Source organism: Apium graveolens, chromosome 4 (assembly GCF_009905375.1).
Source record: "Apium graveolens cultivar Ventura chromosome 4, ASM990537v1, whole genome shotgun sequence".
NCBI classification, from domain to species: Eukaryota; Viridiplantae; Streptophyta; class Magnoliopsida; order Apiales; family Apiaceae; genus Apium; species Apium graveolens.
In genome coordinates this window covers 29,623,090-29,695,178 of record NC_133650.1, presented here as the reverse complement: position 1 = coordinate 29,695,178, position 72,089 = coordinate 29,623,090, and the positions used below count along the sequence as shown (strand labels likewise).

Below are 72,089 nucleotides of genomic sequence, written 5' to 3'. Positions count from 1 at the left end.
CCTGTTCTCCCCATGATAGCATTATAAGTTGAACTAGCCTTTACCACCACAAAATTCAGCATCTGCGTTGCTTGCCTTGGCTCCGTACCTATGGTGGTTGGTAATTTAATTATCCCTTCCACAGGACATTCTACTCCAGCAAATCCATATATCGGCATGTCGGTTGGTGTCAACTGGGAGTCGTTATACCCCATCCTTAGAAAGGTGTCGTGGAGCAAGATATCCACAGAAGCACCATTATCCACAAGGACCCTCTTAACCGGGCTATTTCCTATTATCGGCGTTATGACCAGCGGGTCGTCATGGGGAAACTTCACACCCTCTAGGTCGGAATCATCAAAAGCCAATGTTACTTCTGTCCTGGCCCTCTTCGGGGCTTCTCCAACAATATGCATAACCTCTCTAGTATATGCCTTTCTGGAATTTTTGGACAATCCAGCAGCAGTTGGACCTCCAAAGATCGTGTTTATCACAGGCCCTCGAGGTCTCGGCCCTCCATAAATGGTGTTTATAACTGGTCCTCTAGGTTGGGGATTCCGCCCCTGATCATCTTGGTCCCTCCTACGATCTTCAAAGTTTTTCCTTCCATTATTGTTTCTGTCTCCTCCATCTCCAGTATACTTGTTCAGCCTTCCTTTTCGAATCAAAAACTCAATTTCATCTTTCAACTGCCTACACTCATCGGTGTCATGACCAACATCTTTGTGAAACCTGCAATACTTGCCCTTATCTAGCTTGGCGGGATCAGCCTTCAAGGGCTTAGGCCAGCGAATATCTCTGTCTTTCTCAATCTCCATCAAAATCTGACTTCTGGGGGCATTCAGCTTAGCGTATTCAGTGAACTTTTGCCCAGGTCCTCCCTTCTTGGGGGTTGAATCAGGGTTTTGTTCAGTTCTAGGATACTTATCCTTAGCGATGTACTCCAAATCAGTTTTTCGTTTCTTGCCTCCAGTGGGCTCATTACTTACTACGGTCTTCCTCATACTCTCTTCAACCTTGATATACTTCCCTGCCCTCTCTTGGAGCTGCAACATGCTCTCAGGGGGTCGTTTGGCCAACGACATCTTGAAAAACTCATCCCTAGTTCCTTGTTGCAGCGCTATCATGGCTACCTTATCATCAAGGTCTGGGACTTTTAAAGCCTCCTTTGTAAAACGATTCAGGTAATCTCTTAAGGATTCCTTAGCTCCCTGCACAAGACTCATAAGAGATGCTGAACTTTTCTCATGGACTCTTCCACTGATGAATTGCTTAATAAAAGCCTGACTTAATTCTCTGAATGATCCAATAGAATTTGGGGGTAGGCGACTGTACCATCTTTGAGCCATACCCGACAGGGTTTGAGGAAAGGCCCGACATTTTATAGCATCGTTCACGGGTTGCAGCAGCAGTGCATTAGAGAATGTCCTAACATGATTAGCGGGGTCTCCCGTGCCGTCATAGGCTTTGATAGTGGGCATCTTGAATTTCCTTGAGATATGGGCATTCATTATTTCTTCTGTGAAGGGTGGAGTTGGATCATCAGGATCTCCAAGGGGAAGAAGATTGCTTGGATCAGTTCTTGGGACAGCAGCCCTTCTTCTTACCGGACCATCCAGGTCTATGATGGGAGGAGGATTTCTCCCCCTAGGAGATATGTGGGTTCTGGTGGCTTGGTGAGCCTCCAAGTCCCGTCTCAGCCTTTGGATTTCAGCCTCATGAGCCCTGATCTTTTCCTGCACTTCTTGGGGATTCGCCCCTGGGGTGCTTTGGGGGCGTTGCCTTCCATCGGCCATTGGCTCTTTTCCAGGACGCCTCCTTCTCGGGGCCACTTCATCATCCGAAGATTCGGAGTCTCTCTCAGTGTATGGACCAGAAAATTCCCGATCCTCAGGGATAGGATCCAAACCTCGTATATAGGGGGGCGACCGCCCTCGTGCTTCGCTTCGCCCAGCATATCCACTTCCTCCAACCTCAGGGTGAAGGGGCATCCCATAAGGGGGGTTAGTAGTAACAATAGTTGAGTATTCATACCCGACGGGTCGAGAATTCACAGGTATATGTATTTGCTGAACTTGAGGATTCGTACCTTGAACAGTCGGGGGAGTTGTCCCTTGTGGCTGAGGATGAGTTGCCCCTGTCTGGGCTTCCCCCTGAGTAGATGCATAAGTTGAATGGGGAGGAACCTCCACGGTTGATGAAATCACCTGGGTTGTCCCTGATGGTGTTCCCTCCTCCAGAGTGCTGGTTGTTCTCCGTGTTCTCGCCATGGTTGTTGTTGCGTAGTTCCCACAGACGGCGCCAAATGTTATGGATTAAAACTACTATATATAATTGCTGTATTTGATACTAAGGAACGTGAGCTTCGAGGCTCGATTTGACTGCTCTTGTGTTTCGTGACTCAATCTGCCTTAACAAGATGCCTACGTACCTTGCTGATTGCCAAGGATCAAGTCAAAAAACGTAGTTCTGATTTGTGGGGTGAGGCCCCTTATATAGATGCGGGAGTCCTTGAATTGGACTTGGTATAGGAGGCTTGGTGGATAAGCCTCTGAATTAGGATAGACTTAGGAGTCCTAGGAAGTAGGAAGTTGATTCCTTATCCTTTCAGGTCCCCTTGAGGCTAATCTCTAAGGATTTATATCCTCGTCGGGACTCTTTTCAACATCTGATTTCTCCCTTATTAATTAATTACGAAATTAATTAATAATCAGGGCTTTTTGGGCCTTTTTTATTCCACCAGGCCTAATCCGGTCCGTCAGACTTAACCTTTCTGGTCTGAATATTATACATCTTATTATTATTGGGCCTAGCAGCCCATTAATTATAAAATCAGGACTTATTTATCCCTATCACATATTCTTTCTCGATACAATTTCTCCTTCTTTATTTGTCTACTCCGAGCTACTTTAAATAATATCACTACGCTCTTGGTGTGCTAAATTAACTTAGAATTTAACAACTTTCTTTCTCCCACTTTATCTCAATAAAAATGGGGACCTACACTTGCGTTCACATGAAGCTTAATAAAATGGCATTCCAAAGCTGACATCAATGATAAATGATCATTCTAGTGTTTTATTAAAACTCAACTTCTAAACATATCTTACATTTCCTGAATCACTTTCGTACTTTGACTCTCCATTTAAGGATGATAGGCGGTGCTCGTTTTCAACTTGGTTTTAAAATATTTAAACATCTCTTACTCTTTTTCATCAGTTAAGGCTGAAAAGTAATCTCATATATTCACGTATTATCACCTTTAAGTATTTGAACTTCAGATTCCATTTTTTTCCAATTTGTTTAATAACTCCTCGGTGGTTTTAATTACATCCAATCTTCTCCGTCGGCATAATGCATCTGTTACCATACAGCTTTGCTTAGGTAGTTGTTCATGGATCAATTCAGAATCTTTTGTTAACCTTAGTCAAAACTTCATTCTTGCAAACTCAACGTATAGTTGCTTTCCTTCTGATCTTTGGAGAAAAAATCCAGGCATTCCACGCAAACTTTCTTATTCTTTGAGTAGCTGAGGATGTTATCAATAAATATAGTTTGCTTATTTGAGTACTCCTTATACACCACGTATCTTAATTCCTTATAGTCACCTGATACACTTGTTATTTCACATAACATCACCAGAGCTTGCAATGCTCCTAACTCACTTTAATCGTAATCTCTGATATGTTCTCAGGTCGTTTTTTTAAGTTAATTCCCGAGATATAATATACTTCTTGAATTAGGTCTCGTAAGTAATTAATTCTTTGTAGGGTCACTTATTCTTATTTTTTGTTTTGTCCAACTCCCGATAATCAGTACATAATTTCATAATTTCATTCCTTTTCTTCCTCAACATCACTGGTACACTTTACCACTTGCCTTCTTCTTCTTTTTTATAAAACCATTCCTTGGTCTGCCTTGTCCACTAGGCCTCCGATACTTCACCTTAATTCTTTGACATGTCTACCACTTCCCAGTATGTTTTGAAATTCCCTTCTTATACCTGGTTATCGTTGTTTTTCTTTTATTTCCATATATTTTGGCATCTCTTCAATAGAGTATATACTTTATACTGTAAATTCCCTGTGGAATCTCATTTCTTAATTCTTCTACTTGTAGCTTCCAAGTGATGAAAGAGAACCTGGGGATATCGTGATCGTTCTCCTGAGCGCATAAATTTCCTCTCACTACTGCTAACATCGCGGTCCATTATCTTCTTTTGACATCTCCTTATCTTTCCCTTAACAACTTCGACTGAAAGGTCATACTATCCATCCTTGCTCCTGTTTGGATTATAAACTCTGACTCCCAATTCCAACTTCTAAAATTCCATAGAAAATTCTTCTGGTACAGTTTCTATGTTCGTTATCGCTTTCCTCTATCTTTGTTTTTCCTCGTGAATATATACTTCAACCTCTTATGGTCTGTATAGATCTTACACCTTTTTCCATACATATCATGTTTCCCGATCTTTCAAAGAGAATATTATTACTGTTAATCCCAAATTATGAGTAGGATACTTCTTCTCATAAAGTTTCGGTTGTCTGGATGCATATACAATAAATTTATTGTGCTGCATCAACACACATCCTATTCCCTAATGAGAAGCATCACTATAAACTACCAAACCTCCTTGATACTTTTAAATTGATAAAACAGGTGCTGAAACCATTCTTTCATTTAACTCCGGAGAACTTTCCCTTCACCCTTCTCCATTTCACAAAACTTCTTGCTTTTCTTGGTTAGCTTCGTCCAAGATATTGCAACTTTCAAGAAACCTTGCACAAATTTTCGATAGTAACCGGCCCATGATAAAACTTCTTACTTTTGTTGGTGTTTCTGGTCTCTTTTCGATCATAGTAACTTTAATTTCTGTTGAATCTCTTTTGATCTTCTATATATTGACTATTTATGCTAAGAACTATATTTCATACAACTTTTTTCTTCTCCAACTTCCCAGTCATCATTAAATGCTTTGCATGGTCCTCCGTTGACTTTAAATATCACAACTATAGCTTACCCGGATATTCCTTAAAGTTTCTGTCCATCCAGTTCAAATATTACTGGTATATTGGTTAATCCAAATAACGATACGAGAACAGTACTTAGTTCTGAAAATTATCTTTGATATATCCATAGGTTTAATCTTCAGTTGGTGAAATACCAAGTCTTAAATCAATCTCATAAAAGTACTTTGCTTCTTTCGTTTGATCAAACAAATCATTGGGTCGAGGTAACAGATACTTGCTTTTGATAGTAAACTTGTTGAGCTCTCGCTAGTCGACGCATAATCCCATACTTCCATCTTTCTTATTAACATTTAATACCGATGCACCTTATGGGGTACACTAGGTCTAATCGCTTCTTCTTCTAGCATTTCTTGCATTTACTTTGCTAACTCCTACACTTTAACTAGCGCCATTTTGTGCGGGGCATTGGACACTGGCTTCATTTCAGGTGCTAAGTCAATCACGAACTCAATTCCTATATCCGAAGGAAATGTTGATAACTCATCCAGAAATATATCTTGAAACTCCTTAATTGCTATAAAATCTTCAAACTTTGTTTGCTTCCGACTTTTAAGTATTCCATAATCACCATAATGCTCATATCTTGATCACCGTAATCATCATTAACAAATTCGTTACTTTCTTTCATCTTCTGAACCTCATCACCTTCTCATTTGGCGTCCTCAGAATTATCTTTTCATCACGATGGTCTGTCTGGACATCACGCTTTAATAGTTAATCCATTCCTTAGAATAATATCAAATCCTCTTATCTTTCCTGATATCAATTCTTCACAACTTATTGCCAGAAATCTCAATTCCACCATTGGTACCCACTTATTTAACAACTACACGTTCTTGACTTGCTAGTCCTTTAATCACAATCTTATCAACAAAACCTTGGGAGCTAAACAATCAAGTGGCTCTCACATCTTTCAATACTTTAACGCATAAGGTATCCATGATAATCATTCACATTACCGCATCCGTATTCTAAATAACATATTTCACAGGAAAATGTCAATTTCTCGTTCTCGAAGACGTATTACTCATTGGAGTAGATTCCCTTGACTCTTATTGCATCCCTGACTGGGTTAGTGATTTGCAATTCTCGCCATATGCCTTTGTTTTCTTTCCATGCGTGAGAGGTAGATGGAACTTTGCCCACTTGGTCCATAATACGCTGATTTCTATTGGAAAAACTCTTGCAAAGAACGACAATACCACGAAACAACTAGAAGGATTCACAATTCAACAAAATTAAAGTTGAAAAGAAAGAAGAAACAAGGATTTGAATATGAATGAGATAACCACATTGGTACTTAAGATGGTCAGTCTTTCATACCATATGGCATACAGCATATGATTAGGTGGCTTCCCACCCGACTCTTCGTCATTCTGACAAAGTGTCTCACCATAACACTGTTTGTCCCAATCAGAAAGCAAAACTTGAGGGAAACAATTAAATTTGAAAGGAATGCAATATCCTCATTTTCGATATTATAGCAAAGAGTTTATTTAAGAAAAGAAGTTCATACTTATTTAGGGATCAAAAAGGAATATACGCTGTAATATTGAAGACAAGAACGATACCATTGGTCACCATCCACATTTCACTTGTATTCATCTTTCGAGCTTGTTCGATCATATTCCCATTGTTCCATATAACAACTTTAGAAAGTACGTTGAAATGCCTTCGCAAATTAAACATTATGGTAGATTCTTACTTGTTAAGTCTTGCGTCTTTAACATAGCACCTACACGTATAATATTTCAACAATTCGATCATAATGGCGTTCTTATCAGATAACTTCGGACTTCCTATTTTTAATTTAGAATAACTATGAACTATTCAACATAACGATCCTTTTGTTAATAATATTCCTCTTTTAGAGAAGTCTTGGAATCTTTCCAATCTTCTTCGATCACGCCCAGGCTCCTTTTACGTCAATGAATTCTTTAAACTTTAATGGTCTCTACCACTAGATGAATAACTACTCCGTACGCGGATTCTGTTGTTAACCTTGTCAAACCGTTAGGAATAATCAACTTCTTCATAATCGCGGATCACTTCATCCTCTGAATTAAAAATACTAAATCTAAAATAAATATCCTTCCAGCTAATCCGAGTCTTTTGACAAACAAGAAACTCAAGTAGTAACTTGACAACCAATGTCTAAAACTTATTTTATTCAAAAAGGCTTTTAGAAGTTTGTAAGGAAAAATCTTTTTTGAAATTTTGTTTAAAGAATTTTGAAAATCACAAATCTGGTTGTCCTTACTATATGAGTTAGTTGTTACCCTTCCTACCTATCACAAGGTACTAAATTAAAGAAACGATCACATAAAGATCCATTCACTTCAATCTGCCTTCTCTCTTTTATTGGGTCCAATTCTTAATCAGCGAAAACTTCAGTTATCGTTGCATGCTATTTTCTTCATAGCTTCACATCAAAGCTTCCATACTGGTTGTTGCAGTAGTTAAGTAGAACTTGCTATCCATTGTCAACAAATCGGCTAATGTCACATCACCTTGTTAAAATATATATCACATCATCATAACACCATTATCGAACTTCAAGAAATCTCCAGATCCATAATCTCCTTTAACTCTCTCTTTTCAACACTTATCTACTCCATTCCATAAGCTAGTCATGGGTGGCCTAATCACTAATAGCTTCTTTTAACCTGATAACAGCTACCCTCTGGAACACTTGAATCTTCTTTCTAAACTTCTTTTCACCTTTATTAATATCTCATGCACTAACCATTTACTGTAACTATCGAATCCATCCTCGTAAATACTGTTACTCCATAAGATAGGTTTTAAACTGTAAGCATAGAACATGGTGTAGAGTAAACTGAAAAGATAAATTCATAGTTGGATGTACAGAAAAACAAGAATAAGCAAATGGAAGTTCTTAAATAGGTAGTCTCGTATCAAGAGGTGATAGAATGGCGTAGAATAACTTGGAGAGGCGCAACTGTCATAACAGAAGGTAATACCATTAATACTGACGGAAGAACAAGGTGCAATTCAAATCTGGGAGAAGATGACGACCCTCGAACGAAAAAATCCAAACGATCAGATGATACAGGGAAATCAGGATCTGCCCTTATTGTTGTCTGAAAATCATGTCGCAAGTTAAGAATCCTGAATTGCCACACGAACCGTGCCGGAGACCTACTACATAGTCGCACTTATCCTCACGACGACTTATCTTTCTATTTCATATTCCTATTCCTAACCCTCTTCCCAATCCCGACAATCTAGGCTTATTTCAGTGACTTATAACCTGTAGCTCTGATACCAACCTGTGGCGCCCTCCAAACCCGGGTCAGAAGTTTGGGGTCCACAACACATGCATAATATATGAACCTGTATATAAAATACTATTTGCAATGACCCTGCTTTACACAACCACGGATCGCAACAGGTTAAAGTATGAAAATAAGCCACAACCTTAACTTTTATTACAACGCACCAAATCCCAACTAATTTAATTTACAACTAATAATAGAATTATTCTTACAATCTTACTATCTCACTACCGCAATAAGCTCCTGCTAGCTCGATCCAACTGAATCTGGGGTCCTAGCTCGTTCATTGAACTGGGAAACCTCGCTATCAACTTTATCATTCTTTAACTGTAGAATACATAAAAAGATTCGCAAGAGTGAGCTAACTAGCTCAGCAAGTCACCATGACAATAATTGAGGTTACTCAATGATCAAACCAGATGATTCATAGAAATCAAGTTCATTGTTAAACAATCATTAGAATTGGATATTCATTTTAAGTTTTAAAACCAAGGTTAGGCTGCTGATCAGTCACGCACTAACCCCGAGCAAAGCACACAACATTGCTCTAATTACTGGATCCAAGGCACACATTGGCCTAACTTGACCATTGGTATGGTCTGACCACGAATCTGGTCCACATATATAAAAACTATCCAATCATAAAGCAGTTTAATACGAGAAACAGTATAATTCGATAACACAAGATCATAATCAATTATGATTAAATATTTGAATAAGACGTAAGGAATTCATGGATATCACAAGGGTATATCAGGGCATGTAAAACAAACTGCTTTCAATCTGTAAAAGAATCAAGTATTAGACAAATAGTGATTTTTCAAGGTATCGCTCTTTGATGTTATAAAGAGGGGTTGGAGTATAAGAGTTTCTGTGTTTTCAAACAATTTTGTTCCAGTGTTTGGTGTTTGATAGTTTTACATTTGGAGGGTGGTATCATATTTGTGTGATTTGGTGTCTGGTAAATTAACAAGAAATGGTTCACAAAGAATAAGACTTATGGCTCAAAGATCAAATGAGGTGGCTCAGGTTCAAGGCTGAAGGATTCAAAGTATTTGCAATATAAAACAAGGCTATTTTGAATACTCAACAATATTTCACGAGAGAATTTAGAAACATTTGCATTATATCTTGAAAAAGGTTTAGAATTACTTGCCTTACAGGGCTTTACAACTATTACTGATCAACTCTGGGCCGACTCTGCCGTTCAGGCTTTATTGTCTATCCCCTAGATCACTCTGGATTCGACCTCAACACTTAAGTCCTTTAATTGGAACCTTACTGAGCTTTTCAACTAACCACCAACTATCTTTCGTCCGATGCCAATTCTCGGGTATTCCGACTAGAACCTACAAGGTCAAAACACCCTAACTTAGACATTCGATTATGCTTGACATATCCTCGCTAACAATCTACCCATGCGTTAACAAAACCCGAGTCGTAACACATACATTATTGCAATATAGGCATCAGTTAGGGTTCACATTCTCGAAAATCGATTCGGTGTTCGTTTTCAGAAAATACGTATATTCGTCTTTGTATGGAATTAGGGTTACTGAGTTTTGGCAAAACATTTCATTACAACATACAATCAGGTTTTGTATAAAACATACGTATATATTTAATTATACTCGCTCGACGTCCCGATAATTACCGGATACGCTCCCGCATTTTCCTAGTTGATTTCCCGGAAATCGGGCAGCGTCTCCTTTGTTTATCGGACTACCCGTCGAACACAATATCGACGTCAAATCAATTCACAACAACTACAATGACAACCCTAATCACAATCCAAATGCATGAATCCCAATCACCGGTATTATTCATTTATTACTATTATTCGCATTTATATTTTTATTCGTGTTAGGACTCAGAATTGGATCATCACTGTCCACCGTCGGCTCGCCGAGGCTCATCGCCGACGGCGATAAAATTCGCGGGTACCCGAACAATTTCGGGTTTCCAACAGAAATCCTATCGATTGATATATTTAAATCTTACAAATACTGATTAGTTTATTTGATAAAATTTGTCAATTAATCCCTGCAGCAAGTGAAGTAAAATAATTAAAAAATCATTTTCACCACACACGCGTATAACACGCGCCATACTAAGAAAATATTTACGACCGGAAACACAGGAACAAGCGGCTCACTGTAATAACCCCAATTTTTGGAATTTTTGAAACCCTGATGAATAGTAACTTTTGCTGATGATGCTGATTAAGGAAAATTATCAGACCACACTATATAGGGATACTGTTATGGAAATTCTAAGATCGTATTAGTATTCCATAAAGTAAATAAGTGTATGTAAAGATTGTCAGAATCCAAATTCGAACACTTTGATTTTTTTCCCGAAAATCCACCAGGTACCGAAAGAATTGAGTATAAGGTAACATGATTAAAAGGATTTAAATTCAAGTATTATAAGAGAGGATCATAAAAGGAATATAAAATATTGAGAAAGGTTTAGGGGAACCCAAGTAATAAGATCCCGGGTATGATCTCTCAAACGATAAACGAGAACGAAAGCTAAACGAACCGTAAAACAGATAACGACCATTAGCCAAGTAATTAAGCACTAATCAGATGGGATTAGTGGGTTGTGACATCATCCAGCCATAAGGTTTGTACAAGTGTCCTTGTGATGATGTAATGGAGGTGATGTCATCACTTTATTAAAGTTAAAGGAAGATATTTACCAAGGATTAATCCTTTCCAAGCAAATCATTCACAAACTTTAGAATTCAAGAATCAAGCAAGCTTTCTTCTTCTCCCCACCTAAACTCTCGGTTGGTTTTCTTCAAAAACCAAATCTTAGCTTCCCTTGCTCTAAAATCACTAGGTAATTACCATAGCTTCCTTACCTACTAGTGAATGCATGGTAGAAGTTTGGAAGCCAAATTCCATTCTTAACCTAGGCAAACAAATCATCAAAAGTGATGATGAATAGTAACTTTCAAGAACTAATGTTAGTTTTCTTCATTTTTATGAAATGTTAAGGTTATACGAGCAAGGATCAAGGTTCTTTTAGGCATTCAAAGCTCTTGGGTTGTGTTAGGAAGCTTCAAGGAGGTATAAACAACTTTCACCTTTAACTTATAGTTTGAACTTTGAGTTTTGATGATTTTATGGATGGATTAATGTATATATAGAAATATCCATGTATGTATAGCAAGTTTGATGTATGTTAGATAGTTTGGTTGGATTTGTGGTGATTTTGGATATGAATCTTGGTTAATGGTTAATGAATCTTAAGTTATGGTTAGTAGATCATGTTTGTGGTTGAATGAGTTGGAAAACCTTGAGATTATGGACTGACTTTGCCTTGATCTAAGTTGTGTTTGATGTATTGTTGATGGTTGAGTGGTTTGTAGTGAATTGGTAAGGAATTGGAGTGGTATAAATATTGGTAATTGCGTAAACATAGTCGTCGTAATGCCCGATTTACCTTACACTGCTTTTGTTTTTAACATCAGGACCCGCGCACTCACTGTTAGGTTTTGACCATTGCCATGATTATATAGTTCATGTTACGAGCTTTGTTTTGATATGTGGTACGCTTGAATCCGATGTACGGTTTAGGAGAAACGGCCGTTTTAAGTAACGGCGTTTCGCGAACGAACCATTACCCCTCGCCTTACTTTGAAACCTTGGTTAAGGTCCTTAAATGACTAATTGGAGTATGAAACAATTATGTAAAGTGGATTAGGCAGTTGATAGGGTACTCGCGAAAGAATTGCCTTAAAATTTTTAATGGTTAATTTATTAAAAATGGTGGAGCCGGGGGTACTCGAACGACTTACGTGATTTGTTAAGCGTAGAAGGGACCATAAGCAAACGTTAGGGTTCAATTGGTTAAAGTCTAGTTTCTTAAGCGACTGATAGGGATAAATAAATTATGATTGTATAATTAAATACTGCATTAATTGTACAAGCTGTGGGCTACTAGGCCTAATAAAAAGATATATGAAACTCAGACCAGAAAGGTTAAGCCTGATGGACCAGACCAGGCCTGATGGAATAAAAAAGGCCCAAAAGCCCTAATTATTAATTAATTTCGTAATTAATTAATAAGGGAAAAATCAGCTATTGAGAAGAGTCCCGATAAGGATATAAATCCTTATAGATTAGCCTCAAGGGGACCTAAAAGGATAAGGGATCAGCTTCCTACTTCCTAGGACTCCTAAGTCTATCCTAATTCAGAGGCTTGTCCACCAAGTCTCCTATACCAAGTCCAATTCAAGGACTCCCACATCTATATAAGGGGCCTCACCCCACAAATCAGAACTACGTTTTTTGACTTGATCCTTGGCAATCAGCAAGGTACGTAGGCATCTTGTTAAGGCAGATTGAGTCACGAAACACAAGAGCAGTCAAATCGAGCCTTGGAGCTCACGTTCCTTAGTATTAAATACAGCAATTATATATAGTAGTTTTAATCCATAACATTTGGCGCCGTCTGTGGGAATCACGGAACAACAACCATGGCGAGAACACGGAGAACAACCAGCACTCTGGAGGAGGGAACACCATCAGGGACAACCCAGGTGATTTCATCAACCGTGGAGGTTCCTCCCCATTCAACTTATGCATCTACTCAGGGGGAAGCCCAGACAGGGACAACTCATCCTCAGCCACAAGGGACAACTCCCCCGACTATTCAAGGTACGAATCCTCAAGTTCAACAAATACATATACCTGTGAATTCTCGACCCGTCGGGTATGAATATTCAACTATTGTTACTACTAACCCCCCTTATGGGATGCCCCTTCACCCTGAGGTTGGAGGAAGTGGATATGCTGGGCGAAGCGAAGCACGAGGGCGGTCGCCCCCCTATATACGAGGTTTGGATCCTATCCCTCAGGATCGGGAATTTTCTGGTCCATACACTGAGAGAGACTCCGAATCTTCGGATGATGAAGTGGCCCCGAGAAGGAGGCGTCCTGGAAAAGAGCCAATGGCCGATGGAAGGCAACGCCCCCAAAGGACCCCAGGGGCGAATCCCCAAGAAGTGCAGGAAAAGATCAGGGCTCATGAGGCTGAAATCCAAAGGCTGAGGCGTGATTTGGAGGCTCACCAAGCCACCAGACCCCACATACCTCCTAGGGGGAGAAATCCTCCTCCTATCATAGACCTGGATGGTCCGGTAAGAAGAAGGGCTGCTGTCCCAAGAACTGATCCAAGCAATCTCCTTCCCCTTGGAGATCCTGATGATCCAACTCCACCCTTCACAGAAGAGATAATGAATGCCCATATCTCAAGGAAATTCAAGATGCCCACTATCAAAGCCTATGATGGCACGGGAGACCCCGCTAATCATGTTAGGACATTCTCTAATGCACTGCTGCTGCAACCCGTGAATGATGCTATAAAATGTCGGGCCTTCCCTCAAACCCTGTCGGGTATGGCTCAAAGATGGTACAGTCGCCTACCCCCAAATTCTATTGGATCATTCAGAGAATTAAGTCAGGCTTTTATTAAGCAATTCATCAGTGGAAGAGTCCATGAGAAAAGTTCAGCATCTCTTATGAGTCTTGTGCAGGGAGCTAAAGAATCCTTAAGAGATTACCTAAATCGTTTTACAAAGGAGGCTTTAAAAGTCCCAGACCTTGATGATAAGGTAGCCATGATAGCACTGCAACAAGGAACTAGGGATGAGTTTTTCAAGATGTCTTTGGCCAAACGACCCCCTGAGAGCATGTTGCAGCTCCAAGAGAGGGCAGGGAAGTATATCAAGGTTGAAGAAAGTATGAGGAAGACCGTAGTAAGTAATGAGCCCACTGGAGGCAAGAAACGAAAAACTGATTTGGAGTATATCGCTAAGGATAAATATCCTAGAACTGAACAAAACCCTGATTCAACCCCCAAGAAGGGAGGACCTGGGCAAAAGTTCACTGAATACGCTAAGCTGAATGCTCCCAGAAGTCAGATTTTGATGGAGATTGAGAAAGACAGAGATATTCGCTGGCCTAAGCCCTTAAAGGCTGATCCTGCCAAGCTAGATAAGGGCAAGTATTGCAGGTTTCACAAAGATGTTGGCCATGACACCGATGAGTGTAGGCAGTTGAAAGATGAAATTGAGTTTTTGATTCGAAAAGGAAGATTGAACAAGTATACTGGAGATGGAGGAGACAGAAATAATAATGGAAGGAAGAACTTTGAAGATCGTAGGAGGGACCAAGATGATCAGGGGCGGAATCCCCAACCTAGAGGACCAGTTATAAACACCATTTATGGAGGGCCGAGACCTCGAGGGCCTGTGATAAACACGATCTTTGGAGGTCCAACTGCTGCTGGATTGTCCAAAAATTCCAGAAAGGCATATACTAGAGAGGTTATGCATATTGTTGGAGAAGCCCCGAAGAGGGCCAGGACAGAAGTAACATTGGCTTTTGATGATTCCGACCTAGAGGGTGTGAAGTTTCCCCATGACGACCCGCTGGTCATAACGCCGATAATAGGAAATAGCCCGGTTAAGAGGGTCCTTGTGGATAATGGTGCTTCTGTGGATATCTTGCTCCATGACACCTTTCTAAGGATGGGGTATAACGACTCCCAGTTGACACCAACCGACATGCCGATATATGGATTTGCTGGAGTAGAATGTCTTGTGGAAGGGATAATTAAATTGCCAACCACCATAGGTACGGAGCCAAGGCAAGCAACGCAGATGCTGGATTTTGTGGTGGTAAAGGCTAGTTCAACTTATAATGCTATCATGGGGAGAACAGGGATACATGCCTTCAAGGCAGTCCCCTCTTCCTACCATTCAGTCATGAAGTTTCCCACCCGAAACGGGATTGGAGAAGAGAGGGGAGATCAAAAAATGGCTAGAAGCTGTTATGTGGCCTCTTTGAGGGCAGATGGAGTCGGGGGGCAGGTTCTTCCTATTGAAGATATGGATGTCTGAGAAAATGATGAGAATAGAGGAAGGCCAGCAGAAGAATTGGTTTCGGTTCCTTTAGATCCCAAGAATCCTGAGAGGATGACTTTCATTGGAGCTACATTAGAGGAGCCCCTTAGAGGGAAGTTAGTGAAATTTTTGCAAGAAAATAGTGATGTGTTTGCATGGTCAGCAGCTGATATGCCAGGCATAGACCCGGAGTTAATTACCCACAAGTTAAACGTGGATCCAAGCCGGAAGACAGTGAAACAAAAGAAAAGAAATTTTGCCCCGGAAAGACAAGAGGCTATAAAGCAGGAAGTGGAAAAGCTCTTAGAGGCTGGTTTCATTGAGGAGATTCAATTTCCGGAGTGGTTAGCAAACCCTGTAATGGTGAAGAAGGATAATGGAAAGTGGAGGATGTGTATAGACTTCACCGATCTGAATGATGCATGCCCCAAAGACTGTTTTCCGCTGCCTAGAATTGATACTTTGATTGATGCCACCGCTGGACATGATATGCTGAGTTTCATGGATGGGTTTAGCGGATACAACCAGATCAAAATGCATAAGGATGACATTCCAAAGGTATCATTTATCACTGACTTTGGTGTTTATTGTTATCTTGTTATGGCGTTTGGTCTCAAGAATGCAGGAGCCACCTATCAAAGGTTGGTGAATAAAATTTTTAAGGATCTTATTGGGAAGACTATGGAAGTCTATGTTGATGACATGCTAGTCAAGAGTCTAGTAAAGACTGATCATATAACCCATTTGAGGGAAGCTTTTGAGGTCCTGAGGTACCACAAGATGATGTTGAATCCCACGAAGTGTGCTTTCGGAGTAGGATCTGGAAAATTCTTGGGATTGATGGTCTCAAAGAGGGGAATTGAGGCTAACCCCGATAAAATAAAGGCAATCCTGGACATGGAACCCCCAAAAACTGTCAAGGATGTTCAGAAACTCACAGGAAGGGTTGCTGCGCTAGGACGATTCATCTCCAAGTCAGGAGACAAGTGCTTGTCATTCTTCAAGTCATTAAAGAACATTAAAGACTTTGTATGGAGTGAGGAAAATCAGAAGGCATTTGAAGAGTTAAAGAAGTATATGGGCCAGGCCCCGTTGTTGGCCAAGCCAGTTCAGGGTGAAGTTTTATTCTTGTACTTGGCTGTTTCAGAAAGCGCCTTGAGCGCGGTGTTGGTTAAGGAGGAACTGAAAGTCCAGAAACCTGTATACTATGTCAGCAAAATTTTGTATGGTGCTGAGTTGAATTATTCAGCCATTGAGAAATTCGCTTTAGCCTTGGTAATGGCTTCAAGAAAGCTGCGTCCTTATTTTCAAGCTCACCAAATTGAAGTGCTAACAAATCAGCCACTGAGAAATATCATTCACAGTCCCAAGGCAAGTGGGAGACTGATTAAGTGGGTAATAGAGTTGGGAGAGTTCGATCTCAAGTATAAGCCACGTATGGCCATAAAAGCCCAGGCACTAGCTGACTTCGTGGTGGAATGTACCATACCCAACCAAGAAGTCAGGGGGCAGGAAGATACCACACCTCAAGACAAGGGAGTCGACAATGGGGACAAGGAGAAAGAATATTGGGTTCTCTATTTTGATGGAGCATCAAAAACAAATTCCAGTGGAGCAGGGTTGGTTTTGCAAAGCCCTGATGGATTCTTCATTGAGTATGCCATGAAGCTAGACTTCCCAACCACAAACAATGAGGCAGAGTATGAAGCCCTGATTGCTGGCCTTGGTCTAGCTGGGACACTTAGAGTCAAAAACTTAAAGGTCCGTGGAGACTCGAAGTTGATCATATCCCAGGTAAAGGGAGAATTTGAAGCAAGGGATGATATGATGGCAAAGTATGTTCGCCTAGTAAGGGCTGTGATGACCCAATTTAATGAATGCCATGTTGAACACATTCCAAGGAAAGAAAATGCTAAAGCAGATGCGCTATCAAAGTTTGCTTCATCTGAGATTGAAGAAAGTTCAGGAAGTGTGTACTTCCGTGTTTTGAAGACACGGAGCATAGATGTTAAGCTTGTGGCTCCCATAGGCTTGGGGACGTCATGGATTGATCCCATCAAGGCTCACATTCAGACCGGTTGGTTGCCAAGTGATACAACTGAGGCACGGAAATTAACTATTCGAGCACTAAGGTACTCCTTGATAGATGGGATTCTGTATAAGAGATCTTTCGTGGTTCCTTACTTGAGGTGTCTCAGGCCCGATGAGGCACGCTTGGCTATTGAGGAAGTGCATGAAGGTATTTGCGGGCAGCACTTGGGGGGCAGGGCCTTGGCTCATAAGTTAACCCGTTTAGGCTTTTATTGGCCAGAAATGATGGCTGATGCCAAAGAATATGTGAAGAAGTGTGACCGCTGTCAAAAGCATGCACCAGTTGTTAGACAACCCCCCGAGATGTTAACCTCTATCAACTCACCTATTCCCTTTGCCATGTGGGGGATGGACATTCTAGGGCCTTTTCCTATGGCCACGGCACAAAGGAAATTTCTGATTGTAGCCATTGATTATTTCACCAAGTGGATCGAAGCCAAACCTTTGGCCAAAATCACGACTAAGCAGGTTGCACAATTCCTGTGGGAAAACATTATGTGCCGATATGGAATTCCCCGTATCCTCGTCACTGACAATGGAACGCAATTCAACAATGAGGAATTCAAGAAGTATTGTGAAGAAAATGAAATTGAGTTACAGTTCACCTCTGTGGCTCACCCGCAAGCCAATGGGCAAGCGGAGGTAGCAAATCGGATAATCCTGGATGGACTAAAGAAGAGGATCGAAAAGTCAAGAAATAACTGGGTGGATGAGATACTTCCTATATTGTGGGCCTATAGGACTACCTGTAGAGTCACGACAAATGCAACTCCTTTCATGTTGGCATATGGGGCGGAAGCAGTAGTTCCCGTGGAGATATCACATTCTTCTCCAAGGATTCAGGCTTTTGATGAAAAAGAAAATGAGGAAGGGCAGAAGTTAGCCCTGGATTTAATCGATGAAGTGCGAGATAAAGCACACGCAAAGATAGTAGAATATCAGAAAAAGGCTTCATTCTACTACAACCTAAGGGTTAAAGAGAGGTTTTTCAAACAAGGTGACCTAGTCTTGAGAAAAATAGAGGCTTCTGGTGTCGGACAGAAAGGAAAGCTTGCCCCAAATTGGGAAGGGCCGTATAGAGTCAAGAGCGTTCAGGGTAGAGGAACCTACAAGCTGGAGACTATGGATGGTTTTGAAGTCCCGAGAACCTGGCACGCACAAAACCTGAAGGTTTACTACGTGTGAGATGGTCGAAGTACGATTTTCACTCGTCAGGATGGCGAGTAGGTTGAAAAGCACCTTGAAGCTTTGCTTGCTTAGGATTTATATGTTTTAGTTTTATTAATTTATTAAGACTTGTGTAAGGGACGAATCCCAGACAATTTTATGAAATTCATAAGTTCTTCAAAGTATGTTTGTGGCCTAACAAATAAAAATCAAATGCATGGATGCAAGCATAAAAGGTGATAAATGAAATAGATCTGATAGATGTTACAAAAGTTTGATAAATAAAGTCTCGAAAATAAAAAAAAAAAGCCACGCAGGGCTGAAAAAGCTCTAAGGAGCTGAAGTACCCTCGGCATCCATATCATCGTCCTCTCCACTCTCGCTGGATGTCTCTGTCGTCTCGGAGGAGGAGGAAGAGCTGTCGTCCTCAGCAGGTCTGGAAGAAGACTCGGGAGGAGGAAGGAGTGGATCCTGAGGAACATGGTCTGAGACAACTACTCGGGTACGAAACCTCTGTAGCAAAGCCTCGTCATCAGGACAAATATAGTCCGCCGGGTTAATATCAGGACAAGCCTCGTTCACGGTCCCAAGGGCCGTGTCCCAACCAGTCCTAAAAAACTCGGGAAAGACTGAATCATCCCTAATCCTCATAGATTGGGCAAACTCCTCCGAGTCCAGATAGTTGTCTATAGCCTTATCCTTATCCGCCCGAAGTACCACCAGCTCGGCGTTAGACTCTCCGAGTTCTTCCTCCTTGCGCTTGAGCTTCTTCTCCAGGGTAGCATACTTCTTCTGCTGCCTCCTGAGGGCATTATCGGCCTTATCAGAAGCCCGCTTCCATGATTCGGCTTGCCTCACAGCGCCTTGAAAGTAGGCGTTAGACTGAAACAAAACAATTAACAAAGTATAAGGCAAGAAAGTGCTACAAGAACGAGAAATAAGTTTAAAAAAGAGAAGGCATACCGAAGCCAGAGATTGGGCTCCCATGAGCTTAATCCTCTCAAGGTCAGGGGTGGCCACCACATCAGTAAAGTCCTTTGGAGTCACGCTATGGTAGGACCAATCCCAAGCATGCTTCGTGGAACCAACCACGGTATCCCCTCGGCGGAATCCCCAGAGAGGCTGAAAGGCGCCTGTAGCAGCAGCAGCAGGGGCAGCAGCAGTGATAGGAGCATTATGGCCCTCAGCTCCTTCAGTTGAAGCCTCCCCCATAGGCTCCTTGTGCTTTCTCAAGAAGATAGGCTCTGTCGCCTTTCCTCGGGTGTCTAGGCCTGCTAACCGAGCTTTCTTCATCCTAGCTGTTTCCTCGACCAAGGGGACATTGTCCTCGTTAATCTCCTTAGCAGCTGAAACAAAGCAAAAGACAAAATAAGTGATGTTAATAATGCGTGGAATAAAGAAAAATTGAGAAGGGAAGAGAAATACCCTGTTGAGAAACAGAGGATAGTCCCACATGAATCAGGGAAAACTCTTCTAAAAGAGTCCAGCTGGTGGTGGTGCCATCATCCTGAGTGAGCCCATTATAAATGATAGTTTCTTCAGGAGTTAAGTGAATGGATTTGAGGCTACCATCACTGACCTTCCCGAAGGAAGATCGAAAGAGCGTGCCCCAATCGCCATTCTCCCAACGTAACCCAACGAAACTATTCCTCCAATTTGGATTATTATCAGGAATAGAGGCGCTGTTAAAGATATCTTTGCTTTTGGGCCTTTGTTTGACATAAACCCAGCCACAAATATTGGAAGAACTATTGTAACATTGAAAGACTTTCCTAAAAACGGCTACAGAAAGAGGAAAGCCCTCCCTAAGACAACAAACCATAAAACATAGAATATTCCTCCAGGCGTTTGGAGGAAGCTGACATGGGTTGATTTGTAAGTCAGCCAAAAGATGAGGGATAAAAGGATGGAAAGGGAACCTAAGCCCAGCATTAAGGGCGTCGGTGTAGATGAATAGAGTATCGGGCCTCCAGTGGCAAGTACGGTCACCACCAGAGACTGGAACTAGTCTAAAGGGGGGAGGGACGTTATAACGAGCATTTAGTTTATTGAAATCTATGTTATGCCAAGTATTACAGTGATTAAAGGAGTCGAGATGTGCAGTGGAAGGATATTCATCCCCCCTAGTATTAATCATATCAATTAAAGACATATATGAAGAGCGGATCTCGATATCCTTACCTCGTTTTGAAGCCGAGGCTATCTTGGCCGCCCTCTCGGAACTCTTGTCAGCCATCTAGTAAAGACTGGAAAAGACTTGGGAGGAGAAAGGAGTGGATTAGAGAGAGGAGAAGATTAGGAAGTTTGAGATGAAGAGAAATGAAATGAGAGGTGTGAAGAAGCACACTCTCATCCCACCTATATATAGGAGAAATAAGGGGATTTGGGCCTCAAAAAAGCCCATTTGAGCCCAAAAATAAGAAGGTTCTGGAATTATCCAGAAAATCCCTGGAAAAATTGAGAGAAATTTGAATTTTTTTGAAGATTCTGGAAGAATCCAGAATAACCTTAGAAGAATTTGGAAGTTGGGCTCAGAAATGAGGCCCAATTCTAGAAAAATCTTGAAAAACCCAAGGCCCAGTACCAAGGCCCAAATACATAAAGCCCTATTTGAGGCCCAAAATGATTTTTCCAGGCCCAGGATTAATAAAGATAGTGGGCCCCAAGGTCAGAACAGCCCAGAAAAGGGCCCAATTAGTTAAAAATACAAAACCCAGTTGAAATGGGCCCAGGTTATAAACCAAGAAAGGGGATGGCCCAAAAGAATACAGCCCAGGTTTAAGGGCCCAAATCCAAATTACAGAAATATATGCAAGAAGTTAATTCAAGACCAAGTCGACCAGGAATCACAAAGGAATCCTGATCGAAACTCCTGAGGTCGAAATCTTGTCGATCAGGGCTGAAAAATAAGCTTAATTCGACCTGAATTAAGACTCATTCGACTAGAAATCAACTGAAAACCCTGGTCGAAACAATCCTGCTCGAAATTGCTTCGACCAAGGCAAGAAAGGTGGCTAATTCGGTCAAAATATAGAATTCTGACCCAACATCCTGACCGAAACTTTCCTGCTCGAAAAAAGGACAAGGGGGTAGGAAAAATCCTGGCCGAAATTCGACCAGGACTTCTGCTCGAAACACTCCTCCTCGAATTCCCTTCGACCAAGGCAAAGAAAGGTGGTTAATTCGGTCAGAAACACAGGAATCCTGACCGAAAGGGACAAAAATTCCTAGTCGAAGATTTCTGCTCAAAAAAAAAAAAAAAAAAATATACAAAGCAAAAATCCTGGTCGAAATTCGACCAGGAAGTGAGGTCGAATGTACCCTCCTCGAATTCCCTTCGACCACGGCACGACAAAGGCTAATTCGACCAGGATCCTGGTCGAATGGATTCCTGGTCGAAAATTGTATAAAAAAAAAAAAGAAGAGAGAAAAAAGGAAGAAAAATCCTGGAAAATCACAAAAAATAAGGAAATTCCTTAAATAATTTCTGGAAAATATTAATATTTTCAGAAATTAAGGAATAAATCCGGAAAATTAGGGAAAAAATCCAGAAATTAAGGGAAAAATCCCAGAAATTAAGGGAAAATTCCAGAAATTAAGGATAAATCCCAGAAATTAAGGGAAAATCCCAGAAATTAAGGGAAAATTCCAAAAATTAAGGATAAATCCCAGAAATTAAGGGAAAATTCCAAAAATTAAGGATAAATCCCAGAAATTAAGGGGAAAATCCAGAAATTAAGGGAAAAATCCCAGAAATTAAGGGAAAATTCCAGAAATTAAGGATAAATCCCAGAAATTTAAGGGAAAAATCCAGACATTAAGGGAAAAATCCAGAAATTAAGGATAAATCCCAGAAAAATAAGGAAAAATCCCAGAAAAATTAGGGAAAATCCCAGAAAAATTAGGGAAAATTCCAGAAATTAGGGAAAAATCCCGGAAATAAGGGAAAAATTCCTGGAAATCAAAATAATTCCTAAATAAAAGGAAAAATTCGTTGTAAACGTGTAGGTCGCTCCACACTTTACGGAAAAACGAAACCCTGTAAGGGAACAAATAGACTTAACTTCTGCGAAACCTATTCAATGTTTCCCAAAAGTTGGGGGGCAAATGATAGGGATAAATAAATTATGATTGTATAATTAAATACTGCATTAATTGTACAAGTTGTGGGCTACTAGGCCTAATAAAAAGATATATGAAACTCAGACCAGAAAGGTTAAGCCTGATGGACCAGATCAGGCCTGATGGAATAAAAAAGGCCCAAAAGCCCTAATTATTAATTAATTTCGTAATTAATTAATAAGGGAAAAATCAGCTATTGAGAAGAGTCCCGATAAGGATATAAATCCTTATAGATTAGCCTCAAGGGGACCTAAAAGGATAAGGGGTCAGCTTCCTACTTCCTAGGACTCCTAAGTCTATCCTAATTCAGAGGCTTGTCCACCAAGTCTCCTATACCAAGTCCAATTCAAGGACTCCCACATCTATATAAGGGGCCTCACCCCACAAATCAGAACTACGTTTTTTGACTTGATCCTTGGCAATCAGCAAGGTACGTAGGCATCTTGTTAAGGCAGATTGAGTCACGAAACACAAGAGCAGTCAAATCGAGCCTTGGAGCTCACGTTCCTTAGTATTAAATACAGCAATTATATATAGTAGTTTTAATCCATAACAGCGACCGGGGTTTAATTTTGACTTATGTTGTTGTTCATAGGTTATCGGACCGACTCTAAGCTTAAGTCTATCCGGGAACACTCAGGCAAGTTTTCTACCAGTTATACTGTTGTTGTGATGTATATATGTATATGCATTATCTTGTGATAAATGCATGATTGTTATTAGCAAATCTTGCGATATATCGGAGCATGTTGATATGGTATATATGCATGCTTGTTTCATAATCTTGTTATCTAAGTGTTGATTCAATTGCTTATAAGATGCATAATATCTATGCTAGAGATAAGCAGTAGTTGTGTATACCCTTAGTATAGGGGACCCAAAGGTGAACATTTTTCTAAAACCGGGAGTCGATATTCCCGAGTATAATATATATATAAGATATAGTTTTCAAGACTATTAATCGAATAAGGTTTATTCGATAACTTTATTTTATTTAATGAATATTATTTTGAATATTCATATGAGGACTTCAACCTCTTATGGTCCGTATAGATCTCACACCTTTCTCCATACATATCATGTTTCTCAATCTTTCAAAGCGAATATTATTACTGTTAATCCCAAATTATGAGTAGGATACTTCTGCTCATAAAGTTTCGGTTGTCTGGATGCATATACAATAACTTTATTGTGATGAATCAACACACATCCTATTCCCTAATGAGAAGCATCACTATAAACTACCAAACCTCCTTGATACTTTTAAATTGATAAAATAGGTGTTGAAACCATTCTTTCATTTAACTCCGTAGAACTTTCCCTTCACCCTTCTCCATTTCACAAAACTTCTTGCTTTTCCTGGTTAGTTTCGTCCAAGATATTGCAACTTTCAAGAAATCTTGCACAAATTTCCAATAGTAACCGGCCCATGATAAAACTTCTTACTTTTGTTGGTGTTTCTGGTCTCTTTTCGATCATAGTAACTTTAATTTCTGCTGAATCTCTTTTGATCTTCTCTACATTGACTATTTATGCTAAGAACTATATTTCATACAACTTCTTTCTTCTCCAACTTCCCAGTCATCATTAAATGCTTTGCATGGTCCTCCGTTGACTTTAAATATCACAACTATTATTCCTTAAAGGTTCTGTCCATCCAGTTCAAATATTACTGGTATATTGGTTAATCCAAATGACGATACGAGAACAGTACTTAGTTCTGAAAATTATCTTTGATATATCCATAGGTTTAATCTTCAGTTGGTGAAATACCAAGTCTTAAATCAATCTCATAAAAGTACTTTGCTTCTTTCGTTTGATCAAACAAATCAATGGGTCGAGGTAACAGATATTTGCTTTTGATAGTAAACTTGTTGAGCTCTCGCTAGTCGACGCATAATCACATACTTCCATCTTTCTTATTAACATTTAATACAGGTGCACCTTATTGGGTAAACTAGGTCTAATCGCTTCTTCTTCTAGCATTTCTTGCATTTACTTTGCTAACTCCTTCACTTTAACTAGCGCCATTCTGTGCGGGGCCTTGGACACTGGCTTCATTTCAGGTGCTAAGTCAATCACGAACTCAATTTCTATATCCGAAGGAAATGTTGATAACTCATCCAGAAACATATCTTGAAACTCCTTAATTGCTATAAAATCTTCAAACTTTGCTTGCTTCCGACTTTTATGTATTCCATAATCACCATAATGCTCATATCTTGATCACCGTAATCATCATTAACAAATTCGTTACTTTCTTTCATCTTCTGAACCTCATCACCTTCTCATTTGGCGTCCTCAGAATTATCTTTTCATCACGACGGTCTGTCTGGACATCACGCTTTAGTAGTTAATTCATTCCTTAGCATCATATCAAATCCTCTTATCTTTCATGATATCAATTCTTCACAACTTATTGCCAGAAATCTCAATTCCACCATTGGTACCCACTTATTAACAACTACACGTTCTTGACTTGCTAGTCCTTTAATCACATTCTTATCAACAAAACCTTGGGAGCTAAACAATCAAGTGGCTCTCACATCTTTCAATACTTTAACGCATAATGTATCCACGATAATCATTCACATTATCGCATCCGTATTCTAAATAACATATTTCACAGGAAAATCACAATTTCTCGTTCTCGGAGACGTATTCCTCATTCGAGTAGATTCCCTTGACTCTTAGTGCATCCCTGACTGGGTTAGTGATTTGCAATTCTCGCCATATAACCTTGTTTGCTTTCCATGCGTGAGAGGTAGATGGAACTTTGCCACTTGGTCCATAATACGCTGATTTCTGTTGGAAAAACTCTTGCAAAGAACGACAATACCACGAAACAACTACAAGGATTCACAATTCAACTTATCTACTCCATTCCATAAGCTAGTCATGGGTGGCCTAATCACTAATAGCTTCTTTTAACCTGATAACAGCTACCCTCTGGAACACTTGAATCTTCTTTCTAAACTTCTTTTCACCATTATTAATATCTCATGCACTAACCATTTACTGTAACTATCGAATCCATCCTCGTAAATACTATTACTCCATAAGATAGGTTTTAAACTGAAAGCATAGAACATGGTGTAGAGTAAACTGAAAAGATAAATTCATAGTTGGATGTACAGAAAAACAAGAATAAGCAAATGGAAGTTCTTAAATAGGTAGTCTCGTATCAAGAGGTGATAGAATGGCGTAGAATAACTTGGAGAGGCGCAATTGTCATAACAGAAGGTAATACCATTAATACTGACGGAAGAACAAGGTGCAATTCAAATCTGGGAGAAGATGACGACCCTCGAACGGAAAAATCCAAACGATCAGATGATATAGGGAAATCAGGATCTGCCCTTATTGTTGTCTGAAAATCACGTCGCAAGTTAAGAATCCCGAATTTCCAGACGAACCGTGTCGGAGATCTACTACATAGTCGCACTCATCCTCACAACGACTTATCTTTCTATTTCCTATTCCTATTCCTAACCCTCTACCCAATCCCGACAATCTAGGCTTGTTTCAGTGACTTATAACCTATAGCTCTGATACCAACCTGTGGCGCCATCCAAACCCGGGTCAGAAGTTTGGGGTCCACAACACATGCACAATATATGAACTTGTATATAAGATACTATTTGCAATGACCCTGCTTTACACAACCACGGATTGCAACAGGTTAAAGTATGAAAACAAGCCACAACCTTAACTTTTATTACAACGCACCAAATCCCAACTGATTTAATTTACAACTAATAATAGAATTATTCTTACAATCTTACTATCTCACTACCGCAATAAGCTCCTGCTAGCTCGATCCAACTCAATCTGGGGTCCTAGCTCGTTCATTGAACTGGGAAACCTCGCTATCAACTGTATCCTTCTTTAACTGTAGAATTCATAAAAAGATTCGCAAGAGTGAGCTAACTAGCTCAGCAAGTCACCATGACAATAATTGAGGTTACTCAATGATCAAACCAGATGATTCAGAGAAATCAAGTTCATTGTTAAACAATCATTAGAATTGGATATTCATTTTAAGTTTTAAAACCAAGGTTAGGCTGCTGATCAGTCACGCACTAACCCCGAGCAAAGCACACAACATTGCTCTAATTACTGGATCCAAGGCACACATTGGCCTAACTTGACCATTGGTATGGTCTGACCACGAATCTTGTCCACATATATAAAAACTATCCAATCCTAAAGCAGTTCAATACGAGAAATAGTATAATTCGATAACACAAGATCATAATCAATGATGATTAAATATTTGAATAAGACGTAAGGAATGCATGGATATCTTAAGGGTATATCAGGGTATGTAAAACAAACTGCTTTCAATCTGTAAAAGAATCAAGTATTAGACAAATAGTGATTTTTCAAGGTATAGCTCTTTGATGTTATAAAGAGGGGTTGGAGTATAAGAGTTTCTGTGTTTTCAAACAATTTTGTTCTAGTGTTTGGTGTTTGATAGTTTTACATTTGGGGGTGGTATCATATTTGTGTGATTTGGTGACTGGTAAATCAACAAGAAATGGTTCACAAAGACTAAAACTTATGGCTCAAAGATCAACTGAGGTTGCTCAGGTTCAAGGCTGAAGGATTCAAAGTATTTACAATATAAAACAAGGCTATTTTGAATACTCAACAATATTTCACGAGAGAATTTAGAAACATTTGCATTATATCTTGAAAAAGGTTTAGAAGTACTTGCCTTACAGGGCTTTACAACTATTACTGATCAACTCTGGGCTGACTCTGCCGTTCAGGCTTCATTGTCTATCCCCTAGATCACTCTGGATTCGACCTCAACACTTAAGTCCTTTGATTGGAACCTTACTGAGCTTTTTGACTGACCACCAACTATCTTTCGTCCGATGCCAATTCTCGGGTATTCCGACTAGAACCTACAAGGTCGAAACACCCTAACTTAGACATTAGATTATGCTTGACATATCCTCGCTAACAATCTACCCATGCGTTAACAAAACCCGACTCGTAACACATACATTATTGCAATACAGGCATCAGTTAGGGTTCACATTCTCGAAAATCGATTCGGTGTTCGTTTTAGAAAATACGTATAATCGTCTTTGTATGGAATTAGGGTTACTGAGTTTTGGCAAAACATTTCACTACAACATACAATCAGGTTTTGTATAAAACATATGTATATATTTACTTATACTCGCTCGACGTCCCGATAATTACCGGATACGCTCCCGCATTTTCCTAGTTGATTTCCCGGAAATCGGGCAGCGTCTCCTTTGTTTATCTGACTACCCGTCGAACACAATATCGACGTCAAATCAATTCACAACAACTACAATGACAACCCTAATCACAATCCAAATGCACGAATTCCAATCACCGGTATTATTCATTTATTACTATTATTCGCATTTATATTTTTATTCGTGTTAGGACTCAGAATTGGATCATCACTGTCCACCGTCGGCTCGCCGAGGCTCATCGCCGACGGCGATAAAATTCGCGGGTACCCGAACAATTTCGGGTTTCCAACACAAATCCTATCGATTGATATATTTAAATCTTACAAATACTGATTAGTTTATTTGATAAAATCCGTCAATTAATCCCTGCAGGAAGTGAAGTAAAATAATAAATAAAGCATTTTCACCACACACGCGTATAACACGCGCCATACTCAGGAAATATTTACGACCGGAAACACAGGAACAAGCGGCTCACGGCGGAGCCAAACCACAACAACACACCACAGAGGAAACACACGCATACATGCACAACACAGCACGTATTAATGATGTACATACACAGAATTATATATACTCGAACATCAGAATTACCCTTCGCCGGAAAAATACACCGGCGGCGAGGGAAGTGAAAGAAACAGACGGGAATTACTAGAAGGGGAGGAAGAGATTAATAGGTAGATAAACTGAGAGAGACAGAGATCAAGACGGCAATCACCGGAAAAGATGGAATCACGGCGGCGACCAAAAGCGGCGGCAACAGCTCAGGACAACGGGGGGAAAATACAGAGGGGAGAAAAAAAAGAACGGGGTGGGAAAAATAGAACAGGGGTTACATCCCCTTTGTTTGTTTGTTTTTTTTTCAACTAATGCTGCTACTGCCACATTTCTTGAATCACACAAAAACTTAACACGTGTCCTGCATTCCCTAATTACAAGCTTAATATGACCTGAAATTTGCATTTCGCGATACAATTTTACGAATAAATATTTATCGAAATAATCTTTAAAAAATCTTAAAATTCTTGAAATATTTAAGAGTTAATAAAATAATATTTTCATAATTTTTAAAACATTTTTAAAATACAACTGGTATCCGCATTTCACAATTAGTGAACCAGGCTACACATAAAACAAATTCAGAAAATCGCGAAAATAGTCTTAAAATGTTACAAATATCCCGAAATTTATAAAAACATAAATTTTGTAATTTTAAAATAATTTCTGAAATGCAATTCACACCCGATTTTAGCACTTAAACGAATCGACGCGCGGGTGAAATTAATCCCAAAAATTTCCAAAATAGTTTTAAAATTCTTGAAATATTCCAAACATAAATAAGTACGAGTTTCATAATTTTTGAAGAATTCTAGAATTAAACATGGAATTTACAAATAAAAGTAATCAGAAAATCATTTAAAGATAAATGATCAATAAAATATTGATTTCTCAATTTTATAAAATCCAAAAAATAATTATTGTAATTATAAAATCATAAAAATAATTTTAGAGACACTTCAAATATTTATACAAATAAATTTGCATTAAATCCACTTTGAAAGTGAAACAATTCAATACAATTCCTTATTTAATCACGCGAACAACCCGATACATCATAAATCACACATAGATAATAATCAAACAATACATGGCGGTCAAAACCAATACACATATTTTATTTAATAATTTCCATAATAATCACATATTTAAATAATTCAAAAATACACGAGTCGTTATAATAGGGGTTTAATTGTATGAGTGTTTAGATTTATTTTGATATATAGAACATATGATTTCATGTACGAATTAGTCAAATCGGATTTTGGCGGGACTTTGAGTCGGTTTTAATCGGAAAAGTGTTCTAAGGGTTATTAGGATGTTTTGTTAGTTGATTAATGTTTAGAATTGAATATACAATTGATTCCATATAGAATACGATACAAAAGGTACCAATTTAGTGTACAAATCGACTTCGTCGGAATCTGCAGAAGCTCGTCGGAGTTTTTCGGGTTTTGGCCGGAGAAGATCACCTGAGGGTTATCAGTTCGAGTGGAAGGGTTGTATATGTTTCTGGGTTGCTGAAGAATGAAAACCCTCTAAAAACATGATGAAACGATGCCTTATTTAAGGTGGCCGGAAAACAGGTCCGTGACCGGAATCCTCACCGGATTTTGGGTTCATCCTGGCCCGTTTTCTTTTCTTGCAGACCCGGATTCCACCTGGTTTAAAACCCGGTGTTGATCCATTTTTACTTAAAATTGATTTTAAAAAACTGTAATTGAATTTTTTTTTATTTTTATAAATTATAAAAATCAGTTTTATTTATTTAAATAAATTGATTAATTAATTTAATTAATTAATTTATTTTATAAATAAATCTGAAGTATTCTTTAAAATTTGAAATTATTTATTTCTTTAAATATTTATTATTTATTATTTATTTATTATTTAAAATGATTAATTATTTTGATAATTATTCAATTTATTTTCAATAATTCAATATAAATTCATTTTAATTCCAAAAATTATGGAAAAATTATTTTTAATTCTAATTTCTTCTAAGTAATTATTTAAAAATATATTTGAGGTTTAATTATTTTGGATAATTGATAATTTTAAATAATAAATTGATGTATCCCTATTTATTTAATAATAATTGAACCGTTCATCCGATTTAAGCTAAATGAAAGCCCTTAGACTCAAGAAAAATTATATATTTTCATTAAAAATAGTTTCAAATCTTAATTTTTTTTGGAAACGAGTCAGCTTTCGATGTTTATTTACTTATAGACCGTATTAATTATAGAAACGAGCCCAATAAATTTCGAAAATTAGGAAATGAGCCAGATATTGTTTGATAATACGAATACTGATCCGATTTCGATTCTAAAAATATTTTTAAACCTAGAATAACTATGTGACTTATGTGCTATGTGAATTACATGGTTAATCGAGTCCTGATTGTTAGTAATTATTATACGAGTCAGTTATGATCGTACAGGTAGACGATAAGGGCTACGTGAAGTCGGTTTGAGACGCGATTAAGATACGAGTCGACTAATGAGTATCTTTCTTTGATAGATACGAAGCCAACAAGGAGGATCCGGCCAGTGTTAGAAAACTGTGATATATATACGGTAAATCACGTAACATGAAAGTTTTTCCCCTATTCTAAATTCAGAATAGTGAATTACTTTCTTCTTCTCAACTTCTTAAACTCAGTAAACACTGATAATTCCTATTCACATGCACTGACATAATTACTGCTCTTTTGTTTATATTTCACTTCGATTCCTGATTTCTCTTGATTCACTGAATACTCTATTCATATTCCAGTAGATTACACATTATATATATTCTGATATATTTTGATGTTGGGATACATCAAAGTATACCGATTGTTCCGGTTGCTCATCTGTGGACTGGATAATGATGGTGAGGATCAGTTATACAACATGTTCCTATGAGTCGGGAACTAACCAGACTTTTGTTTTGGGCCATAGAGCCTGGGTACCCAAATGAATCTATACAGAGAGGTATAGATCTGCACTATATCCTGACTGATCAGCAGGATATGGGTACGAACTTATGTCCAGTCTAGTTTATTGATAATCACCGATAATGGCCTTCATTCTCCTTTAGAGATATACATAGTTACAGATAAAAAAATTAGATTACCGGTTCATTTAGCTTTCTTATAATACTGTTTATATATTGTGGACTTGCTGAGCAAATTATGGCTCACCCCTTTTGTTGTTATTCCCTTTATCTTTTTTAGTCAAAAAAAAAGAATGAAACCTATCAAGACTCGCGTGATAAAGAAGCGTGTCAAGCTGCGGGACCCTCTAGCACCAAAGGTGCTGATCCCGATAAAATAGGAGAGTTTTAAGCCACCTGAGTAGGTGTAGTGTAGATAGATGTGGTATGTGTTTGGAATAAAATGAATTTAGTTTAAAACTTGCTTAGAAAATGGTTTGTAATAAAAAGAGTTCTATAAGATATTATATTTGGGTTTGTAATAAAAATAGTGTGTTGTTCTTGATTTCATACCTCAACCTTAAAATATCCTAGATGGATGTAAAGAGGTTAGATATATGTTTGCATAATTATTATACGGGTTTATATTAGGTTGGAGATTAGCAAGTAACCCCCATATCTAGACCCCAAATTTAGAGGGCGTTACAAAGGACATGTCGCCAAGGATTGTAAAGGAGCAGCTATGGCAGCCAATGTTCCGAGGATTATGGCACTACCTTCACCACAACAACAGAATCAACCTAGGGCAAGAACTTTCAATATGACAATGAAGGAAACTGTGCAGAATCCGAGTGTGGTGAACTCTGTAGACGCAAAAGCATTGATTGATTCTGGAGCGACAAGATCTTTTATTTCTGAAGAATTTATCAATAAGTTATGCTGTGAAATTCAATGGTTGGCCGAGATGTTAATTATAAAGTTAGCGAATGACGACCAAGTTTCCGTGGACCGGGTGTGTCCAGAGTGTGATATCGAAATAGAAGGGCATCACTATTCTGCTGACTTGATACCTTTCAAGTTAGTAGAATTTGATGTTATATTAGGAATGGATTGGTTAGCCGGTCATAATGCTCAAATTGATTGCACGAATAAGAAAGTGAATTTACGAACTGCTGATAATTCCACGGTAATATTTCAAGGTGAGAAATAGAAGAAAAAATATCTGATGATAGTGCAGACTAAACGATTGCTACGTCAAGGGTGTAAAGCTTATTTAGCCTATGTGTTGGATACTAACAAGGAAGGACCAAGAATCAAAGACATTCCGGTCGTATGTGAGTTTTCAGATGTATTTCCAGATGAACTTCTACGCTTAGCTCCGGATCGAGAGATCGAGTTCACCATTGATTTAGCGTCAGGCACTGAAGCAGTTTTGAAAGCTCCATATCGAATGACACCATTTGAGATGAAAGAATTGGCAACGCAATTACAATATCTTTTGGACCAAAGGATCATAAGACCTAGTGTATCCCCATTGGGTGCACCAATACTATTTATCAAGAAGAAGGATGGTAGTATGCGACTATGTATCAATTTTCGCGAGCTGAACAAGTTAACCATCAATAATAAATATCTCTTACCAAGGATTGATGATTTTTTTATCAACTGAAAAGAGCAGCATGGTTTTCTAAGATTGATTTAAGGTCGGGTTACCATCAATTGAAGATCAAGATCGAGGATATTCCTAAAACTGCTTTTCGTACCAGGTATGGACACTATAAGTTCTTCATAATGGCGTTTAGTTGACCAATGCATCAGCAGCATTCATGGATTTGATGAACAGAGTTCTCAAGAAATACTTGGACAAATTCATGATTATATTTATTGATGACATCTTGATTTACTCAAAGACTGAAATTGAATATGCAGAGCTCCTAAGAACTGCTTTGGAAATCTTGAGAAGAGAACAGCTTTACGCGAAATTTTCTGAATACGAGTTCTGGTTAAGAGAAGTACAATTTCTAAGCCATATAATTAGTATTAAAGGAATTAAAGTTGATCCTGAAAAGATTGAAGCTATTTTGAACTGGGAAAGACCAAAGACACCTACAGAAGTTTCATGGGATTGGCTGGTTATTATCGAAGATTCGTTAAAGATTTTGAAAAGATATCCACGCCATTAACCAAGCTGACTCGAAAGAATGATAGATTCATATGGAATGAGAAATGTGAGGAAAGTTTCCAGGAATTGAAGAATCGATTGGTCACCGCACCTGTATTGGTTTTACCAGATGATCAAGGAGATTTTGTTATTTACAGTGACGCTTCTTATAGCGGACTTGGATGTGTATTGATGTAGTATGGTAATATAATCGCATATGCATCTAGGCAATTGAAACCTCACGAGCAGAAATATCCAACACATGACCTAGAATTAGCTCAAATCGTGTTCGCACTAAAACTCTAGAGACATTATCTATATGGTGAAAAGTGTGATATTTACACTTATCACAAAAGTTTGAAGTATATCTTTACCCAGAAGGAGCTCAACATGAGACAGCGATGATGGATGTTAAGTGGCATTTATAACACTTATTTATGCTCTAATAAGCTTTGAATTGATGCATTTGTACTCAAGTTTTTAAGTGTTTTAATGTGTTTTGTAGTGTTTTTGCATTTCAGGCATTACTCAGGTAATCAGGTGAATTAGCATTGTTTTGGTGCTAATTTGGTGTCCAGGTGGTGTTGGAATAAAATCTCGTGGAAATCTGGCTCGACGCAGCAAGATTTAAGAAGAAATCTGAGATTTTCCCAGAAGGATGGCGCGCCCGCGCTATGATAGTGCGCGGCCGCGCCGGGGTTCCAGAAATACAGCGCGCCCGCGCTGTGATAGCTTGCGCATGCGCTGATGCCGAATTCAAGAATCATGTTTCTAATATAATTTTAAAAGGGAAGGCTTCCAGATTGTTGAGGGCTGCTATATATATTTATATTAGGTCATTTTAATAAAGAGACGAACCAGAGCGTAAGGAAAAGACGACAAGAGACCTTTAGCACAATTCAACAAAGGCGAAGACAATCTAGTTTATTCTTGTGAATCTTTGTTTTGAGTTATAATTTGGATGCTTGTTTCTTATTTTGCTGAACCTATATTCTTGTTTGTACTTGGTTTTATTTATTCGTATAAAGATTACATTTTATATATCATGTTTTCATCAGAACCCACATTGATGATGAGTCTGATTCTGGGCTAATCGTTATCGTGGGGTTCTAGCGGATTTATTTATAGATTTCTTTAGTTAAATTGTTTGATGCCTTAGTATGTGGTGATTGTATGATATCCTAGTATTGGTTGAGCGTATTCTTCTTATGAACGTCGCGAACTTATAAGATATTGTGTTAATTCTTAATGAAGCGAAAGTGAATTTAAGAATTTAGAACTTGCCATACTAGCATAGGTTCATGTAATTGTCATGCATGATTCGTAGGTAATTTGACCATCTTACTTGCCCTATGTAGTCAAGATAGATAACTTGTGCTTAAACCGTTATGTTGTCAAATTCTATAGACAAATAGGGTCTCAATATAATTGGTGCCTATTTAGCTTCTATCTATTATTTGGATGTCTGGTAGAATGGTACTCATGCAACGAAAGTTGGCGTTTATCAGTTTCGTGTTATCTGATTAGTATCATCATCATTGCATGCTAAGGTTAAGAACAATAAGGCTATTGAATGAAGTATTAATGAAGTTAGAATCCCATGTTTGTCATATATATTAATTCAGTCAATCTAATTCTCGTAGTTATAATTGTTAGCGTAATTCTTAGTTATAAATAATCTCAACTTGTTATTCATCTTAGCATTAGATAATAACCATACATTGTTGCTTAGGTGCATAAATTAAACAGTTAACCAATACAGTCTATGTGGGAACGAACTAGAAAAGATTCTATACTACTTGCGAACTCGTATACTTGCGTGTATTAATAGCGCATGTTTAGCGACTAACAAGTTTTTGGCACCGCTGCCGGGGACTGCAGTGTTAATTTATAGTTTATGTGCTTTTTATTAATGGTCGTTAAAGTTCATTAACTCGGACATTGTTACTTATTTGCTCCTTATCTGGTTTCAGGTACTCTCACGGGGGTGTATGCATGGGCATTCGCGTACTCGTAAGAGAACACTGGATAAGGTCGAGGAAGAACTTGTGATAGTTCATAGGGAAGTTTTTGAGGATAAAGAGAAGTTAGAGGAAGAAGAGAAAGTTGAAGAGCCAATTGTAGTAGCTATGGGTGATCAATCAGAAAATCTGAAGGCTTTGATGGACTATTCTAAGCCTAAGAATAATGACATTCAGTCTAGCATCATTAGACCAGCCATCAGGGCTAACACTTTTGAGATCAAGTCAAGCACGATCCAGATGATACAGAACTCAGTTCAGTTTGGGGGTTCTCCAACTAAAGACCCCAGCATGCACATCAGGGATTTCATCGAGATATGCGACACTTTCAAGTTCAATGATGTGATTGAAGATGCTATCAAGCTACGTCTCTTCCCATTCTCTTTGAAGAACAAGGCTAAGTGCTGGTTACACTCTCTACCAGCAGGGTCTATCACCACTTGGGAAGATCTTTCTCAACAGTTTCTCACTAAATTCTTCCTCGTGGCAAAGACTGTCGCAATCAGGAATGCTCTTACTCAGTTTGCTCAACAAACTGAAGAATCTCTATGTGAGGCTTGGGATCGATATAAGGAGATGCTAAGGAAGTGCCCACACCATGGCATGCCTGATTGGATGATTATTAATTATTTCTACAATGGATTGGGTCCTACTTCTAGACCCATGCTTGATGCAGCATCAGGAGGAGCATTGTGGGCTAAGAGCTACGATGAAGCTTGTGAACTTATTAAACTGATGGCTGCTAATGAGTGCCAGAATCCTTCACAGAGACTGACTCAGGGAGAAGTAGCAGGAATTCTGGAATTGGATGCAGCAATTGTTATTGCTGCCCAACTTAAAGTTTTAACGATGAAGGTGGACACTTTGGCGAATTATGGAGTTAATCAAATCATTAGTGTCTGTGAGCTCTGTGCCGGTGCCCATGAGACTGATCAGTGCGGAATTTCTAGTAAATTAGCTCAGTTCGTAAGCAACTTCCAGCGATCGCAACAACCTGTTCCAGCCACCTATCATCCTAATAACCGCAATCATCCTAATTTCAGCTGGAGCAACGCTCAGAATGCGGTTCAACAGCCTTTTCAGCAGTATCCAGCTAAGCAGTACAACCCCCTTGGTTTTCAGCAACTGCATTATGCACCAAGACAATAACTCCAGCTGCAACAAGCTAATGAAAAATCTGAATTAGAGGAGTTAAAGCTTATGTGTAAGAGTAAAGCTATTTCTATCAAGACCTTGGAAAATCAAATTGGGCAGATTGCCAATGCCTTGCTAAATCGTCAACATGGTACATTGCCTAGTGACACCGAAGTGCCAGGAAAGAGAGAAGCTAAGGAGCAGGTAAAGGCAATCACTTTGAAGTCTGGGAAGGTTGCGAATCCCGAACAAACTCAAGAGTTAACGGAAGAAGCTGGGGCTGAGAAATAAGCAAAGCAGCAGGATGAAGAAGTGGAACCAAGAAAGACCACTGTTGAGCACACTCCACCTGAGGGTAATACAGGGGAGAAACAAATCTATCCTCCATCGCCTTTTCCTAAGCGGCTACAGAAGAAAAAGCTGGACAAGCAATTTGAGAAGTTTCTGGAGGTGTTCAAGAAACTTCATATCAACATACCTTTCGCCGAGGCTCTCGAGCAGATGCCTAGTTATGCAGAGTTTATGAAAGGTATTCTCTCTCGGAAGGTGAAGCTAGATGATTTAGAGATTGTCACTCTCACGGAGGAATGTAGTGCTGTGCTGCAACAGAAGTTGCCTCCAAAGCTTAAAGATCCAGGAAGCTTCACTATTCCATGTACTATTGGAAAAGTGTCTTTTGACAGATGCTTATGTGATTTGGGAGCTAGCATCAATCTGATGCCTTTGTCAATTTTCAAGCAGTTGGATCTACCTGATCCTAAACCGACGTATATGACTTTACAGTTGATCGACCGTTCTATTACATATTCGCGAGGTATTGTGGAGGATGTCTTGGTCAAGGTTGATAAACTCATATTTCTTGCTGATTTTATAATTCTTGATTTCAAGGAGGATAAGAAGATTCCCATAATCTTGGGAAGACCTTTCTTGGTAACTAGCTGAACCTTGATAGATGTGCAGAAGGGTGAGCTTATAATGCAAGTGCTGGATCAGGATGTTATCTTTAATGTGTTCAATGTCATGAAATTTCCTACTGATAATGAGGAGTGCTTAAAAGTGGAGTTGGTCGATTCGGTGGTCACATTGGAACTTGATCAATTGTTAAGGTCTGATGCCTTAGAAAAAGCCTTATTGGGGAATTCAGATAGTGAAGATGACGAAGGTGAAGAACAGTTGCAATATTTGAATGCTTCTCCCTGGAAGAGGAAGATTAATATGCCTTTTGAATCTCTTGGAATGGAGGAATTGAACAAAGCTCCTAAACGCCTCAAGCCTCCTATTGAGGAAGCCCCCTCTCTTGAGCTTAAGCCTTTATCTGAGCATTTGAGGTATGCGTTTTAAGGTGATGCATCTACTCTGTCTGTTATTATTGCATCTGACCTTTCAGGTAGTAATGAGGAAAAGCTTTTGAGGATTCTGAGAGAGTTCAAATCGGCAATTGGATGGACTATAGCAGATACCAAGGGGATTAGCCCTTCTTACTGTATGCATAAAATTTTGCTAGAGAAAGGTAGCAAGCCTATAGTCGAGCAGCAAAGAAGACTTAATCCTATCATGAAGGAAGTAGTGAAGAAGGAAATTCTGAAGTGGCTAGATGCAGGGATCATCTATCCTATCTCTGACAGTTCATGGGTAATCCCGGTTTAATGTGTACCAAAGAAAGGTGAAATTACTGTGGTAGAAAATAAGAAGAATGAGCTTATTCTGACAAGGACAGTCACGGGGTGGAGAGTCTGTATGGTCTATCGGAAACTGAACAAGACCACTAGGAAAGCCCACTTTCCATTGCCCTTCATTGATCAGATGCTTGACAGGTTAGCCGGTCATGAGTATTACTGTCTTCTGGATGGCTATTCGGGTTACAATCAGATTTGTATCACTCCAGAAGATCAGGAGAATACTACCTTCACTTGTTCATTTGGTACTTTCGCCTTCAGACGAGTTTCTTTTGGTTTGTGTGGTGCACCAGCCACATTTCAGAGATGTATGATGGCCATCTTTTCTGACATGATTGGCCAGAATGTGAAGGTGTTCATGGACGACTTCTCATTCTTTGGAGATTCTTTTGATGAATGCTTACAGAATCTGGGACACGTTCTCAAGAGGTGTGTTGAGACTAATATGGTTCTCAATTAGGAGAAATGTCATTTTATGGTGCGTCATGGCATTATTCTCGGGCACAAGATTTCTAATAAAGGCCTAGAGGTGGACAAGGCCAAGGTGGGGGTCATTGAGAATCTTCCTCCACCTATTTCTGTTAAGGGAATTCACAGTTTTCTTGGTCATGCGAGTTTCTACAGGCGTTTCATCAAAGATTTCTCGAAAATTTCAAAGCCTTTGTGTAGTCTATTAGAGAAAGATGTTCCTTTTAAATTCGATGACGAGTGCCTTGTAGCTTTTGAGACATTGAAGAAGAGTTTAATCACGGCACCTGTCATAACTACACCTGATTGGAATGAGCCTTTTGAGATGATATGCGATGCAAGCGACTACGCAGTTGGAGCAGTTCTTGGGCAGAGAAAGAACAACATATTTCATGTGGTCTACTACGCTAGTAAGACCCTAAACGGTGCTCAACTAAATTATACTACTACGGAGAAAGAACTTTTGGCTATTATCTATGGTTTTGAGAAATTTCGATCTTATATACTTGGGACTGAGGTGACAGTTTTCACTGATCACGCTGCCATTCGATATCTCGTCTCAAAAAAGAACTCGAAGCCTAGATTGATTTGATGGGTTCTTTTGCTCCAAGAATTTGAACTAGAGATTAAGGACAGAAAAGGAACTGAAAATCAAGTTGCTGGTCATCTCTCGTGTTTAGAGAATCCTAATGCTACTTCATTGGATAAGACATTGATAAATTAGTCTTTTTCCGACGAGCAGTTGTTTGGAGTGCAAGAAGAAGAGCCATGGTTTGCAGACATTGTGAACTACCTTGTGAGTAATATCATGCCTCCCGACTTATCTTATGCTCAAAGGAAGAAGTTTCTTCATGAAGTAAAGTGGTATATGTGGGATGAGCCGTTTCTTTTTCACCAAGGAGCTGACCAAATCATCAGGAGATGTATTTCTTACAGCGAAACGGGGGGGATCTTGCGAGATTGCCACTCAACGGCTTATGGAGGACATTATGGTGGAGAAAAGACAGCAGCCCGTGTTCTTCAAGCAGGTTTCTTTTGGCCAACATTATTTAAAGATGCTCATCAGTTTGTTTTAAAATATGATCGATGTCAACGTGTGGGTAATATGTCTAAGAAGGATGAGATGCCTCTTAATGTGCTTCTCGAGGTTGAGGTCTTCGATGTTTGGGGAATTGACTTCATGGGGTCATTTGTCTCATCTTGTAACAATCAGTATATCTTGTTGGCAGTTGATTATGTGTCGAAATGGGTTGAAGTTAAGGCGTTGCGAACGAACGATGCGAAAGTGGAAATTAATTTTTTTCACAAACAGATTTTCACAAGGTTTGAAACTCCAAGAGTCATAATCAGTGATGAGGGGTCGCATTTTTGCAACCGCAAGTTCACTGCCATGATGAAAAGGTATAATGTGTATCATCGCATTGCTACGGCTTATCATCCTCAGACAAATGGTCAAGATGAGGTGTCTAACAGAGAGATCAAGCACATTTTGGAGAAAGTGGTATGTCCGTCAAGGAAGGATTGGTCTTTAAAGCTTGATGAAGTTGTTTGGACGTATAGAACAGCATATAAGACTCCATTGGGAATGTCGCCGTTTCAGTTGGTGTATGGTAAGGGGTGTCATTTGCCTGTGAAGCTCGAGCATAAAGCATATTGGGATTTGAAGAAATTGAATCTGGATTTTGATGCAGCTGGAAAGAAGAGGATGCTTCAGTTGAATGAACTTGACGAGTTTCGACTTCAAGCTTATGAGAACAACAAGATGTATAAGGAGAAAGTCAAGAGGTGGCACGATCGGGGTCTGGTGCTCAAGAAACTTGTGTCAGGGAAACAATTTCTTTTATTCAACTCTCGTCTCCGTTTTTTCCCTGGAAAGTTGAAGTCAAGATGGTCAAGGCCCTTCATAATCAAAATTGTGTTTCCACATGAAGCGGTGGAAATTTTTGAGAATGATCTGGGACAAGTATTCAAAGTAAATGATCAACGGTTGAAGCATTATTATGGCGACACGACAACCCGCGAGGTGATTAGTGCCATTTTATTGTCTACTTGATCTCAAGATTCTACGTCGAGCTAGCGACGTAAAAGAAGTGCTTCTTGGGAGGCAACCCAAGTTTGTTGTACATTAGTAAGTAGAGGAAGTAAGAAGAAAAGAGAAATTCATAAAAAAATTAAAAAACGGAAATAATTTAGGTCTGACTACAGAATCCTGGCGCGCCCGCGCTGCTATTTACACAGAAGCCTGGCGCGCCCGCGCTGCCATTTACACAGAAGCCTGGCGCGCCCGCGCGTAACAGCGCGGGCGCGTCGGTTTGGCAAAAGTAGCGCTCGCCCGCGCCATCCCACCGCGCGGCCGCGCCGTGTCCCGACTCTGAAAAAAATAAAAGGCAGTTTAGGGGGGGAAACGAGAATTTTGTCCCAAAATCAATTCTCAACCAGATTTTACTCCCCCACATCCCATAATTCCCTCTCCAAATCAAACCCATTACTCCCATTATTCCCATAATCAAATCCCACTTCTATTCCATATTTAATTCTCTTTTCACCAACTATATATACATACACCCCATGCACAAACTTCTTCACCTATTCACAAACTCTCAAACACAAATTCTCTCTCAAACACAACTCTTATTCTCTCTAATCAATTTACATGGCACCCAAGAGACGAAGAACACAAGTTGGAAGCAGCACCACCGTTCTTCAACTGCGAGTGGTGTGAGGCCAAGGTTTTCTACTCCTGAAGCTAAGGAGGAGTACACGAGGCTTCTTTCGAAGCCAATCGTCAAGGAGTGAGGTTTTCTTCCATCAGGGAAGGATGATCAGCTGTTGGAGATGATTCATGAGATGGGTTATGTTTCTTTTTGTGAGGAACCCATTGTTGTGCCTATGAGTGTTGTGCGAGAGTTTTATGCTAATGCAAGGGCGGAGAAGAATGGTTTCACGGTGGTTAGGGGGATGAAGGTGGAGTATAGTGTTGGAGCGATAAGGAGGGTAACTAATCAGCCCGTGAAAAAAACCGCTCAAGCTATTTGGAATGATAAGACTCCGGAGGATTTTGACTTGGATTTGATTGTTGCTACTCTGTGTGTGCCTAAGACTCAGTGGAAATTCAAAAGGGGCACAACCGATTATGCCACATTCCCTGCTTCTTGTATGAACAGATTTGTCCGTGCTTGGAATGCTTTTATTTGCGCTAATATTCTGCCAACGTCTGATATGCATGAGGTTAATGTAGAGCAAGCACGTTTATTGTGGGGTATTCTGAAGGGGGATTATGTGGACATTAGTAGGATTATTCACCATGATATTCTGCGATTTTTGAGAGGGAGCACTACAGGTTCTATACCTTACGCGTTCATAGTGACGAGGTTGTGTGTGTCAGCTCGTGTTTGTTGGGCCAAATATGAACAACTTCAGCTCCCTAGTGCTGCCATTGATAGTTCGATTATATTGTACATGGTGGAGTGGTACAGGGGTAAGCCTGATCCTAAGGGGTTGGGTTATTCGTTTGATATGCTTCTAGGCAAGCGGCCTTATGATCAGTATTATGCTGGTGGTTCCAAGTTTGCCCGTGAAACGGGTTGGAGAGCTCAATTGGGTGAGGAGATAGAGTCGTCTCAGTTGAAGGAATCATCGAAGAAGAGTTCGACGCAGTATAAGTGTCTTGCGAGGAGGATGGATGCGATGCACGACATCCATAGTTGTTTTGCACACGATCTCACCCAGGCACTTGGGACTGCATTTAGAGCCACTGGAGTTGACATTCAGTGGTCAGTATTTGGTGAGGACTCTGTGTATCCGCCTCCTGACACGCCTGACACTCCACCCCTTGAGGGTGAGGAATCTGATTCAGAGTAGGTATGCCTGATTCCTTACTATTACCTTCATTGAGGACAGTGAATATTTTAAGTTTGGGGGTAGTAGTTGAAGGAATATGTTTGTGTGATGTTCATGATAGTTTAGTTCATATAGTTTGCATATTTTGCCATGTAATTTTTTTTATTTTGGTAATTTTATGATAATTTGTTCATGTAGTTTCATGCATTTGCATTATAACATGATCCCTTAGATAATTTTTCCGTTTGACTTGCGATATTGATGCTAGTGTAGTGATATCGTATTTAGTGATGTTGAGTCTTATTGGATTGATTTGCATGCTAGAGACACTTGTATTTCACTAAGTCTTATAGGTTGCTAGAGTGCTAGATCATGATCATGGTTTGTTGATTTGTCGAGGTTTAATCATTTGTTTATATTTAGAATTTAGGGTATTCTCTTAATAATAAAAGACATGGATATTTAAAAATTGGATTTCATTGCTAGTTGTGCGGCTAGGTGTCAAATGGCTAGTAGTCGGCTCATATTTTTATGAGTAGTCTAGTGTTGAATGAGATCGAGTGAAACGCACTCATTCAGATTTTAAAAAAAAATGAAGACAAAAAAAGACAAAAGAAAAAAAAAGAATAAGTGTTATGAATAATTGATCACGAGTGGGCTCTTTTGTACTCGAGTTATTAAGTTCTTAGGGGACTTTGTGCCTAGTGACCTAAGGCTTTTATAGTTTGGGATCCGCTAACCTAACGCTCGCTACATGGGTACTATTGTATAAGTCTTTTGTGGACCTCACTCATTGCACGATCAAATAAGCATACTTGTGTTGTTTTGTTGTGAATAAAAGCATGAATCCATATAAAACTCCAATATAAGAATTGAAGTGTTATAAGTTATTTTGAGTCTAGCTTTTTATTTTATTTATAACCTTGTGATTACCTTGATGAGTAGTGAGTCATGATTATTGATCTAGTTGCGATAGTATATCTGTAAACATCTTCACACACACACGTCTCTAGTTTGTAAGTTGATTTGATCTTCATGCGAGTAACTGCATTTGTTGATATGTTGCTTGTTGATTAGTTGAGTTATTCTATTGGGATCGTTGCAATCATGCATTTTTGTTTCTTATTTTATTGAGACTGTTTATGCTTGAGGACAAGCATCGATTCAAGTTTGGGGGTATGTTGAGTGGCATTTATGACACTTATTTATGCTCTAATAAGCTTTGAATTGATGCATTTGTACTCAAGTTATTAAGTGTTTTAATATGTTTTCTAGTATTTTTGCATTTCAGGCATTACTCAGGTAATCAGGTGAATTAACATTGTTATGGTGCTAATTTGGTGTCCAGGTGGTGTTAAAATAAAAGCTCGTGGAAAGCCGGCTTGAAGCAGCAAGATTTAAAAAGAAATCTGAGTTTTTCCCAGAAGGACGGCGCGCCTACGCTGTGATAGCGCGCGGCCGCGCCGGGGTTCCAGAAATACAGCGCGCCCGCGCTGTGATAGCGCGCGCCCGCGCTGTGATAGCGCGCGCCCGCGCCGATGCCCAATATAAGAATCCTGTTTCTAATACAATTCTAAAAGGTAAAGCTTCTAGATTGTTGAGGGCTGCTATATATATTTATATTAGGTTGTTTTAATAAAGAGACGAACCAGAGCGCAAGGAGAAGATGACAAGAGATCTTTAGCACAATTCAACAAAGGCGAAGACAATCTAGTTTATTCTTGTGAATCTTTGTTTTGAGTTGTAATTTGGATGCTTGTTTCTTGTTTTGCTGAACCTATATTCTTGTTTGTACTTGGTTTTATTTATCCGTATAAAGACTACGTTTTATATATCATGTTTTCATCGGAACCCACGTTGATGTTGAGTCCGATTATGGGCTAATCGTTATCGTGGGGTTCTAGCGGATTTATTTATGGATTTCTTTAGTTAAATTGTTTGATGCCTTAGTATGTGGTGATTGTATGATATCCTAGTATTGGTTGAGCGTATTCGTCTTATGAGCGTCGCAAACTTATAAGATAGTGTGTTAATTCTTAATGAAGTGAAAGTGAATTTAGGGATTTAGAACTTGTCATGCTAGCATAGGTTCATGTAATTGTCATGCATGATTTGTAGGTAATTTTAACCATCTTACTTGCCCTATGTAATCAAGATAGATAACTTGTGCTTAAACCGTTATATTGTCAAATTCTATAGACATATAGGGTCTCAATATAATTGGTGTCTATTCAACTTCTATCTCTTTTGTGGATGTCTGGTAGAATGGTACTCGTGCAACGAAAGTTGGCGTTTATCAGTTTCGTGTTATCTGATTAGTACCATCACCATTACATGCTAAGGTTAAGAACAATAAGGCTATTGAATGAAGTATTAATGAAGTTAGAATCTCATGTTTGTCATATATATTAATTCAGTCAATCTAATTCTCGTAGTTATAATTGTTAGCGTAATTCTTAGTTATAAACAATCTCAACTTGTTATTCGTCTTAGCATTGGATAATAACCATAAATTGTTGCTTAGGTGCATAAATTATATAGTTAACCAATACAGTCTATGTAGGAACGAACTAGAAAAGATTTTATAATACTTGCGAACTGGTATACTTGCGTGTATTATTAGCGCGTGTTTAGCGACTAACAATGGCTAGAATTAATCAAGGACTATGATGTGTCGATCAATTATTACCCGGGAAAGGCAAATATTGTTGCAGATGTGCTGAGCCGAAAAAAAGACTAAATGTGCTTATTTCTTCTGAAGAGCTGATCAGAGGATTTGAAAAATTAGAGATTGAAGTTCGTATTCCAGAAGAGTCCACTGAGATGAATTATACAATGATGTTTCAACCAGCGCTGTTATAAAAGATTCGAAGATGTCAAGAGGAGATAATGAGTCATGAAAGTGACAACTTAACAGGAAAGGAAATTACAAGCCAGAAGGATGACAAGGGAATTCTACTATTTTCCTCGAGAACCTGGGTACCTAACGTAGCAGAATTGAAATAAGAAATCTTACGAAACGCTCACAGTTCAAAGTACTCCATTCATCCAGGAAGCACAAAGATGTATAGGGATCTGAAAGATAATTTTTGGTGGCCAGACATTAAAAAGGAAATAGCAGAATAGGTGAGTAAATGTTATACGTATCAACTAGTCAAGGCAGAGCATCAACGTCCAAGCGGATTACTACAACCACTGGATATTCCGGAATGGAAATGGGAACACCTTGCAATGGATTTCGTAGTAAGACTTCCAAGAACCAGAGCAAACCATGATGCAATATGGGTTATTATCGACAGATTAACGAAGTCAGCACATTTTCTTCCAATCAACGAAAGATTTTCGCTCGACAAGTTAGAGCACTTATCTCTCAAGGAAATCGTGATGTGACATGGAGTTCCTGTATCAATCGTGTCCGATCGAGATCCTCGTTTTAATTCAAGATTCTGGAGACAATTTCAGGAATGTTTGGGCATTAAATTAAATATGAGCACCGCATATCATCCACAGACGGGCGGGAAAAGTGAAAGAACAATCGAGACAATCAAAGATATGCTACGAGTATGTGCAATAGATTTTGAAGGCAGTTGGGACGAACATTTACCATTAGTGGAATTTTCTTACAACAACAGCTATCATGCCAGTATTGGAATGTCTCCTTATTAAGCCTTATACGGAAGAAAATACAGATCTCCGGTGTATTGGGACAAAGTTGGTGAACGTAAGATTTTAGGTCCAGAATTGATCCAGCGGACTAAGGGGAAAATAGAGCTTATTCAGAAGCGACTAGAAGCAGCGCAGAATCGACAACGGAAATATGCGGATCAGACTAGAAAGGATATGGAATACAAGGAGGGAGAACCTATGTACTAAAGATATCACCACGGAAAGGAGTGATCATATTTGCCAAGAAAGGTAAACTAAAGCCGCAATACGTTGGTCCATTTGATATTAAAGAGAGTAGGAAAGGTTGCATATGAGTTAGCCTTACCGCCCAATATGCAGCAAATTCATAACGTGTTTCGCGTGTCAATGCTTAAGAGATATAATCCCAAGGCATGTGATAGAGTACGAGCCGATAGACATTCAAGCTTATTTATCATATTAAAGCAGCCAATAAGAATTATAGATCGGCAAGAGAGAGTATTGAGAAATAAGTTTGTACCATTAGTACGAGTTTTGTGGAGAAACCCTATGGTTGAAGAGTCAACCTGGGAGCTTGAGAGTGAAATGTTAGGAAAGTATCCCCATTTATTTTCTTAGCGAGATTTTAAGGACAGATGCCTTTTAAAGGGGAAAGGATGTAACGACTAAGGACACTACGCCATACGTCATAGATGGACTAACGTAATGCCTTTCTAGTGTTACAATAGGTCAAAAAAACATTATAATAGACCTATTGTAACAGTAAGGTGCGTTGCACTTGCGAGCATTACATCGGGCTGTGTAATGTAACACTAGTGTATTTTTATTGTGCAATAATAATTTTCATTAATGTAAGACTACAATATATAAAAACATTACACAAGAATAAGTGCAAAAGTGAATTTTATAAATTTTGAGATACATACGATGTTCAAGACAACAATCCCAGTAACAAATATGCTATGTTATACAACAATTCCAATAGCATTATAACCAAACTTATTAACTACATTTCCATAACATTCTCAAATTTGATAATATACTTGAGATTGAAGGATGCCTGAATAAAATGATGCTTGAATAAAAGGGTTGCGTGACAATATTTACTTGAGAAACTTTTAGCTGGAACATCTCCTCCGGTTGATCTTCTAGCTGCAACCACAACCGCTCCAACCCAAACAATCATAGACCAGGAACAAAATGTCACAGTTTGGAACATACCGGTTCCAACTCCTTTTATCAAATCTTCTCCCCTGCTTAGTACTAATTGTCCCTCCAGCCTTTCTGTAAAAGATTTGACCGCAGGGTTTTCTCCTACAAATGCATAAAAGGTTTTGATTTAGGAAATAGTCTGCGACGTTAAAAAACAAGAGCATAAATTAGCTAGTTAGTTATCTAAAAGTTAAATCTTTTATATAGTTGCAATATGGTACAATCTTGAGATAATTTCAAAATTTTGGTACAATCTTGGTTTACCTGCTGAACCATTGCTGTGGTTTCGGACAGAAACGATGTGTTTGCAGTAGAAATGACACTCATTTTCTTGGTATACGTGGCTCCAATTATAAGAATCAGAGGAACAGCCAATAGTGAAAGGAGTGAAACTTCCCAACTCCTCTTCCTGCACATTAACAAAAACTAAAGACGGAAAAGAATATTTGGAACTTTTTGAAAGTGCAGCATGAAGATATTGACAGAATCAGGAAGAATGCAAGTCCTGAATTTGATTACAGAGTTTGAAATGCAAAGTATCAAGGATCCAGAAACAATTAAAGATTACTCGGACAGACTTCTCCGTATAGTTAATAAGGTAAGAATTCTTAGAACTGACTTTTCTGTGACGAGAATAGTCCATTCAGAGTTGGTTCTAAAATGATTTTACTAAAATCAGTTTAGTTTTTAATTTGTTCCAGGATATATTCCTGATTTATCTCTTAATGGTTGATATATTGTTGTATAAATAAGGATGATCTGAATCTATAAAATACATAACAGTTTTTCATCATTCTATAGTCTTCATACTTTTTCATAAGCTGTTTATCAGCCCTAAAACCAACAATAACCTACTAACTTTAGGAACAAAAGAAAACCAACCATTGCTATCTGCCCTGTGCCAGAAGAACTCATCTTGTTGATATTAGTGTTGACTGTCCACTTAAGAATTGAGGTTAAAGAGTTTCACCCACTAGTTCAAAATCTGTAAAAGATCTGCTCCAAAAATCAAAATAGACCATGATTATATGTCTTCTAATAAATGAAATAAACAAAATATATAAGGTGATTGACATAGTTTAATAGCCTTTAACAGAAAAACTTGCAAATACTTTCTGATAAATAAATACTAACATGACAAAGTAGACCATTAATAAATATATAAGCCAAATACATATAAAAATATAAGCCTAGTAAGGCACATGCAGTAACATTGAAACAATAAAAGCAAAGTAAATAAGCACAAGAAATAGAAAACTTATACCCTGGATGTCAAAGACCTTAAGCACAAAAAAAAGAATCAAATGATTTACTCAAAATGGCAACAATTTCCCCAATCTTCACATTTATAAACTCAAAAAGTACAGAAAGCAGATCAAAACATAGATTACAAACAAAAGTAAAGCACATGACAAAGAGAGGACGGAGCATTAAAACATGCAGAAGAGCTCTAGCTTCTCGAACATAAATTGAAAACTTCTCAAACGTACATGTTTACAGATCATTATTAAAAAAACAATATTGTCAAACATGCCAAAGCAAAAACAAATTACCATTCTCGTGGGTTTTCCCTTGGAATGAAAAGAGTGTCAGCCTTAGGCGTTGTAGGGGTATCTTCATCATCACTGAAAAAAGGAACCTGCAGAAAATGACATATTGATCCAAGAAACAAGACTGATCATTATCCTCCTTGAAAACACATAGGTTTTCGAATAAATATAATAACAATATATACAACTTCATTAAAAATACATCAGAAAACTACAGCACATCAGGAGTTCAGCAAAAACACATGGGACACGTTGATAGCTATTAGGTCTAATATAATTACCTTTAGACCATTATTTTTGGGATGATATTTTCTTGCAGGCAGCCTTACACGCCTTTGAGAAAGGTGCCGAGAAGTTAGCAGAGACGATATACGGGCAGGGGCAGATTTGTCAACCACCTGTGAGGGAAAATTAGTAATCACATCAGGTAAGTTCTCATGACCCAAAACATTGTTTATTAGACAAGAACCACATTTAAAATGAAGTTTCCCTGTAACTAACTTCGCACAGATAATAACAAGCAAGTTTAGGGACCTTAAGTACATACATATAGGATTACAAAGGTTTTTGATGTGACGCCGGGGGGTGTAAACAGAGAATTTGTCTACCTAATTACAAGTTCCATTATATTATACTATGTACTAAAGTAAACCCCCTCGGTACATACTCATGGTAGTGAAGGCATTTTTCATAGCTAATTAATATAATAGAAGAGAGAATCGGGGAGGAACACAAGGAGTAGCTTAATAAGATAAGATTTATTCTTATTGCAATCACTTTACAGTAAATTGTTACTTACAGGCAAACTAGAAATTCCATACTGAATTGAAGGTGAAGTTCCAGCATGCCCAACTGACATCAAAGGCATAGCAGGTAAAGTGCCAAAGGGATTTAATACAGGAGCTTGTTGTACAACTGCAGTGTTCTGAGCAACTGACCTGTCCAAGTGATCAAGGGAAAAAAGAGATGTAAAAAAGTGATGAACTTTACTGGTAAAAGTACAATGATTACAGACTCCGAAAGACAACAGTTTTTCAACGGAATTATGACGTTCTAGTTGATGGTATAAATTAAGACTGGTTTTAGTTTCTGGTTCACATTTCCAAATAGAATAGTTACACATTTTCGGTAAGTCAACAAATGCACCAATATAAAGCAATACAATAATAGCCCTTTCGATAAGCTTGTATAGTAGAGACTTGAGAATGACATGATTTTTACAAAAAAAAAATGATCAGAAAAGCCAAAACATACGATTGTCCATAGTTACTCTGACCAAAAATGCCTGCTGTACCACCAATTCCACTTAAACCAGCTGTTAGGAAAAAGATTCAACCTTTAACTGCAAATAATGATATACCCAAAACAAAATAAAAAAGGTAAAACTCCCCCAATATAAAGCCAAATTTTGTTTCAGTATGGTTGTAAAGTAACTAGGTTTCTTGGGTACTTTTAAACATACAAGCTCACTGGCATCAATGATTATGAACTATTGCAGTAAAATCCAGCGTGATGCATCATTATCAAGATCTTGTATTTAAAACAAGAATGCGCAATATAATTACAATGATTATTAAATACTTCGACAAAATAATTCTGTCATGTTGAAAATAGGAAGAAGTTATGATTTGTGTGCAATCTATGTTTCCTGCAACTTAAATTATAGTACTAAATAGCATATTCCAATTCTCGTTTCTTTTAATTCTTCTACGTACATACTGTACTCCTCCTCCCTCTTAACTTTTGTGTTTGCTCAATCCCTTGTGCCTTTACAGTCACGTATTATTCGTCATTTTGATGAGCATTGCACCTGCGTTGTCGACAATATCGAGGTATCAAGATCCCCTCTATCTTTCTTATACACAGGCACGTGCACAAGCTCACAAGAGCAATTACGTTGTTCTCTATGCTCTCTCGACTAACGTCTTCTCTCCTTAAAGCCGTGGACACATACTACAGGTGGTCTAGCTGTGCTTCTAATGTGAAAGATATATCAGTCCCACTACTTTGTATAAGTCCTCTGGATGATCCAGTTTGTACTGCAGAAGCCATACCTTGGGATGAATGCAGGTAAAAGCCTGCTCAGCCAAAATTATATATACACGTACACATTACTTCACTAAAATTCAGTAACTAATCTCATACTAATATAGCTCCCTTTACTGAGCAAATAAAAATGTTATTTTACCTTTATAAAGATTCCCCCAATCTCATACTAATATACCACCCTTTATAAATAATTCTTGGTTAGTTGAAGTAACAATATTAAAAAACATACTCTTGAAACTTGCATCTGTTCAAAGTAAACTAAGCTACAAAATTACCGGATTGTTTGCTGCAATACCACCATCAATGAGATCAAAGCTTCGATTCCTTTCATCTTCATACTTGGTCTCAAAATAGTATGCAGGTACATAGGTGGGAGCTGCACATGTTTCTATGCAAACATCTGATAAGTATGCATTCTTTGAAGTATCTTTTCTTGCCTGTTCAGAATAAAATTTAGTCCGTAAACACATACATTCATCATCTACTGTTAATTCAAAAACACAAAATCAAAGGGGCACGAAACTGATTAGCTAGCATACATTATCAGTAGAAAATATTATAGGCTGAAGGCATTTGATGTCAAATGTTGGTATAATAACATCCGTAAGAATCAAAGGGACTCGTTTTGCACAACGTCTTCTTCAAGCGTCTATCACACTTCCACTTCTTTTCTCTGTGTTTTCTCAATAATACATATATATATATATACACATTCAACTACAGAGCCAAAAACCCCAAAATAATCAAAACCTCTAAATAATCAAAATAAAAACCTGGTTAGGTTGAATCCCTAAACTTTTGAAGCTCTAATCACCTGCAAAACAAAACCCCAATTAAGAAAAATAAATCCCCAACTACCCAATTACTTTGTTGAAGGCTCCTGCAAAATCATTCAAAAACCTAATAAAAATCTTACAATTAAAATTTGGAAAGAGTGAGAGAGGGTGAGAGATTTTGTTTGAAAAGAGTGTGCCAAGAGAGAGTGGGAGAGAGAGAGAGAGATTTCGTTTCAAAAGAGCGACCAGAGAGAGTATATCGTGTGTGTATTTTCTGTTTGGGTTTGGGGGTTTTCATTTGGGGGAATACCGCCCTGAATATTTCAGGTTCATGAACAAAAATAACCAGTTTTTAAAATTTTTTGATAAAAATAACCGGTTTTCAATTAATGGTCAATAATGACCGACGAAATATGCATTTGTGGATGGCACATAACATGGTGGAGTAATCAATTATATTTAAAATTTACTACAAATTACGCAATCAGTATTAGGGTATTATGATACTAATAAGCAGACCTGAAATGCATATTGACAAATATCAAGTTGTCAGCAAAAGAAAAGTCGCCACGAAGGAAAGGACACTAGGACGAGAGTGACATCATGTCCCCACAACTTTTTCTACTTCTGAGTTTATTTATTTTGCAAGTAGTAGGTAGTAATTCTAATATCAGTAACCCACTGAACACAATACGCATTTGTTGATTAAGTATTTGATCGGCCATAATTGGTCATTTATTTGAAAGCAGCCATTTATGTTAATAATCTTAAAAAATGAGTTATTTTTTGTCAATTTTTCAATATTTCACCTCGGTAGACGTGTTCATCATTAATTTTAATTTTAATAAATAAAATATATAATTAAATATATTTGTATATGTTAAAAATATTTTATGTATCTATAATATAATTTTATTTATTTTTTAGACGAAATTTAAAATATTTAAAAAAATATAATATCATATATAATATTCTATAAATATGAATAATCAAGGATATAATTATAATTCGAATTTTACGTTAATATATTCAGTTCAATTTTTTTTAAGTAGCTAATGTAACAGCAGGTGTTGTGCTGGTGTTGCATGTTATGCAACAATGTCACTCCAGTTCAACACTAGTCTTACAGCTATTGTAACATGAAATCGATAGTATTACAATAGGTTAGAAATTTATTAGCTATTGCAACGAAAAACTTGTAACGTTTTTCAAAAACCATTGCATCTGGCCATTTATGGCGTAGTGGGAATTATGACTGTTTAATAGCATAATAAAGGTGTATTATGTGTTCTATTATATTATTAAGTGTGATTGGTCGTAAAGTATTAAATGTTATGTGTTGTATGTGTTCTGTGTAGTTTGGGATATTTTCGGGTATTTATGTGGTATTTTATCCCAAGTTAAATGTTTTTATATCAAAAGTTATACGGTCCAAACTTTGTTTTAATAGCTGATATTTCATATAAAATAATTGGCCTTATTTTGCCTAGTATGGCGTATACCATATCGATATTCTGAACATCCAGTTAATTTAGAAAATTTCTCGTTTCGCAAAAAATGACTTTTCCGGACCCCTACGGGTGCTAAAAACCCCACAAAAATCATATTTTTATTGTTATAATATCGTGGGACTTTCGAATATTTCATTTCTTTGCATTTTTGAATTATTTACAACTTTTAGGAAATTTTGGCATATATTTTGTATTTATTTGAAATTAAAATTTTAAAAATTAATCCCTATAAATTATTAATTAAGGGCCAATTAATTTTATTAAGAGATATATTTAGGGTCTTAATATAACATTCCATGTTTTCAAATATTATTATTATTATTATTTGGATTTATTTATGTGATTTTTATGTAAATTTTGGCGAATTGTCTGATATTGGAATTGGTGTTTGGGTGTTTATATGTGATATTATTTGAGTATTTTAATTTTATGTGCTCAGAATAAAATATAGATAATTGTGATATTTTTCTGGTAAGTTTTGGACTGTTATATGATTTTATATTGATTTATGAATTATTAATTATTTTCTGAGTAATTACCAAAATTATTTTATAAAGTCGGGAATCGTCGAACCTCGACTGTTTTTGCGTTTTTACAACCCGAAACTCTTCCGAAAACTCCTTCCTAACCTAATCTGGTAATTCCGGACATTTTCCATGTTTTGACTTTTTCGATCCGGATTACGGTTTGACCCGTGCGCGGCCCGACGCAAGATTTTCGGTACGATAATCATTTCGATAAATCAACAAAACCCGTATTCTCGAGAGACGGGATATTTTTTCATTATTTTCGTATATGGTGTTTTATGAAAAGCTCGGTTTTGATAATTATCCAAATCTGGTATTAAATTGTATCGTTTTTATAGTTACTTAGCGGCTACGTAATCTATTTTCGGATTCGATATGATCCCATAGGATACTTGTTACGTGTTTAAGATTCATTTATATGAATCGATCCGTAATTTGGACGTGTGTTTATTTGCGTTATTCATTTTATCTCGTTTTATGTGCAATTGATTGTATATTATGTGTTTTCGGGGTTTTCTGTTAATTTAGGGATCGTTTCTGTGTTTGAAAAATCATCGAAACGGGACCCCACGGGACGTCAAATCCCACAAAATTTACGTTTTTATTTTTATAAAATTTTGTGTATTTTAAATACCCGGTATTTCTGCACATTTACATTATTCGCAATTTTCAAGGAATTTTGATATAAATGTTGTATTGTATCCTTTTAAAAATTATTTTCCCCGTAATTATTATTTTGGGGCTTAATTATTTTAATTATGGGAATAAAAACACCCTTAAATTATTTTAGGGTATTAATTTTACAGATAATATAAATAGCTGCAAAAATATATTTTATTGATTTTTTTTATTAAAAACAAAATTCAGAAAAACAGATGTTCAAGAACAAGGTTGTGGGGGTGTGATTTTGTTCTTCACTTTTATCCTCTGATTTTGAAGGATTTACAAATCCGTTGGTTGGGTTCTTATAACCAAATTAAAGCTCTTGGAAAGCTCTTTCTAACCATACCAATTTCAGAATCTGAGTGTAAGTATTACGAAAAATCGATTTTGTGTTCTTGAGGTTGAATTTGGGTATTTGATTTTAAGGTTGTTTTGATTGATTTTGAGGTGTTAAACACGTTCACCAGGTTTGATACAATCGATTTGATGTATTAATATGTATGTTCTATTAGCCGAATGATATAGTCGAGTATATGGGTTTTGCTATTTTTATTTTTGAATGTTCCGGATTATTCTTGAACTGATTGTTGTTTTGGATGGGTGGAATAGACTGTAATGATTCCCAGCTTCATTTTCGTATGTTAAGCGTTTGTATTGGTATAGAATTGACCGAAATAGCTGTTCGTCGGAGTTCTTGAGAGTAGTCGCCGATTTTAATGGAGTCGAAGCCGGATTTTAGGTGCCGGTTGTTGTTTGATGTTGTGGATGCCTTAACTAAACTAGGGGATCGATGGTGAGACTGCTAGGTGGAAGAACTGAACCAAATGGAGCCGTTTTGGTTCCCGATTGAAGATGCCGGAATCGGGAAGAATCGCCGGATTCTGGGCTTCTTTCCCAGTTTCCGGTGAGCTCTTCACCGACCCGTTTACCCGACCATTGACCCGGTTTCATAACCCGGGTTTAATCCACCTTACCCCTATTTCAATTTCAGTCATCTGTTATTGCAGATTTTGATTTTAAAATTTAATTGAAATTCAATTTTGAATTTCTTAAAATCATTTTAATTCCATAAATTGGTTTGGTTAATTATTTTAATAATTAACTGAAATATTTTGTATTTCAAAAAAAAAATTATTTCTTTTATTATTTTCAAAAATCCATATTTGTTTTAATTATTTATAAAAAATTTTAATTAATTATTTATATATTTAATTAGTTGATTAATTCATTTAATCAATTAATTTTATTTATAAATAGTTAAATAAAATACAATTAAGTATAATTAATTCAAATAATTTCTAAAAATTGTTTTTAAGCTTTTAAAAAAATATATATTTTGGTATTTAAAAATCAATTAATATTATTATTAATTGATTTATTCCTAATTATTCGTATTTTATTCGTAGAAAATAAAACATTCGTCCGTTTAATACGAAACGAACGCGTATAGACTCAGAAAAACATTTCGCTCTCAATAAAAATACTTTCGAGACCCAAATTCTTTTGTTTCGAAAGGCCGCTTGTTTTACGAATCATTTTGAGTCGATTTTTGACCGATAAATCATATTTTGACCCGATTTCCGTTTTAAACGTACCGAGTCGAACCTTTTGACGAACCGAGTCATATGTGATATGAATTATGTGATACGTGAGTTGTGTGCTTATGTGCTATGTGAATTATGTGGGTATATGGATCAAGAATCCTGTGTTTATCTGTTATATTTATGTGTGGGCTATCGTATTGGTAGACGATAGGATTTTGACGCGCAGTACGTCGAGTGATTATCGATTAGACGATTAAAGTTCTATATTTTAATTCTAAATGCGGATCTCTCGAGTTGATCGGGACAAGACGTTGGATAAAGAATGATATGGAATGACATTAGATAGCTGGCTTCTAGCAATCGCAGGAGCAGTATATCGGTGAAGTGTTGAAAAGAAAGACGGGGATGCTTCGAGATAGAATTACAGAATAGATGTGTCGTTGCGAGTGTGACTAACTACTAAAACCCAAAGGCAAGTACCCCTGACTTCACTTATCGTTCAAATGATGTTTATTTCAAATCATATTATGCAAGTATCCCTATCATCACTTATTGTTCAAGTGATATTTATTTTAAATCTTTTGATGCAGGTATTGCGTTCCCCATTCTCAGTTTAGAATCGATAAATGTTTTACATATCGCTGAATTAAATAATTCTGTTATGCAAATACTCGTCTGCTGTTCTATTTTAAGAATAGTCAAGTGATTTTACTTATCCAATTATCGGATTTATAAATGTTTTGGATTTTAAGAAAAGTGATTTGGTTGCGAATATTCCTACCCAAGAATTAGGGGAAATAAAATTATTTCGGGTGTCGAGTATCATGACCCCATTTCAATAAAAGGTTTTAAGATTGGATCATAATTGCGTAAGTGACCGGGACGGGCGGTCCAGCGGAGGGCTATTTCTAAGTGCCATATGAATACTATGACACCATTTTGCCACAGGCTAGTTATGCATTTTTATTTGAGTACTCGTATTTTTGGGGTCACGTTTCTAAGAATCATGACCTTGTGATATCACACGGGCTGATCAGCATGTGATAGTACGTCTGTCGGAGAATGATCCTAATCTAAATTATCATATCATTTCTGATATTCATAGAATAATGATTTATCAACTGATTCTGTTTTGGATTAAAAGTTTTGATTCTGTTTTGGATTAAAAGTGAATTGTGGCTTTGATTCAGTTTCTGATTTTGAGAATACTTAGTTTGTTGTTAAATATCAAAGGCTGTATTAGTATAGATGACTGATGTTGACTTCAGTATGGGTGTTGTGAGCATCAGAGTTCGTATTGATATCTAATTTGATATGATAGCAAAGTAAGTATTAATTTGAAGAGTTCGGTTTTGACTGGGTTTATGATCCACTCTATAATCATTATTTAATGTTAGCATTGTTTACGATATTTCCGTAACCACTGTTTTATGAGTTTTATTCTTATCAAGATTCAAAGTATTGCTGAAGCCTTTCGCTTGAAAATATCAAAAAGAATTTTATGATTAGCAATTATGAGTTTAAATGTTCTGCTCTGACGCAGATGTCGATTTTATATCAAAGCGACCCTATATATATTACAATGAACTTGTTGAGCATTTCTTTCGCTCATACTTGCCTGTTTTTAAATCTAACCTCCAGTGAGGACTAGCTTGAGCTGTTTAGCTGCGTAATTCAAGGAAGCAAAGAAGAAGCTTTTGGGAAGGTGATTGGTCCAGGGTTTGCGAACTAGTGTAAGTTTTATTGTATAAATTTGTTTATATTATATTATATTATAGTTGTGTATTTTATTTAGGCCTAGTATACTTCATTTCGAAGTTATACTAGTGGGTTTAGTTTTGAGTTGGAATTTATTGAAAAGAGTTTTAAAAGAAAATGAAAAAAATTTATTGGTGGAATTTGGATATCTTGTTTCTAGAACTGTAACCTTAAAAGATCTTGGATTAATTGGGGTCATTTATGTCAAATATCTTCTGCTGGCATTTATTTATCGATTAAATAGGTTGTTTTGGATTGAGGTTTCTTCGTGACGACCAAATCCTCTGACCCCGGATTTGGGAGCGTTACAGGTTGGTATCAGAGCTGAGGTTATAGTAAACTAGAAACGAGAGTGTGTAGGAATGTGTATAGCTATGTGAGGACGTTTGAGCTCATATCGAGTTCCTGTTGGACTATCGGATATAGTGCCAACGAGTAAGTTAAGATAGGCGCATTCGTTCGAGATGGTTGTGTTGAGCTGGATGAAACTCCGGGAAGCTGCAAACTTCTATGGTGGAATCTTCCAAGGCTACTACAGTTCGACGACGATGAAGATTATCGATATCCTTGGAACGTGAAGAAGTGTCTAGAAGTGGGTGACGATTCAACTGGAGAGTTCAAATTGAAGATAAATATTAAGACTTTGGCAATACCTTCTCTTTCTGTAATTCCTTTTGACATCTCTCAAAAAGAAGTAATTGTTAGAAGATATATTCCCTAACACTCATTTTCAATTATATCTGTGTTTCAAATGTGCCAGAGGCTGTCATGAAGCTTATTTTTCAGGTTTTGATAGCTCTGCCAAGTTATGATAATTTAATTCCACTTTTCTAATTTGGTGGATGGTTTCTTGGTAATGTGACACCACTTGCTCATTTGGTGCCATAATTTTGTTCTCTGGACTTCATTTCCTTCAGAAATATCATCTTTGAAATCTTTTCAGTTTATTCATTTGAGTTTGAATTCCTTTAATACTATTTTACTCTGATTGAGATGAACAACCCTAACTATAGGGGACATAAGGTATACATGTCTGTGTGATAGGAGTTGGATGGGACGCCATCACTTGTGTGTGTTGTGAATACATGAAGGTTAACAACCTTTAGTAGTGTCTTAATTTGGACACGCAATACCAAGTTCGTTTGATCATATTGATCTCTCAGTTATTCTCTTATTTCAACAATACTTTTTCTCAAATTCAGATTTTGGTTCCGTTATGATATGAAATTCCTTTCTTTTTGAAATTCCATGATATTATCATCTCAAACATTCGAAGGTATGCCAATAAGGTTGAGCTGAGTTATCTTTGTCAAGTCCAAGTAAGGCTATGGGATGGGATTTCCAACAGCAACAGTGGATTGCAATGCGATTAGAATATCAGTGGCGTATACCGAAGTCAGTCTGTTTCTTTATTTCTCTCTCTATTTAACTATATCTCTTTCTTTTCTTCTCTCTATCTTTCTTTCTATTCTTCTTTCTCGCGATCAGTAAAAAGTGATTCTATTGAAGATTTGGTCAAAGGGTGTGAGTGGAACAGTGGTACACAGTGAAACTCCTGTAAAAGTTTTATTATACAAGGAATACAAGATTTGTTTGAGATTATGGAAAATTAAGGTTATTTGGAAATGGAAAGTTGGTTAGAAAACCTTTAGTGCTTTCTTTTGCTGATTCCGAGGACGGAATCCTTATAAGGAGGGTAGATTGTAATATTCCATGTTTTCAAATATTATTATTATTATTTGCATTTGTTGATTAAGTATTTGATCGGCCATAATTGGCCATTTATTTGAAAGCAGCCATTTATGTTAATAATCTTAAAAAATGAGTTATTTTTGTCAATTTTTCAATATTTCACCTCGGTAGACGTGTTCATCATTAATTTTAATTTTAATAAATAAAATATATAATTAAATATATTTGTATATGTTAAAAATATTTTATGTATCTATAATATAATTTTATTTATTTTTTAGACGAAATTTAAAATATTTAAAAAAATATAATATCATATATAATATTCTATAAATATGAATAATCAAGGATATAATTATAATTCGAATTTTACGTTAATATATTCAGTTTAATTTTTTTTAAGTAGCTAATGTAACAGCAGGTGTTGTGCTGGTGTTGCATGTTATGCAACAATGTCACTCCAGTTCAACACTAGTCTTACAGCTATTGTAACATGAAATCGATAGTATTACAATAGGTTAGAAATTTCTTAGCTATTGCAACGAAAAACTTGTAACGTTTTTCAAAAACCATTGCATCTGGCCATTTATGGCGTAGTGGGAATTACGACTGTTTAATAGCATAATAAAGGTGCATAATAAAGGTGTATTATGTGTTTTATTATATTATTAAGTGTGATTGGTCGTAAAGTATTAAATGTTATGTGTTGTATGTATTCTGTGTAGTTTGGGATGTTTTCGGGTATTTATGTGGTATTTTATCCCAATTTAAATGTTTTTATATCAAAAGTTATACGGTCCAAACTTTGTTTTAATAGCTGATATTTGATATAAAATAATTGGCCTTATTTTGCTTAGTATGGCGTATACCATATCGATATTCTGAACATCCAGTTAATTTAGAAAATTTCTTGTTTCGCAAAAAATGACTTTTCCGGACCCCTACGGGTGCTAAAAACCCCACAAAAATCATATTTTTATTATTATAATATCGTGGGACTTTCGAATATTTCATTTCTTTGCATTTTTGAATTATTCACAACTTTTAGGAAATTTTGGCATATATTTTGTATTTATTTGAAATAAAAATTTTAAAAATTATTCCCCATAAATTATTAATTAAGGGCCAATTAATTTTATTAAGAGATATAATTAGGGTCTTAATGTAATATTCCATGTTTTCAAATATTATTATTATTATTATTATTTGGATTTATTTATGTGATTTTTATGTAAATTTTGGCGAATTGTCTGATATTGGAATTGGTGTTTGGGTGTTTATATGTGATATTATTTGAGTATTTTAATTTTATGTGCTCAGAATAAAATATAGATAATTGTGATATTTTTCTGGTAAGTTTTGGACTGTTATATGATTTTATATTGATTTATGAATTATTAATTATTTTCTGAGTAATTACCAAAATTATTTTATAAAGTCGGGAATCGTCGAACCTCAACTGTTTTTGCATTTTTACAACCCGAAACTCTTCCGAAAACTCCTTCCTAACCTAATCTGGTAATTCCGGACATTTTCCATGTTTTGACTTTTTTGATCCGGATTACGGTTTGACCCGTGCGCGGCCCGACGCAAGATTTTCGGTACGATAATCATTTCGATAAATCAACAAAACCCGTATTCTCGAGAGACGGGATATTTTTTCATTATTTTCGTATATGGTGTTTTATGAAAAGCTCGGTTTTGATAATTATCCAAATCTGGTATTAAATTATATCATTTTTATAGTTACTTAACGGCTACGTAATCTATTTTCGGATTCGATATGATCCCATAGGATACTTGTTACGTGTTTAAGATTCATTTATATGAATCGATCCGTAATTTGGACGTGTGTTTATTTGCGTTATTCATTTTATCTCGTTTTATGTGCAATTGATTGTATATTATGTGTTTTCGGGGTTTTCAGTTAATTTAGGGATCGTTTCTGTGTTTGAAAAATCATCGAACCGGGACCCCACGGGACGTCAAAGCCCACAAAATTTACGTTTTTATTTTTATAAAATTTTGCGTATTTTAAATACCCGGTATTTCTGCACTTTTACATTATTCGCAATTTTCATGGAATTTTGATATAAATGTTGTATTGTATCGTTTTAAAAATTATTTCCCCCGTAATTATTATTTTGGGGGCTTAATTATTTTAATTATGGGAATAAAAACACCCTTAAATGATTTTAGGGTATTAATTTTACAGATAATATAAATAGCTGCAAAAATATATTTTATTGATTTTTTTTATTAAAAACAAAATTCAGAAAAACAGAAATTCAAGAACAAGGTTGTGGGGGTGTGATTTTGTTCTTCACTTTCATCCTCTGATTTTGAAGGATTTACAAATCCGTTGGTTGGGTTCTTATAACCAAATTAAAGCTCTTGGAAAGCTCTTTCTAACCATACCAATTTCAGAATCTGAGTGTAAGTATTACGAAAAATCGATTTTGTGTTCTTGAGGTTGAATTTGGGTATTTGATTTTAAGGTTGTTTTGATTGATTTTGAGGTGTTAAACACGTTCACCAGGTTTGATACAATCGATTTGATGTATTAATATGTATGTTCTATTAGCCGAATGATATAGTCGAGTATATGGGTTTTGCTATTTTTATTTTTGAATGTTCCGGATTATTCTTGAACTGATTGTTGTTTTGGATGGGTGGAATAGACTGTAATGATTCCCAGCTTCATTTTCATATGTTAAGCGTTTGTATTGGTGTAGAATTGACCGAAATAGCTGTTCGTCGGAGTTCTTGAGAGTAGTCGTCGGTTTTAATGGAGTCGAAGCCGGATTTTAGGTGCCGGTTGTTGTTTGATGTTGTGGATGGCTTAACTAAACTAGGGGATCGATGGTGAGACTCCTAGGTGGAAGAACCAAACCAAATGGAGCCGTTTTGGTTCCCGATTGAAGCTGCTGGAATCGGGAAGAATCGCCGGATTCTGGGCTTCTTTCCCAGTTTCCGGTGAGCTCTTCACCGACCCGTTTACCCGACCATTGACCCGGTTTCATAACCCGAGTTTAATCCACCTTACCCCTATTTCAATTTCAGTCATCTGTTATTGCAGATTTTGTTTTTAAAATTTAATTGAAATTCAATTTTGAATTTCTTAAAATCATTTTAATTCCATAAATTGGTTTGGTTAATTATTTTAATAATTAACTGAAATATTTTGTATTTCAAAAAAAAAATTATTTCTTTTATTATTTTCAAAAATCCATATTTGTTTTAATTATTTATAAAAAATTTTAATTAATTATTTATATATTTAATTAGTTGATTAATTCATTTAATCAATTAATTTTATTTATAAATAGTTAAATAAAATACAATTAAGTATAATTAATTCAAATAATTTCTAAAAATTGTTTTTAAGCTTTTAAAAAAATATATATTTTGGTATTTAAAAATCAATTAATATTATTATTAATTGATTTATTCCTAATTATTCATATTTTATTCGTAGAAAATAAAACGTTCGTCCGTTTAATACGAAACGAACGCGTATAGACTCAGAAAAATATTTCGCTTTCAATAAAAATACTTTCGAGACCCAAATTCTTTTGTTTCGAAAGGCCGCTTGTTTTACGAATCATTTTGAGTCGATTTTTGACCGATAAATCATATTTTGACCCGATTTCCGTTTTAAACGTACCGAGTCGAATCTTTTGACGAACCGAGTCATATGTGATATGAATTATGTGATACGTGAGTTGTGTGCTTATGTGCTATGTGAATTATGTGGGTATGTGGATCAAGAATCCTGTGTTTATCTGTTATATTTATGTGTGGGCTATCGTATTGGTAGACGATAGGATTTTGACGCGCAGTACGTCGAGTGATTATCGATTAGACGATTAAAGTTCTATATTTTAATTCTAGATGCGGATCTCTCGAGTTGATCGGGACAAGACGTTGGATAAAGAATTATATGGAATGACATTAGATAGCTGGCTTCTAGCAATCGCAGGAGCAGTATATCGGTGAAGTGTTGAAAAGAAAGACGGGGATGCTTCGAGACAGAATTTCAGAATAGATGTGTCGTTGCGAGTGTGACTAACTACTAAAACCCAAAGGCAAGTACCCCTGACTTCACTTATCGTTCAAGTGATGTTTATTTCAAATTATATTATGCAAGTATCCCTATCATCACTTATTGTTCAAGTGATATTTATTTTAAATCTTTTGATGCAAGTATTGCGTTCCCCAATCTCAGTCTAGAATCGATAAATGTTTTACATATCGCTGAATTAAATAATTATGTTATGCAAATACTCGTCTGCTATTCTATGTTAAGAATAGTCAAGTGATTTTACTTATCCAATTATCGGATTTATAAATATTTTGGATTTTGAGAAAAGTGATTTGGTTGCGAATATTCCTACCCAAGAATTGGGGGAAATAAAATTATTTCGGGTGTCGAGTATCATGACCCCATTTCAATAAAAGGTTTTAAGATTGGATCATAATTGCGTAAGTGACCGGGACGGACGGTCCAGCGGAGGGCTATTTCTAAGTGCCATATGAATATTATGACACCATTTTGCCACAGGCTAGTTATGCCTTTTTATTTGAGTACTCGTGTTTTTGGGGTCACGTTTCTAAGAATCATGACCTTGTGCTATCACACGGGCAGATCAGCATGTGATAGTACGTCCGTCGGAGAATGATCCTAATCTAAATTATCATATCATTTCTGATATTCATAGAATAATGATTTATCAACTGATTCCGTTTTGGATTAAAAGTATTGATTCTGTTTTGGATTAAAAGTGAATTGTGTCTTTGATTCAGTTTCTGATTTTGAGAATACTTAGTTTGTTGTTAAATATCAAAGGTGGTATTAGTATAGATGACTGATGTTGACTTCAGTATGGGTGTTGTGAGCATCAGAGTTCGTATTGATATCTAATTGGTATGATAGCAAAGTAAGTATTAATTTGAAGAGTTCGATTTTGACTGGGTTTATGATCCACTCTATAATCATTGTTTCATGTTAGCATTGTTTACGATATTTCCGTAACCACTGTTTTACGAGTTTTATTCTTATCAAGATTCAAAGTATTGCTGAAGCCTTTCGCTTGAAAATATCAAAAAGAATTTTATGATTAGCAATTATGAGTTTAAATGTTCTGCTCTGACGCAGATGTCGGTTTTATATCAAAGTGACCCTATATATATTACAATGAACTTGCTGAGCATTTCTTTCGCTCATACTTACTTGTTTTAAAATCTAACCTCCAGTGAGGACTAACTTAAGCTGTTTAGCTGCGTAATTCAAGGAAGCAAAGAAGAAGCTTTTGGGAAGGTGATTGGTCCAGGGTTTGCGGACTAGTGTAAGTTTTATTGTATAAATTTGTTTATATTATATTATATTATAGTTATGTATTTTATTTAGGCCTAGTATACTTCATTTCGAAGTTATACTAGTGGGTTTAGTTTTGAGTTGGAATTTATTGAAAAGAGTTTTAAAAGAAAATGAAAAAAAAATATTGGTGGAATTTGGATATCTTGTTTCTAGAACTGTAACCTTAAAAGATCTTGGATTAATTGGGGTCATTTATATCAAATATCTTCCGCTGGCATTTATTTATCGATTAAATAGGTTGTTTTGGATTGAAGTGTCTTCGTGACGACCAAATCCTCTGACCCCGGATCTGGGAGCGTTACACTTAATTTTAATTATGAGTTTTATTTTGTAATTATAAATAGCCTAATTTTTATTAATTAATTATATAATAATCATTAAAAATCATAAAATAAATCAAAATTCTCTGCATAATTGGGAATTAGAGTTCTTGAGGTTTGAGAATCAAAGCGTGATTTTGGGTGATTCTGACATCCAAATCCTATTATGTGAGTAACCAAACTGACCCTCTTGATCTGTTCTACAAGTTTAAACTATCAATTTCATGATTTGATGCTTGGATTTTCAATTTGTGATTCTAGGGTTAATATGTGATAGAAGACTTGACAATGATTTGAGAAGATATAATACGAAGGCCTGAGAACGAAACTAGTCACTTGTGAATCAGACCATTGCACTAGGTGTTAGTGATTCGTGAAAGAAAACTGAGTATTATTATTAGGAAGATTGTTGAGTGAGGATTCGTATCAGGGAATATAGGTTTTATAGTTTATACGAAGACTTAAGAGAGAAGACTTGAAGACAGGACATCTTTGGGATTGCAATGCTCTACGGAAAGTAAGTTAAAGTGATCACTACCTTGTAGTAGGAGTCACCCTGGTCATTATATTGAATATCAGAAGCAATATCCTGGTAATACAGTTCAATATTTAAATACGGGAACTGATCTCGACTTGGTACGAGTCTCAGGGAATAAACAGGAGCTAAAATAAAATCAAAAGTGCATGTTTATACATTCTGGTCGCCAGTAGGCTATTCTCCACCCTACATGAATATTTTCTAAGGTAAAATGCACTCCCTAGCCTTACTAGAGAGTCATGGTCGCCGGTAAGAAATGGAGGAGAAAGAGAAATGCACCCATGTTCTTGGAGGCCCCACAGAATCTTTCCAAAGCTTCCAAAAAGGCATTCGGTCGTAAGTGACTATTCCCCTAGCTAAACAAGTCGCAATTAAAACTTATACAAGGTAAGCAAGGTCGCATGTAAGCCTTACTAGGGAGGATTGGTCGCCAGTAACCTTGAGTGAAGCAAAAACTAAGTACAAAACTCCTTCGGAATGATCTAGTCACAAGTAACCTCTCCCTAGCTTCATGTGGTCGCAAGTAAGCATGAAATTGGCTAAGGCAACACACTTGATCCCTTCTAGTCGCAAGTAAGAGCCTCTTGGAGTGTTAGGTCGCAAGTTAGATGCAATGCATGAATATCTAAGTGAAAATTCCTCCTAGTACTATCCTGGTCGCAAGTAAATGGTTTGTGAAGTTCAGGGACGCGAGTAAATCATTTGTATGCAAGCTGTCAACTAAAATGTTTGGTCCTGGTGCTTCCACGTAGGGTTCTTCTCTCTCCAGCCTATTATGCCTATATAATCAATAGATGCAGATTGTAAATGTATCTCTCCATTTTTACAACAGTGCGGAGCTCTTGCAAAATAATCTCAGCACTTATTGAAAACTTGATATGATAAGAAGATGTCATGTTCAATTTGATTCATACCAATTAAAGCCTTACCAAATTGTAACACTCATTATTTGAAGCCTCTTTGATTGTATTTAATACATTTTTATAAGAGTTTTAGATTTTTAGAGTGATAAGAACAACCCTAGATTTATAACTTGTTGCTTTTTTTTATATTTGTAGCTTCGAATCTTTGTATTTGGAGTTGTAAGCAAACACTCGGGTATTTATACTTTTGAATAGAAAGAATATTTACCCAAAATTTCTTTGTTTGTTTATTTCCTTTTAGTTTTGATATTAAGTTCCATTAATTTGATAAAAATGAAGAACATGCATTCACCCCCTTGTATATACCTTCTGGACCTAACAACTTTATTTTGTAAAATAGGAAAATAATGGACTTTTAAAAAATTTAGAGCCCAAAAATCCTATAAAACATTAAAATTAGGAAGAAATATAATAATAATAATAATAAATTATTACAATTAAAAAATAAAATACAAATCTAAAAAAATATATTTAAAAGTACTCAGACAATTAGGTGTAAGTATTATTTTTAAAATCATTACTATAACGTAAAAATTATAAATATTATTACAAACGTGGCAAATATGAAAATCCCAAGCAACTTTCCATTTTTTATCAAACTCCGTAATATTAAGAAAAGAAAATATATAAATAAAAGAAAAATAACTACATAAACATATTATGCAATATGATTAAAATATTTTCTTTACAAATTTATAATGTTAAAAAAAATCAAATAATGGTAGAAATTAAATAAATTATAACACATATATTATATTTAGTTTATGAATGTCAAATATAAAAGTACATATATAAATATAAAAAGTACATTTTTTTGAAAAACACATTATTTATGAAGAACATAAAATTTATTTAAGAAATAAAATTATCATACTAAAATTTAGTTAAATAAAGAATAAATATTTCTAAATAATTATATAAATAAATAATAATTATCCCTCGCACGTTATAAAACTAGCACCAATTAATTTGTTTAACGGAAATTGTCCAAGTTGATTGAAATGAGTATCTAGAATTTTAATATTATCTAAAACATTATTGTTTAATGCCAATAATAGCGAATCAGCCAATTCATACAGGTTCACATGGACTTCAAATTCATTATAACTTTAGATATAACTGTAACTACGCATCTAACAATTGGACATCTTTGTCACACGTTGCTGGATGTCTTTGGCCCATCAAATTAAATTAATTCATTTTAAACCTGGATCCAAATTATAAATTAATCAACTAGATAGTTAAAATTGCTAAAGATAGAATATAAAGTAAATAATAATTGGATAACCGTCTCGCACATAAAAATCTGGAAAAGCACAATGATAATGTAGTACAGATTATGTCTGCACCAATAAAACACAGCACGACTACTGCTACGTTGTAACTTCTGTTGAACGTGCACTTGAACATAATCTCAACCTGATCGTCTTGCCACCTCGATCTGCATCTAAAAAGCACAAACAATTAACTTGATGAAGAAGAAGTTGGTACATCAATGGCATCACTTACCATGCATCATGGGCAACAAAACAAATTAACTACATCAAAACCATGAAGTACAATAAAAATACAGGTTTTTATATCAAAGTGCCCACTGTTCTTTTCAAAAACTATCAAGTGGCTACCCGATCTCCACGGGCCTCGTTTTGGCCACTAAAATCAAAATATATATCACTCGGTTAAATCTTTAAAAAAATATAAAAATTTATGAAATCATAATCGGTAAATGATGTGCGGGCCACATGAATTACAAAAAGGAACGTTATGCTTCTTCCCGTCATCGGTTCATTAAATTTAGGTCACTTTGTTTTTTCAAAATTTATCATAGTGATATATGTAGTGATTATAGTGGCCAAACGAGTCCCGTTGAAATCGGGTAGCCACTTGATAGTTTCTGACAAGAACGGTGGGCACTTTGATATAAAACCCTAATAAATACCCAAAAAACTTCCCAAGTTCGAGTCAGAGCTTGTACCCTTAGACACTTGCTTAAATGCAAATGAGCCTTTCTGAGACGGACTTCAGATCAGACACTTTCTTAATACTGCAATTTAGGGGAAAATCATCAAATACATAAATGGTTTTATTAGAACTACGAACCATAAGCACTGCACAGAATTACGAACAAGATCTAAACTCTAAGAGACTCCCTCATTTAAAGGAAGACTGCGAACAGCTAATGAAGCGTTCGAAAAAAAAAATGAAGCTGTACATAACAATGTGCGATTAAGAGATCGCACTGAGTTTCATCTTGTTACTATATGTGCATCAACAACTCTATATTTTACAACAATAAAATAAATACCAGCAACAAAATGTTTAAGAAACATACTTGCATTACACATATTATAACTATTTAAACTTTAAGTATAAATGTGCATGTACAATCATATTTTTTGCATGATCTTCTCATCCGCTTCATTTAATTGTATGTTTAAACTTTAAAGTGAACCAGCTTTTGAAGGTGTTGTCAAGTTCGAAAAGCACTACTGCTAACCCTCACATATTTTCTTTTTATTGACATGTCGAAATTTATCTGGCATTGTTCCTAGAAGTTGTGTATTGTATATGCTTACTCTATAAATGTCTTTGCCTACAGGTTTCATCACGCCCTTGTTTTGGTAGGATGCACGGTCTATAGGTTCTAGCTAGGATGGAATGTCTATATGTAGAGAATCAATTTAAATCTTAAAGGGTGCAAAGTTTAGGAATTTCACATTTAAAATTTAATTACCCCCCAGTCAAAGTTTCCAATAACTTGGAGGGAGTAAAAAGTAGTATGGTTCTGCTCGCCACTCTGTTCTTTCATTTACATTCTACCAATATATATATACACACACACATATATGGGAAAAGGAGTTTTCGTTTCTCTCTCACTAAAATTTAACTCACTTAGCTTTGTTCTCCACAAGAAACTGGTGAATTGCCCATTATAGAAAACCTACTATCAAAATATAGTATCACAGTAAATAAGCCGAAAATGAGGTACTGACTTGTACAAGATGTCACCGCTCGGAGCCAACTTCTTGCTAATCCAATCTGGAACAAGCTTTTCAAGTAGATCTATTTGTTCTTCAACCTCTCCTTCAAGATGATAAAAGTAAAACCATTAATCATCCATACAAAGGAAGAGATGTAAATGAATAGCGGCATGTGTACTTACTTTTCTCAACAATATCAAGAGCATTCATGATAATTTTATGCACAAGTTCCTCCCTGGTGATTGAAGTACAGTTGGCACACTGGAAAATATTATTAATGATAGTCACTGTGTCCGGAAGGCAGGAGAAAATCTGCTGGCGCTTTGGTGATCCACTTTGATTGACAATGCTATTATCGGAGGGGCAGCAGCTACTGACCTATAAAAATCAATATTTGTTCATAAGATACGCAAACAATTCATAGAAGCAGGTACAGAGACAAAAGATAGGGCACCTTGCAAACAAGATAAACAAATTATTAAGAAGTTGGTGAAAGGAAATTTTTAAACTACTTTATTAAGAAATTATTTTGTTAAAAATTAACAAAATAATAACTACTACTGTTGTACATTACAGTATTCCGCTGATGACCATTTAGGTGAGATTAAATGACAAACCTTGAGTTCCGTGAAATGAAGATTTATTAAGATAAACCAAGAGAGACAAATAGATATAGTTAAATATGAACATGAAGTGTTTGTTTGGTTGACATTGAAATACCCAGGGAAGTTCCTAGGAAGTGGCAACGAAAAAAGTTTGATTGGTTGAACTGACGAGTGAAGTAAAAAATTCCCAACCAATAGCCATGCTGTAAAAGTACGTTTCAACCAAACCTACTACTTTTAATAGAAAAAGCAGTTCGAATGAGATCCCAAAGAAAACATAGAAGTCTTGATTCATGTAAAAGCCATATCAAGCCCGACTCTTAATTAGTAATCTTTACATATCATTAGCAGCAGTTCTGCATGACTAGCTTGTTTACCTATTTTTTTAGCTAAAATATGTTACGAGTCTCATAAATATTCATGCTTTGTTGTCGTATTTTATAGGATAAATGTATGGAACTAAAAATCGTGAAATATTAAAGAAAAAACAGCATAATAACTACCCTTTTGCTCTGTGTAAAGCACTAAAAACACTATAAACCATGAAGATTGTGATGTGTATGAAGTCTGAATTTTACATCTTATGTTAGATCAGATTCCAAATCTTCTAGTACTCATTGGAGGAAATCTCGAGATGGCACAGGAACCTCAATAAAGTAGGACATCAAACTATTCTGACTTCTGACTAACATGGACTAGACTAATTACTGAAAAAAAACACTTATTAACAGGATTCCAACAACAAACTTATAATATAACTGCCAACAATCTAATAAAAACAAAAAACAAGTGCTCATAATTTGTACCTTTAGAAGAGGAACAGCCAAACAAACAGTCTCCTTATCCACAATATCAGTTGTTTCTCTTCCGGGCATCGTATTATGTGCAACTTCATGCTGCAAAATGGCATCACTGAAATCGAGTATTCTGCCCTTACCTTCCGAGTAGGAAAAATCCAAAGTCCTTTTAGCAGACATACTGCTTGTTGTCTTTTGCAATATCGATCCTGTCTTTAATTTGACATCACAACTAGGCAATGATCTCTGAGGTGTCAGTTGTGCAGGTGTTTCGACCATTAAATTTTCTTTTTCATGTGCTATCTTTATAGGGGTGCTTTCACATGTAATGGAGCTAAAGCATGGGGGATTAATTAAGTAGACTGAATTTGTGGAAGTGGTGAATTCTAAGCATGAAGCAGAAGACTCTATCTCTGGTTCAGCATCATCTTGCTTCAGACTATCACATTTAGTCAGCGAAAGAGAAACAGGAGATGCTAAGAGTTGAGTAGTTTCTCTTGTTGCCTTCTGAGAGAAATGCCTGCTGAAAGATGAAGGTAGGTTGGAAGATTTTGATAATTTAACTTCACCAAGACTAGGTGGCAGTACTGTAGATGAATCCAATGGCAACTGATCTGCAGTTATGTTGATATTGCATTTGTTGAATGGCTCAGGCAATGCAGCCTCAGGAATTTCGCCACTCTGATTTCAAAATGTAAATATACAAGTTAATTTTCAAGTACTATTCCAATTAAAAGTACTTAGCAAAAAAAGAGAATTATATATATATACTCCCCCCGTCTCATTCAATTCTGTGCAGTTTCCTTTTTGGGACATCTCTCTCAATCTATACATTCCAAAAATAGTAAAGTTTTATAATATTAAATTAACTACTATCCACTCACATCCACTATTCTCTTCCAATACACCCACTTTATACATTAAATATTAATCGATCCCACCACTTTACCCACTTTTCTTACTTTTCTCCACCAAATTACACTTTTTCTTAACC

The 72,089-nt window shown here is 36.8% G+C and overlaps 2 protein-coding genes and 1 non-coding gene across 11 annotated transcripts in view; all 3 read right to left on the bottom strand.

Annotated features, from left to right (window-relative positions):
• Window positions 1–36,004: 36,004 nt before the first annotated feature.
• LOC141723003 (small nucleolar RNA R71) lies at window positions 36,005–36,111 on the bottom strand. The gene has a single exon (XR_012575998.1). It is a non-coding gene; the product is annotated as a small nucleolar RNA R71 (small nucleolar RNA).
• An 11,044-nt stretch (window positions 36,112–47,155) lies between these two features.
• LOC141717926 (nuclear pore complex protein NUP98A-like) lies at window positions 47,156–52,298 on the bottom strand. 8 transcript variants are annotated; one of them, XM_074520182.1, is made up of 9 exons: window positions 51,997–52,286; window positions 51,854–51,894; window positions 51,620–51,753; window positions 51,356–51,517; window positions 49,831–49,969; window positions 49,313–49,429; window positions 49,035–49,120; window positions 47,746–47,890; window positions 47,156–47,583 (listed from the first exon to the last, which is right to left on the bottom strand). In XM_074520182.1, the coding sequence occupies exons 4-9, from the start codon at window positions 51,445–51,447 to the stop codon at window positions 47,533–47,535; spliced, it is 630 nt and encodes a 209-aa protein (XP_074376283.1). In that variant the 5' UTR covers window positions 51,448–51,517; window positions 51,620–51,753; window positions 51,854–51,894; window positions 51,997–52,286; the 3' UTR covers window positions 47,156–47,532. The 8 variants fall into 8 exon arrangements, with proteins under 8 accessions (XP_074376283.1, XP_074376288.1, XP_074376287.1 ...); XM_074520187.1 differs by adding an exon at window positions 50,286–50,373 and having other exon boundaries at window positions 49,831–49,964; window positions 51,854–52,285; XM_074520186.1 differs by adding an exon at window positions 50,286–50,346 and having other exon boundaries at window positions 49,831–49,964; window positions 51,854–52,285.
• Window positions 52,299–67,976: 15,678 nt separating this feature from the next.
• Window positions 67,977–72,089, bottom strand: part of LOC141717925 (CDT1-like protein a, chloroplastic) — an 8,734-nt gene continuing 4,621 nt past the window's right edge. The window contains exons 5-9 of one of the 2 annotated variants that reach the window (XM_074520180.1): window positions 71,105–71,776; window positions 69,876–70,071; window positions 69,706–69,796; window positions 68,688–68,756; window positions 67,977–68,159 (exon numbers count right to left, since the gene is read on the bottom strand). In XM_074520180.1, the coding sequence (XP_074376281.1) occupies window positions 68,702–68,756; window positions 69,706–69,796; window positions 69,876–70,071; window positions 71,105–71,776 (1,014 nt within the window). In that variant the 3' untranslated portion in view covers window positions 67,977–68,159; window positions 68,688–68,701. The remainder of the gene's footprint in view (window positions 68,160–68,687; window positions 68,757–69,705; window positions 69,797–69,875; window positions 70,072–71,104; window positions 71,777–72,089) is intronic. The other variant, XM_074520181.1, reaches the window with a different exon arrangement.

What these genes read in the sequence shown, in the direction of transcription:
- LOC141717926 (XM_074520183.1), bottom strand. Translation starts at nt 51,447, where the DNA reads ATGTACCTGCATACTATTTTGAGACCAAGTATGAAGATGAAAGGAATC. An exon ending in CCAAAAATAATGGTCTAAAG is followed by an intron (nt 49,121 to 49,312) that starts GTAATTATATTA and finishes CATTTTCTGCAG; the next exon opens with GTTCCTTTTTTCAGTGATGA. An exon ending in CCACAGCAATGGTTCAGCAG is followed by an intron (nt 47,584 to 47,745) that starts GTAAACCAAGAT and finishes ATGCATTTGTAG; the next exon opens with GAGAAAACCCTGCGGTCAAA.